Source organism: Colletotrichum spaethianum (assembly GCF_022836535.1).
Source record: "Colletotrichum spaethianum MAFF 239500 DNA, contig44, whole genome shotgun sequence".
In the NCBI taxonomy this organism is placed as follows: domain Eukaryota; kingdom Fungi; phylum Ascomycota; class Sordariomycetes; order Glomerellales; family Glomerellaceae; genus Colletotrichum; species Colletotrichum spaethianum.
In genome coordinates this window covers 151,196-214,575 of record NW_026054814.1, presented here as the reverse complement: position 1 = coordinate 214,575, position 63,380 = coordinate 151,196, and the positions used below count along the sequence as shown (strand labels likewise).

Sequence of the window (63,380 nt, the reverse complement as noted above, 5' to 3'; positions counted from 1 at the left end):
TAGTGTTTCTAACTTAAAGTTTAACTAAAAAATAACTACTTTAAGGTTAAAAGGTATAAGGCTTATTTATTTAAAACTAGCTTATATATTATTTTTACTTATAAAAGTAAAAAATATTACTTTAAAGGTAAAAAAAAGTTATTTTTAGTAATATATAAAATCTATGTTTATATTATCTTTTTTATCTTTTTATTATATAAGTGTTTTAATAAGCTAAAGTACTTAATATTAAGAAGCTAAAGCTTATATAATAAATAAAGAGGTATATATAAAATAATAATATTTTATTTTTTATAGTATTTATTAAAGTTAATTAATTTATAGCTATTATAACTATTAAAGATTAAAGGATAATAAAAACCTTTTATATAAGACTTTATATACTAATTAAAGTAATTTAGCTAATTTAAGCTAATTTTATTTATTATTTATTTATTTTTACTTAAACAAATATATTATATAGCTAAGAATTAGCCGTTAATATATTAAAAGAAAAGGTAATATTTACTTTTTATAATAATATATAAAAGTATTACTTAGTTATTTATATATATACCTTAAATAACAAAAACCTATTCTTAATTTCTAGGCTACTTTATATAAGGTCTTTCTTTATAGTTAAACGTTATAATAACCTTTATATATAATAGTAGTCTTATTAAAAACCTAATCTTATTAAAATTATAAATATTATTATTAAGTCTTTTATACGTTATAATTATATTTTATATAAATATAAACTAGCCTTATATAATTATAAGATCTTTAATTAAGGCCCTTTAATAGTTAATTTAACGTTAAAAATATATTTTTAATTAAAGAATACGTTATATAAAGTTCTTTATATATTAAGGTCTTATAGATATCTTATTATATATATTAAAGAGTTAGTTAGTTATTTCTTATATGTCTTTTTATTATAAAAGGAACCTTTAGTTAATTAAATTAATAACTTATTTAAGAATTAACTACTTTTATTATTATTATAGTTATCTTTATTAAATTTAGTTATCTTTTAGGTTATATAATATATTTAATATATTAGTTTTAGATTATTATTTAAAGGACCTTAAAGGTTTAGGCTACTTTTTATATAGATATCTTTAGGTCTTTTTTAATAGCCTAGATAATAAAAATAATATAACTTTTAATTAAAGAGAATAATATATTTATATATAAAAGAGAATTAGTGTAAAAGTTAAAGAGGGAAAAAGTTAAAAAAGTAGTCTACTTACTATGTTAACCTACTTACTATACGAGTAGGTTAGTAGAAAGGAGTAGGGTTTTGCGTTTTTATTTTTCCTTTTATTAGCCTGCAGACATAATCACAGGCCTGATTAGACGTGACTAAGCAGGACCCTTCAAAGTACAAAAAGGGGACTCTAGTCAAATACTATTACAGAGATCAGGATCTGAGGAAAAAGGCAAATAAACAAGCTTAACATCTTTAGACAAGCACTTAGATAGACATAGACAAATTCATTACTTTGATATCTAAATAAGACATGTAATAAGTGACTGTTACTTTGTTTCCTTAGGCCTAACTAGACCTCTAAGGTCTAGGATAGTATCCTTCTCCTCCAGAGATCACAACATATATATAAGTACTACTTAGTAATAAAGGCAAATCTAAATAGACTATAAGAATATAAAGGATATACTTTTCTAGTTTGCTCATAGCCTTAATCAGGCTAAGGAGAACCTGAAAAGAGTAGTATCTTATGGTCTAAGCGTTAAGGTAATCACTTAGGGTAATTAGTTACTCTAGGTGTACTTATAACGATACTAGGACCTTAGTGTTTAGTGTGGTTTGTATGTTAACTGCCTACTTGCTAGCTTCCTTTATCCTACGCAGTTTCACTAAGTATATATATTATATAAGTTATTAACCTCTAAAACTATTACTTAAATCTATTTATCTTTAGAAGTAAAGATTATAGCCTTTTTATAGGTAATAAGGTCTTTATCTATTATTATAGTAAGAATATATATAGCTTTATTAAACCTATTTATCTTATTATTTTAATTATTTATAGTAGAAAGTATTAGTTTACTTATAAAGTAGTCTTTTATAATATATAATACGTTTTCTTAGTCTACTACCTATTTATAGTCTTTAAGCTTATTATTATTCTACTTAGGAATTTCTATTATTATCTTAGATTTATTGTTATTATTATAATTATAATTATTATAATTATTATAATTATAATTATTATAATTATTATTATTTATTATATTATTATTATTTATTAGCTTTATATTTATACCTCTAGAATTAAAGTCTTCTCTTTTACTTTTATAGTTATATAAAGATATCTTATTATTACTACTATTTTCTTTATTATTTATATTTTTATTATTATTATTAATAGTAAGAGGTATAAACTGATTTTCTAGAATAACTATATCTCTAGTCTAAAAGGAAGTTTTCTTTTAAAAATTATATACTTTATATATATTATTTCTATAGTTAAGTACTATAGCTTTTATAGCTTTATTATCTAGCTTTTTTATCTTAGGATCCTTATTCTTATAGTAACATATAGATCTAAAAGTTACTATATTATTAATGTTAAGCTTTATATTATTACTTATTTTATAAGGGGTCTTATAGTTAAGAGCTTTATAAAAGGTTATATTATATAGATCTACTACTATTAAAGCAGCTTCTCCTTATAGATATAAAAGTAAATTTACTTATAAAAGTATATATTACCCCTGCCGATAAACACAGGAGGTCTACCACTATATAAGGTAGACCTCCTACAAGGTCATTAAGAGAATCAACTTCTTTCACCTTTATCTTCTAGATCTTATCTTTAGTAAAGCAGGTTCACTATATTAACTATAAGGTCTATCAGACTACACAATAGATCTAACTACTTCTCTAAAGGACTTACCTTACTAGAGGGGTAACAAGTAGTAGTATAACCTTTTACTTTATTCCTTAGCTCTTATTAAGAAACAAATTCGCTATATAAATCTTATTTCTTATTAAAGTAAATAACTAAAAAATAAACTTTAGCTTAATAAAGGTAATAATATAATAACTTACCTTATACACTATTACATTAACGCTAATATTAGGTATAACTAATAATAAGACCTAAAAGACTAAAGTACTATAATTAAATCTAAAACCTTATAAATATACCTAAATACCTCTTATTAATTAAGCTAGCTATACTATTACTATTATAATAGTAGTAATAAGTATTTAGCTAAGTAAATCAAAAAGTAAAATTTTTAAATTAACTTTATACTATAAGGTATAACTAACCTAGGTCTATATCTAAGATATCTACTATATATAACGCTTTATTAAACAAAAGCTAAATAAACTATTAGTTTATAGTCTCTTAGATAGCTTTTAATAAAACTATACTTAATTATCTATAGTATCTTAGCACATTAACCTTAATAACAAATAATACAAGATCCCTTTTTTTAATAACAAAGCCTATATCTTATTGTTATACCCTTTTAAGTAGAATCTTTAAAGAGAAATCAAGAAGCATCTATAAACAACAAGGCAAATTATTCAGCTTATACACTAAAACGAGCTCCTTAAAGACAAAAACGCAGTTAATAACATGTCTTTAATCTTAGAGGACTAGAGTAGCCTAAGTAACTAGCCTAGAACTATTATCGCAGCTATAGATTATAAGGCAAATAACTTACTACAAAGATAACACTAAACCCCCTTTTAGCTAAAAGACTTAGCCTTACTACTATTTTTAACAACCAAAGGCATATTAGGATTATCAGAGGATAAAACAAGGTCTTTACTATATCTAATACCTTTAACTAGTATTAACTTTATATAAAAACCAATAAGTAAAACAGAAGATCACTAGACCTTTACTTGCCTAGGTAGCCTTTTACTAACAACAACAAAAGAACCCTAGGATACGCCGAGGTTAACCTATATAGTCTAGTAAACTAAGACCTTAAACGCTATACTTATATAGCTTATTAGTAAGTTCACTAATATTCTTTATAATATATAGTTAAACATATTAACCTTAGTAGTAATAATAATATTATTTTTATAAGTAATTACCTAGGTATAAAGATTAATAAAGTATAAAATCTTTTAGCTTAATGCTTTATATAATAAATTCCTTAAAGGAGAAGTATTCTTTAATAAAAAATAAGTCTATTACTATAATATAAACCTCTAAATATAGTTAATTATAATAAAGGCTATAATAGAATCTATAAAGAATACTTTATATTAAAAGCTATTTAAACTTCTATAAAGAGCTATTATTATCTAGTATTAAAAATAATTCTTTACTATTAAATAAATTATACTTACCTTTAGTCTTAATAACTAGTTTATAGCCTTAAAGAAAGTTTTTAGTTTATATTTAAGTATTACTAAAGATTAGTTTAATATATACTTATATATAGCCTAGGATAACTTTAATAAGAAACTAATCAGGACCTTTACTATAATAGCCTTTATTTACACTAAAGTATAAGGAGACGTTACTAACCTCTAATTACTTATTTATTTTAGATAAACGTTATACTTATATTTATACTTACTATGTTTAAAGCTATAGAAAAACAATATAATTAATGTGTATCTTGTTAAGGCTAAGGAAAAATAGTAGGTACTCTAAGACATACTTAAAAAAAAATTAAAGCTAATAACCTATTTTTTAGACCTAAGCTTAGTAAGTTAAGAAGAGGATAGTAAAAAAGATAATAAGAGTATATATTATAAAGATAAGGCTAAATATTAACTATATAAATTTAGAATATGTTGGTAATATTCTTGGATAGTTATAGGGAAGTAAAGAGACTTAGTGAAGGTAAAGGTAGAAAGATAAGGTTGTTGTATTTTTATGCATATCGTTATATCGTCTTTTCTTTCTAAAAGGTAAGAATATCTTAGGCTTATATCCTTTTCTTAATATCTTATTAGTAATATGATTATCTAATAAAATAATCTTATCTGGAATCTAGGAGTTGGTTTTCTGGAATCTAGGGTTAACTAGATCTAAGGCTGGAATTCTAGGGTTAACTAGATCCAAGACTAGGATTCTAGGGTTAACCTGATTCTTATAAGCCTATCTTATATATAGACAAGTTATATACGGTTATAAAGCTCCTATTTTACTTAATCCAAATATAGATATAGTAAGTTTATATAGTTATTAGATATAAAAATATAATTAGATAAGATAAGAGTTCTTATAATAAATCTTATTCTTAGTTTTCCCCTTAAGTTTATTCTAGGTTAAAATAAACTTATAGTATATTATATCTTATAATAAAAACCTTTATATATAAAAAAAAACTATAGTTATATTTATATATATTATTATAATTATATATATTATTATAATAAAAAACCTTATATTATAAAGAAAAAGTATATAAAAAATTTATTAAAAGGGAAACCTTAGTATTTTAGCTATTTAACCTTCTTTATATTAAGGTTATTATTATTATCTTTAGTTTCTGTAAATAAAAACCCCTTTATATTAAGGTTTATAGTCTCTATAAAGTAATTTAACGTATTTTTATTTATTACTTTAATAAATATATTAGTAATATTATTACTTATATATATATAAAATAAAAACACCTTATTATTATTAACAGCTTATCTAAAAAAGTAATATTTTATATCAATATACTTTACTTTCTTATATAGCTCTGGATTTTCTGTTATCCGTTATACAGCTTCATTATCTATAAGGATAATAAGTATATTAAGATTTAGTTTTAAATCTAAATTTAATATTATATAATTATATGAATTATATAAGTATATTATTTCCTTAATAGCTTCACATAAAGCTATATATTCAGCTTTATAAGTAGATAAAGCAACAGTTTTCTGTTTTACACTATTCTAGCTTATTGTATTATAGTACCCTAGAGTAGTTATATATCCTGTAGTTAACATCCTATCATCTAGGTCTCTAGCCCAATTTAAGTCTAAAAATCCAACTAATTAGAGGTTAACATTACAATTATATACTAATCCTTTATTAAAGTATTTATTTAAATATCCCCATATTTTATTAAGGGCAATAAAATGCTCCTTAGAGGGATTACTCATATATCAAGCACATATATTAACTAGATATGTAATATCAGGCCTAGTTTTTAGGCTAGTAAAAAGTAGGGATCCTATTTCCTGTTAATATCTTATTATATCTTCTTGTGTTACTTACCCTATATTTTTTCTTAGTTTTATATTAAGGTCTAAAGGCATATTATAAAAGTATATATCCCTTTTATTATATTTATCTAGAAGTTTATTTATATATTCTGTTTAATATATATATAAGATCTTATTATATATAGTTATCTCGTTCCCAAGAAACATATATAGTATTCCTAAGTCTTTTATCTATAATTCTTTATTTACAGTATTATAAAAGATATTTATATATTCTTCTAACAAAGCTACTATTATAATATCATCTACATAACATATTAATATAGCTTATATAGTATTATTATTAACTATAAAGATTCCTTCATTATAAAGAGATTCCTTAAAGCCTAATTTATTTATTATAGATCTTAAATATTTATACTAAAGTCTAGGGCTTTATTTTAAACCATATAAAGCTTTATTTAGCTTACAGTATAAGTTACTATTCTTATAGTTATTATTTATATATTAATAGGTATTATTTATATAGGAAAATCCTGTAGGTTATTAAACCTATATATCTTTATCTATATCGGCATAACAGAAAGCATTAGTTACGTCAAACTACCTAAATATCCAGCCTAGTTTAATACCTATTATAAATATAGCTTTATAGTTTTCTGGTTTACAGGTAGTACTAAAGGTTTCTAGGTAGTCTATACCTATATATTAGTTATAACCTTATACTACCCATCTAGCTTTATATTTAATAGGTTCATTATTATTATTATATTTAATTTTATATACCCATCTACCTCCTAAAGGCTTAATATCCTTAAGTAAAAGCAGTATTTTCCAAGTATTTAAATTATATAGACCTAATATTTCTTCTAACATTACTTAAATCCAGCAATCTCTATTTATAGAGGTTATAGCTTGTTTATATATAGAAAGGTCTTTTGTAGTAGTTATAGATAGAATATAAAAAGCTTTATTAAACCGATTTATTTTATTATTATAGTTATTTATAGTAAAAAATATAGGTTTAATAGTAGGGCAGTCTTCTATAGTATATAAAGCGCTTTCTTAGTCTACTACCTATTTATATTTATCTTTAAGCTTTCTATCTAGCTTAGGAAATTCAATTATTATCTTAGATTTATTATTATAATTATTACAGTTATAGTTATTACAATTATAGTTATTACAATTATTATAATTGTTATTATCTGTTATATTACCTCCTTGATTTAAGGCTTTCTTTCTACTTGTATTGTTACGTAGAATATTATTATTGTTATTATTATTAGTATTATTATTACTAGTATTATTTGGTATTTTAGGAGGTAAAAATTGATTTTCTAGTATAGTAATATCTCTAGTCTAGAAAGAGGATCTTTTCTGAAAATCATATACTTTATATATATTATTTTTAAAGTTTAAAACAATAGCTTTTATAGCTTTATTATCTAATTTCTTTATTTTAGGGTCTTTGTTTTTATAGTAGTATATAGAGCTAAAAGTAACTATATGATCTATATTTAGCTTTATATTATTTGCTATTTTAAACGATGTTTTATAGTTTAATGCCTTATATGGGGTTATATTATATAGGTCTACTGCTGTTAAAGCAGTTTCTTTTTATAGATATAGAGGTAAGTTAGCTTGTAATAGTAAAGCCCTTATTTTATTAGTTATAGTCCTAATAACTCTTTTTATTATACTATTAGGTTTATGTGTATAAGGAACTTTTATATTATGGTTTATGCCCTTTATTAGATATGTATGATTTATAGTATTATTGTTAAATTCTAGACTACTATCTGTATCAAATTCTCTTATTTTATTATTATTTATATTGTTTTTATTTATATATTCTAATATAGCAGTATTTACTTCTTCTGCTTCTTTAGTTTTTAAGAGTTTAATAGAGGTAAGTCTAGATTTCCTTTCTAAAAAGATAATAAACCATCTATATTTATTATATGTAAAAGGTGTTATAGGTCCACAGAGATCAGAAGCAACTTTTTCTATATAGTTATAATCTTTATTATAGTTATTTGAGTTTTTATTTACCTTTGTAGTAAAGTTTGCCTTTATACAGGTACTATATGTTAAGTTGTCTTCTTTTATAGTTATATTATTACTTATATTAGTGTTATTCTGTAGTTCTTTTAGAACTTTAGGATTTACGTAACCTAATCTATTATGCTACTTTATATAGTTATTTCCTTCTTTGTTATTAACCTTTTTAAACTTATAAGGTTTTCTTTTTATAGAGTTATTATCTTTTATAGTATTTATATATATGTTATTATTATTATTTTGGTATAAATCCTTTTTATTTAAGACTTTAATATTTAGATAATATAGTTTATCTTTTAGTTCCCCTTTACAAAGGGTCTTTTTATTAACTGTATTTATTAAAGATACCTTTGTATCCTAGAAAAGAGAAGCTATATTAAGCTTTTTTATCTTATTTTGGCTTAGTAGGTTAATACCTAACTGTGGTATATAATAACAGTTTTTTAATATATATATATTATTATTATCTAAAGGAAAAGAGATAGCAATATTACCTATAAGGGTTACTTTTTGCTTTCTTGCTTCTCTCTAGTTAACTTGTTTATTTGTTATAATAGTCTTAATAAAAAGAGATTTATCCGTTATAATATTTACTGTAGTAGCAGTATCTATACAGAATATAGTATAGTTATTATTTATATTTATATATATAGGTGTAGAATTATCTATATTATAACCTAATATTTTATTATTATTATAACTTATAGAGGGTATAAGAGGACTTATATCTTTAAAGTCTAGATTAATAAGATCCTTTTCCTCTTAGTTATCTGTTATAATATCTATAGGTTCTGTTTCTACTATAGTTATATTTGCATCTTTAGATTCAGAATTATCTAAGAGCTCTTCTATAATAGCCTTTTTAGCTATTAATGCTTTTTATGTCTTATTAAGTTGTTTTCTTCTAAGATTAGCTTTTCTTTTATGTTTCTAATATATATCAGATTCTTTATCCTTATTTATCTAGCCTTTTGGGGCTTTATGAGGATAAAGAAAAGCATAATCTTTAACTTTATGACTAGATTTTTTGTAATTATTGCAATATATCCCTTTAGTCTTTTTCCAGGGCTTTTTATTTCTTTTTTTATATATAGAAGTATAAAGGACTGTAGAAGATCCTTTTTTTTTTGCTTTATCTATAAGATTTGTAAATAAAGATTTAATAGTATATGAATCTGAATCTTTTCTTAGAGCTTGTGTTACGTTAGTTATAAAACCTTTATAACTATTATCTAGGCTATTTAATACCTAAGCAATAATTACTTGTTTTAGTAATGCTATAGATTTTATAGCAAGATCGTCTGTAAGCTCTTTTACTTTATTAAGGTAATTTTCCATAGAATTAAAAGATTCTAAAAAGGTATTAAAAAACTTTTTATAAGTAAGATATTTGTTAATAAAACTAGTAGGTTTATATAGATCCTTTAGTTTCTTCTAGGCCTTATATCCTGTTATAGAGTCTTTTATAACCCATAAAGGTAAATCCTTACAAAACAGCTTTATATAAGCTAGGATTTTAGTATCTATTGCCTTTTAATTTACTGTTGTTAGCAGGTTTTTAAGATTAGAGTTAATATCTTTACTTATAAGTAAAGCTTTAAATCTAGTTGCCTAAACTAAATAGTTTAGACTACTAAAAAGGCATAAAATATAGATTTTTTCTATTATAGGTCGATTCTGGCTGATTGAAGAGAGATATCGGTATTCTGATAGTATTATTGAATTTGTCTTGAAAAATGGGCCTTAAAAGTGGTTAGGTTATTATGATATCGTTGTTAACGGTATAGCGTTATGTGGTTACCTTAGGTTAAAGATATATATAGGCCTTTAACTAAAGAAGCTTTTACTAGACGGTAAAGCAGTTAGTTTAGAGGTTTAGCTACCCTTTAGATTAACTAGTTGAATTAGTAACTTAATTAAAGCTCTTAGGTTTAATTCTAGCTTAAGGTATATAGTCTTTGTTAGATATAGACTAGAAATAACCTTTAACCGGTAAGGTAGGATTAAATTGTGATTTGCTTGGAGCTATAGTAGCGTAAAATATAGCAATAGGTGTAGTGCTTACCTAGTAAGCTAGTCCTTTTATTCTACTGAATATAGGCTACTAGGTATAAGGTATAGTTACCTTAGAGCTATATTCCTTAAAATTCTCTTAGCTAATATGGTTTATCTCTTAGTAAGGTTAAATTTTTGTTATATTAAATAAAAGTATAAGTATAAGTCTTTTATAAGCTAAGCTTATAACTATTTAGAATATATTAGTAATATTCTTGGATACTTATAGGGAAGTAAAGAGACTTAGTAAAGGTAAAGGTAGAAAGATAAGGTTATTATATTTTTATGCATATCGTTATATCGTCTTTTTTTTCTAAAAGGTAAGAATATCTTAGGCTTATATCCTTTTCTTAATATCTTATTAGTAATATAATTATCTAATAAAATAATCTTATCTGGAATCTAGGAGTTGGTTTTCTAGAATCTAGGGTTAACTAGATCTAAGGCTAGAAATCTAGGGTTAACTAGATCTAAGACTAGGATTCTAGGGTTAACCTGATTCTTATAAGCCTATCTTATATATAGACAAGTTATATACGGTTATAAAGCTCCTATTTTACTTAATCCAAATATAGATATAGTAAGTTTATATAGTTATTAGATATAAAAATATAATTAGATAAGATAAGAGTTCTTATAATAAATCTTATTCTTAGTTATAACTATAAGATATAGCTATAGAGATAATAAGTAAAGCTATAGGAAAAGTAAAAATACCTAAGGTAATAAGAATTTAAGAAGAATTATAGCTAACTTTAATACTAAAGATACTTGTTACTAAGTATATAGGATTAACTACTATATTAACCTATACGCTAAGAGTAACAATTTAGTAACTAGGACTAGTAGTAACCTTTTCTCTGCTATCCTCGCTAGATATAATAGCTATAGAAACTATACGTTAAGGATATAAGCATAGGCATTAGCGTTTACTAGGTTAAGAGTATAATCTATAAGGATAACTTAGACGCTAAAAAGGTTATTAATAACTTAATAAGTTAAAAATACTAGGTTAAAGATAAAGGCAAGAATAAAGAAGATAATAATAACCCTTTAAAATTAGTAATAAACTTTATTAAATTATATACTATAAGAAATAAACTAATAAGTCTAATATATATAGCTCTTTTACTAGTAATACTCTTAGTATTAGAAAAAGCCTTACCTTACTACTAAACGCTAAAAGCAGTAAAAGCATCTATTATATAGCCTAAGATTATCTAATTATAAAGGCTAACTTATAACTAGATATTCTTAATGACCTAATAGTAGTAATATATATAAGGCTTAGTATTATATTAGACTTAAGAAAATAAACGATAAAAGTATACCTTAATATAAAGAACATAGTAACCCTTATAGACTACGCCTAGATTACTATGTTTATATAGAATATAAAGTAGGATTATAATTACTAGCGTACACTAAACAGAGTCAAGGTAAGCGTTTAAGTTAAAGGAAAAGTCTCCTTTGATTTCTATATCCCTAGTACTATAACTAATAATCTTATAAATAAATACTTCTATATAGAAGCTAAGGTTATTAACTACTTAGCCTTAAGACTATTGTTAAGTATACTATTCTATATTAAACATAGAGTTAAGATTAACTTTATATTTTTATAAGTTATTTTTTAATCTATATATAACCTTATAATACTAGTCTAGATTATATAATAACTAATACTAGTTAAACGTTAAGTCTAAGCTATATACTAGGTCACTATACTACTAGGTTAAAAAGTCTTTTTTATAGTTAACTTTAATAACCTTTTATTACTATAAATAAAAGAACTATAGGATCCTAAAGATATATACTACTTTTATTTTATAAAACCTAGTATATTAAACACTATATTATTATAAGATATACTAAAACGCCTTATTATAAGAAATAATAGCCTTAGTACTCTTATTATTTACCTAAAAGAATACTTAGAGATTATTACTAATAGAAAAGTATAAGCTAACATGTATTATATTAGATAAGCTAAGGTAGTATACCTACTATAAGACCTGTTAAAAAACCTACTAAGCGTCCTTAAACTAGGTAAATAAGCAAAAAGTAATTCTCTAAGAGCTTAACTAATAATAGAGAGGCCTAACTTATATATAATCTTTAATTATAAAGTATTAAAACTAGTAAATATCTTATGTTAAACGTTTAGCTAGGGAGTCTTTGTTATAATAGGTAGCCTTTAATAAGTAAAAGTATATACTAGAATTTTAGATAAATTTAATATATAGTAAGATAAGGGTATTATTTTAATGAAAGATAAGGACTAAATATAAGTTGACTTAGTAAAAAGATAGTAAAATCAGAAGACGCTAGTGCAGCTATACCTCTTAGGGTACACAAATAGGGCCTTTTTTAATAACTATTATAATAAACTTTATAAGGCTAAAAAGATAAGCTAAATAAGATAACTAGCTCTAATTACTTACTTAACTTTTGTTATAAATTATATAGTAAATAGTAAGCCTAAAGCATAACTGGTTATAGACCTTAGGCTACTTAACAAGGTTATTATACTTAATATATACCCTCTTCTAGACTAAGACAACATTATTAGTGCTATATAAGGTAAATCTAGAATTATAGTCTTAGACGCTACAGGTTTTTTCTATTAACTACTTATCTATTTAGCTTACTAAGACAAAATAGTTATTATCTTTCCTAAAGGGCTTAAGAAGTTTTATATTATTCTTATAAGCTTTAAGAATATATCTATGTTTATATAGAAATATATAAACTAATTATTCTATAAGTATTAAGAGTTTATAAAAGTATATATTAATAATATTATTATCTTTAGTAATAATAACAAAGACTATACTAAGTATTTTAAAATTATTCTTAAGATTATTAAAGAAAATTACCTTTACTTATTAGTAATAAAGTTATTTATAGAATACCTTAGTATTAAACTCCTTAGTTATATTATTAATAGTAATAGAATTACTTATATAAATAACTATATTATAATATTTAAAAAATTTAAGTTCTTATTATTAATAGTAGCCTTAGAAACCTACTTAGGTATAATAAGTTAACTTAAAGAAAATATTTCTTAGTTTAATATTATATTTATTTTACTATAGAACAAAAAAAAACTTCTTTTTACTAGAATAAAGTTAAAAGGAAAACTTTAAGCTATACTTAACTAAACTACTTAGTAAAAACAGGTATAAAAAGCCACGTTTAAAGGCATTAATGCTAAACACGCTATATTTAATATACTCTAAGATAACCTCTACTACTAGGCTTTCAGATTTTACTATAACCTATACTAAGCCCTCTTTTTTAAGATTAATGCTTATCAAAGTACCTTTAGCCTTTTTGTCTTCTAGCTAGATATTAACTAGGACAGGACTAAGATCCCTGGCTATAATATCCCTGTTAAGCATATTTGTCTTATTCTCTTCTTATCTAAAGCTACCTTAAAAGCTAAGAAGGCCTATAGGGCTATAGAAGCAGAAGTCATAGTAGTTATCTAGGTTATCTATAAGCTTTATAAAATAGTCTAGTTTAATAGCTTATTAGTTAATATCCTTATAGACTATATAATAATAGTAAGTATAGTAATATATATTTTACTTAAAACAATAAACCTTAATAAAGTTAACTTAAAACTTATAGTAATAGTAATTTACTTATTATAATTTAAATTCTATATTACTTATGTTTTAAGTAAACTTAATGTTATACTAGATATATTATTATAGTTACTTATGTTTAAGGGTAATTACTTTAAGGCTAAAACTAGTATAAAAGATAAATTAGTAGATATTATAGTAGTAGTATATTACATAAATAATAAAATAATTATTAACTAAAAAACTAAGGTTATTATACTAGGAATTATAAATAATTTTAAAAGTAAACTTAAATAAGAATACTAATAGGACAAAGAATACTAAAGGATTCTATTATAATAGTAAATAGTAACTAGGAAAAACAAGAAATATGTTACTCCTAATATAGCTTAACACAAAGACAAGGTCTTACTATAAGCTATTAACTATAGTCTTTTTTACTATATAGAAATAATAGGATAATAGTAACTTTATATCCTAATTAGCTATAAGCAGAAAGTACTATAACTTGTCTATAATAATAAACACTACTTTAGGGAGAATAAGATAACTTATAAGCTTAAAGGCCTTTTTATTAGACAAAAGTAAATAAAAGTTTTTAGCTATATTAAATATTATTCTATTTATTAGAAATACTAGAAATTAAAAAGAAAAACGCTAAGGGAATTATAGCTTATTCTAGTTTATATAACCCCTTTTTATACTATTACTATTAACTTTATTACTAATATACTTAATATACTATTAGTAAGTACTTTCTAGTTAATACTAAATTAACTTAAGCTAAATATATTATATATAGTCTCTTGTTTATTTAGTAAATAGATACTATTAATTATAAGGTATATAATATATATAGTAATAAATTAAGTAGTAGTATTAGCTTAAATACTTTTCTTTATAAACTAGGGATTATTATAGTAAATTATATCTAATTAAGATCTAAAATTTATTTTTATTATTTAGTAGAATATATTTATTACTTTAAACGTTAAATTCCTTTTTTTTATGTTATACTATACATAAACTAATAGCATAAATAAAAAAAAAACCAGATAATAGAAATTATAATTTAATTTTATATTACTATAACGCTAAATATGCCTTAAATAAGAATACTCTTAGCTCTATAAATTAACCTTAATAATACTCTAGTATTCTTTATAGAATACTTACTTAACAAGGTAGTAATAAGATTTAGGCTAAGATTAGTAATTACACTAGTTACTAGTATAGAAGACAAGGGTACCTAGGCTAATATTAAAGTCCTTTGTTGTCTATACTAAGAAGAGGTTATTAGGTTAATTAATATTATAAGAGTAATAGTAAAAAATAAATATAATAAAAAGTATAATTTAGTTGATTTTTAATAAAAGAATATAGTTTATTTTTACTTAAGAAAAGGATACTATTTGTTTAAGTATTTTAAGTAGAAATAGTTAGTAGAGTAAGCTGGTTCTTTTAAGATAATTAAGATAAAAGGCGTCTTAGCTACTAAACTTGACTTCTTGGTTATATAGTAGGTTTACTTAGTAATCTTAGTAGTATAACTCTAGAAACTAGCCTAAGGAAAAGATCTTTTCTAATAGAGAAGTACTTAGCTATAGCTAGTAGTAATTAATAGTATAAGTAGAGAGGATATCTAGGAACTAGACAGGATTATTACGTAATGTATTTATTAGCTATGTAACTAACTTTATGTTAAATTCCTTGTTAGATAAAAAGGCTTTACTGCTAAGGATAATAACTAGGTCTTATACCTAGAACTAATTAGAATAGTCTAAGAATTTATAGATAAGTTTAAATTAGCCTATTTAATTAACTAGATAGCTAAGTATAATAAAAGGAATATCTTAAGGCTTAATAGGGAAATTGTTACTAATATACTTATAAAATCCTAGATTAAAGTAATTATCTCTAGGTAAATAATTCACAAGTTACCCTAAGATATCTAGAGATAGTAGTAAGCTTTATAGGATTAATAAACACTAATAGACCTCTTATATAGTAAGAAAGGAAATCTTTAGATATACTTATCTTATTAAAAGGATAAAGCAAGAAAAGAAGGCGTAATAAGCATAAGTATAGACTACTAGTACCTATATTAGCTAATAGAATATCACTTACCTTAACCTTACCTTTTCTTCTTTTTTTAGCTTTATAAATTTTCTTTTTATTTTTTTTATTTTTTAAATAATTATTATTCTTATTAGATTTATTAATAGTACTATTACCTTATATAATAGCTTTAGTAATAACTTTTTTTTTACTTTTTTATTTTAATATTTTTACTTTAACAACAATAAACTTACTTTTCTTTTTAATATATTTACTACTAAACCTAATAATAACTACCTAAGCTAAAAATAATAGTAATACTATTATTAAGCCTTTTTCTCCTACGCTTATTATTAATGCCCTTAGCAATAAGGCTACTTAGCTAACACCTAATAAAAACAACAACTTAACTAGCATCTTGATTTTTAGTAACCTTATTACTAGCAAAAAAAGTAATATTATAGACACTAGTAGAAGTTATAATATAAATAAACTTTTTAAAGGTACTAATACTCCTTTTAGCTTAAAAAAAAGCCTTATTAGCCTTAGTAATAGAAATAACAACAGAGCTAATAACATAGCCTCCCTAAGCAATAAGAATAACAGCTCTAATAATAACAGAAATAACGACTTTAACAAAGAGGATAGTAATAATAAGTCTATCTAAATAGTCAACACTCCTACTTTTACCTATAATAAAGCTAACAGAAGTAACTATTATAGTAGGGCTAATAATTACTATTGTTCTTTTAAGGATATTATCTTTACTCTTAATAAAGAAATAGTTATTACTTTTAATAATAAGCTTTATAAAAAGGTATTTATTATTTTTAATAAGTTCTTTAAAAAAAAATCTAAGTAAAAGAATAATAACGCCTTATTTATTATAAATAGTATTATTTATAGTATTAAGGAAGCCTATTAAAGAGCCTAAGATACTAAGATAACTAGTGTATTAGGTTAGTTAGTAAAGCTACTATTTTATGTATAGGTTCTAGTAGTATATATGTTATATAAGAATAAATATCTTGTTAAGTCTATTAGTAAATATTTTATTAAACTATAGAGGTTAAGCTTAGTATAAGTTAAGGACACTAGATTTATTAGTAAGGCTATTAGTAGTACGCTTACTATTAAGATACTTCTCTAATAAAAAGAGAAGGTTATTACCTAGTAAAGTAAAGTTAAAGTTAAATTTAAGGACCTTATTATAACTTATAATAAGACTATTAATTAGCTTTATATTAAAATTAAGGCTAAAAGAAATAATAATATTACTTAGAATAATATAATTAACTAGTTATATAATAAACTTATTACTAAAGTTTATTATAAGGTCTTAATTTCTACTAAGTTTACTATAAAATTTAAAAAGTTTAATATAATATTTAATAAGCTTAATACTATTAACTATAAGACTAATATAATAGTAGACTAGCTTTTGATTTAAGAGAATTAAAATAGTTATACTACTAACCCTATTAACTTTTATAATAAGGCTACTACTAAGAACAATAAGTTAGGTAGAAACGTAACTAGTAGTTACAGTAATAGTAACCTTTACCTACTTAACGTTAAACTTTACGCCTTTAATGCTAAGGGTATTACTAAAGCCTAGAAGGCTATTAACCTCTATACTAAGGCCACTAAGAAATGTAATACTCTTAGCGCTATAACTATTACCTTTACTAAGAAGACGTATACTAATAAAAGCAAGGGAATAAATAGGCTACTAAGGGATATAGATCTATAAAGAATAGCAAAAAAAACAGGAAACATAGTAGATTACACGGGAAGGCTAATACTAAGCAAGGTCTAGGACTTATAATCTTTATTAGAATTTATAGTATTAAGGCTATAGTAATAAATAGAAGATAAAAACAGATTTACTAATAGAATTAGTAAAAAAAAAAGTAAAAATAGTAATATTTTAGCTAGACTATATAAACAATAACCTTATAAGATATTACTAGTACAGCAATATCTTAAGGCAGAGAGGGCACATGTTACCTCTGCTAATAGACATAGGAAGTTTACTACTATATAAGGTAGACCTCCTACAGGGTCATTAAGGGAATTAACTTCTTTCACCTTTATCTTCTAGATCTTATCTTTAATAAAGCAGGTTTACTATATTGACTGTAAGGTTTGTTAAACTACATAATAGATCTAACTACTCCTCTAAAGGACTTACCTTACTAGAGGGGTAACAGTATAGCTCTTATTTTATTAGTTATAGTCCTTATTACTCTTTTTATTATACCGTTAAGCTTATAAGTATAAGGTACTTTTATATTATAATTTATCCTTTTAATTATATAGGTATAGTTTATAATATTATTATTAAATTCTAGACTACTATTTATATTAAAGTCTTTTATCTTATTCTTATTTATATTATTTTTATTTATATATTCTAGAACAGTAGTATTAACTTCTTTTGTTTCTTTAGTTCTAAGTAGTTTTATAAATATAAGTCTAGATTTTCTTTTTAAGAAGATAATAAACTATTAATATTTATTATAAGTAGAAGGTATTATAGGTCTATAAAGATTAAAAAAGACTTTTTCTATATATTTATAATCCTTATTATAGTTATTAGAATACTTATTAATTTTAGTAGTAAAGTTTACTTTTATATAGGTATTACAGGTATAGTCTTCTTCTATTATATTATTAGTTATATTTATATTACTTTTAAGTTATATTAAGACTTTTCCATTTATATATCTTAGTCTATTATACTACTTTTTATAGTTATTAATCTCTTTATTATATATAACTTTTTTATATTTATAAGGTTTTTTTCTTATATTTATAGTATTTATATATTCTTTATAGTTATTAAAATCCTTTCTATTTAAAACTTTTATATTTAAGTAATATAAATTATCTTTTATTTCTTTTTTATAAAAAGTTCTTTTATTATTTATATTTATTAAAGATACCTTTATATCTTAGAAAAGAAAGGTTATCTTAAGTCTTCTTAGTCTATTTTAACTTAGAAGATTAATACCTATTTTAGGTATATTATTACCCCCTTAGCAAAGTAGCCACTACCAGCGTCACATAATACTAGCGTCACGTGATGCCAGCTATCACGTAGGTAGTACATACCTAACTATAAGTAGTAGTGTGCACATCAAGATAGACCTTAATACAATTATCCTTTATATATCTCTCTAACTAGTAATAAGTAGTAGTATAACCTCTATACAGGTAGAGAGACAGGTGTATTAGCTAAAAGGCTAAGGAGCTGCTACTTCACAAAAAGGGCAAAAAGATAGCAACTTCTTAAAAGAGCTATAATTACACCTTTACATAAAAGCAATTAGCTAACCTTTAAGTTAGCTACTAGACCTTCTAGTTAGGCCAAAAAGTAAACCTTAGTAAACAAAGGCTAAGGAGCTATCACCTTACAAAAAAGGTAAAAAAATAATAACTTCTTAAAAGAGCTATAATTACACCTTTATATAAGGGTAATTAATTAGCTAATTCTTAAGTTAGCTGCTAGACCTTCTGGTTAGGCTAAGAAGCAAACCTCAGTAAACAAAGGCAACAACACCTACACCCTACACTTATACATTACAATCAACCTCTCTACAGTAGACAACACCCTTATCTACCAACCTTTAATTCAACCCTATCTATCTAATACACTTACCAACATACCTACTAACACGCTTACCAACACGCCTACTAACACGCCTACCAACATACCTACCAACACGCCTACTAATACGCCTTTTACTATTACAGAAGAAGGTTACCAGACTAGCCTAGTAAAGCAATAGGGACTATTACTTATTAAAGCGTTAAAAAGCAGTTGTTACCCCCTTGACAAGGTAGCCACTGCCAGCGTCACGTGATACCAGCGTCACGTAATACCAGCCATCACGTAGGTAGTGCGTACCCAACTATAAGTAGCAGTGTACACGTTAAGATAAACCTTAATACAATCATCCTTCATATATCTCTCTAACCAGTAACACATATAATTATAGTCTTTAAGGATATATATATTATTATTATTAGAAAAAGAAATTACTATATCTTTTTATAAAGAGATTTTCTTTCTTTCTACATCTCTCTAGTTAACATACCTATTTATATAAGTAGTTTTTATAAATAAGGATTTATTACTTATAATATTAATAGTAGTAGTAGTATCTAAGTAGAATATAATATATTTATTGTTTTTAGTTATATATATAGGTTTATTTTTATTATTACCTATTTTATTATTAGTTATAGTTATTATAAAGGAGGTTATATAACTTATATCTTTAAAATCTAAGTTTATCTTACTCTCTTCTTTTTATTAAGGGTTATCTATAACTATATTATCTATAACTACAATATACGCATTTTCTGTATCTAATTTATCTAATTCTTTAGAATCTTCTTCCTCTATTATAGCTTTTTTAGCTATTAAGGCCTTTTAGGCCTTATAAAGCTTATTTCTCTTTATATTAGTTCTTTATTACCTTAAGACTTCTTCCTTAGTATTATCCTTATTTTTCTAGCCTTTAAAGGCCTTAATAGGATATAGGAAGTTATAGTCTTTAACTATATAGTTTTTTAACTTACAGTATATACAATAAACACCCTTTGTCTTTTTCTAAGGCTTTTTAATTCCTTTTCTAAAAGTAAAAGTATATAATACTATAGAAGAACCTTTTCTTTTTGCTTTATTTATAAGATTTATAAAAAGGGATTTTATAGTATAAAAATTTATATCCTTTCTAAGGGCTTAGGTTATATTAATTATAAAACCTTTATAACTATTATCTAGACTATTTAATACCTAAGCTATAATAACTTATTTTAGTAAAGCTACATCTTTAGAAAATAAGTCGTTTATAAGCTCTTTTACCTTATTAAGGTATTCTTTTATAGATCTAAAGGATTCTAAGGAGATATTAAAGAACTCTTTATAAGTAAGATATTCGTTAATAAAACTAGTAGGTTTATATAAATCCTTTAGTTTCTTTTAGGCCTTATATCCTATTATAAAGTCTTTTATAACCCTTAAAAAAAATCTTTATAAAATAGCTTTATAAAAGCTAATACTTTTATATTACTTTTCTATTAAGAAGATATAGTTAAAGGGGTTATAAGACTAAAGTTAATATCTTTACTAATAAGTAAAGCCTTAAATCTAGTTACCTAAACATTATAGTTAAAGCTACTAGAAAAGCGTAGTATATAGATTTTTTCTATAGTATTAATTTAGTTTAAATTTAATTAGAATATAAGGATTTTAGTTAATTTTAGTTAATTAAAGAGAGATATTAATATCCTAATAGTATTATTAAATTTATCTTAAAAATAGGCCTTAAAATAGTTAAGTTGTTATAGTGTTATTATTAATAGTATAGTGTTATATAGTTGCCTTAAGTTAAAGATATATATAGGCCTTTAATTAAAGAAGCTTTTACTAAACAGTAAAGCAGTTAGTCTAGTAGTTTAGTTATTCTCTAGATTAACTAATTATATTAGTAACTTAATTAGAGCTCTTAGGTTTAATTTTAGCTTAAGGTATATAGTCTTTATTAAATATAAACTAGAAATAACCTTTAACTAGTAAAATAAGATTGTGATTTACTTAGAGCTATAGTAGCGTAAAATATAGTAATAAGTATAGTACTTACCTAGTAAGCTAGTCTCTCTATTCTGCTAAATATAGACTGCTAAGTATAAAGTATAGTTGCCTTAAAGCTGTATTCCTTAAAATTCCCTTAGCTAATATAATATGTCCTTTAACAAAGTTGAATTTTTATTATATAAAATAAAGATATAAGTATAAAGTAAAAGTATAAGAGTTATCTTCTCTACTAAGCTAAGCTTATAACTAGTAAGAATAATAAAAGGTTATTTAGAATAGTTATAAGAAAAAATAAAGAAGAAATAAAGGTAAATAAAAAAAATATATATATATTAACTATTAAGGTTTTATTATACTTTTTTTTTCTTTAAAACTATCTTAGTAGAAAGAATATCTCTTAGTTATATAGAAAGTCCCTTAGATATATATAGTATCTAAGCGTATATCTAAGCGTATATCTAAGTACTAAAAGGTACTAATATATTTTTTATATATATATATATATATATACCTATATATACCTATAAATAAGTATAAGTACTAGTATATATAATACTTAGAAGTATTAGAAAGGGGTAAGGTTTTGCGTTTTTGTTTTTCCTTTTATTAGCCTGTAGATATAATCACAGGCCTAATCAGATGTGACTAAGCAGAACCCTTCTAAGTACAAAAGGGGACTCTAGTTAGATACTATCACAGAGGAAAGGCATTAGCATCTAATCACCAAGCAGACAAACAAGCTTAACATCTTTAAACAAGTACTTAGATAAATACAGACAAATTTATCACTTTGATATCTAAATAAGACGTGTAATAAGTAACTATTACTTTGTTTCCTTAGGCCTAACTAGACCTCTAAGGTCTAGGAGGGTATTCTTCTCCTTTAAAGATCACAATATACATATATGTACTACTTAGCAACAAGGGCAAATCCAAACAAACTGTAAGACATAAAGGATACACTTTTCTGGTTTGCTTATGGCCTTGATTAGGCTAAGGAGGACCTGAAAAGAGTAGTATCTCACGGTCTAGGCGTTAGGGTAGTTACTTAGGGTAATCGGTCACTTTAGGTGCACTCGTGACAATACTAGGACCTTGGTGTTTAGTGTGGTTTATGTGTTAACTGTCTACTTGCTAGCTTCCTTTATTCTACGCAGTTTCAGTATATACGTTTATATATAGTAGACTACATTAGTTTATAGTAGTTTATATTAGTATAGTTATATATAGTAATATATACTTTTATAAGTTATTTTTTAAGAAAAATCTAGAAAGAATAACTATATATTTATAGGACTTTTAGTTATAGAGTTATAAAGAGATTTATATATAAGAATTATAAGAATTATAAGAATTTTACTTCTTAATTCTTAGCTTAACTATAGTATATAACGCTATATAAAGCTTTATATTACTTAAGAAAAAAATTAATAGTTATTAATATAGCTTACTAACCTATTTATATAAAGTAGTTAACTTATAAGCTAAAAGTATTAGTAAGTTAGTATATAAACTAGGTCTTATTAAAGCTAGGTACTATAAGCTTTATATAATAAATAAGATACTAAGTAAACGTTAAAAAGCTAAAAAAACCTAACTACGTTTTAGAAGGTTCCTTAATATCGCTAAAGTAAAGGTAATCTAGGTAAAGAAAAGGGTTATTAATACTAGAGGTAAAAATATATGTTAAGAGAGAGCTTATATAAAGAGAAGTAAATTACGTAGTTAGTAATATTATAATTACACAAAGACTAGATATAACGTATAAATATGTTAAGTAGTATAAAAGACCTTTAAAGAAGAGAATAATAAGTAGTTTTAATTAATTTTATATAATACTACTTAATTAACTTATATAAATAGCTAAAGGGTAAGTAGAGGTAAGCTACTTACTATAATAGGCTACTTACTATATATATACGTTACTTTTAGCTTATAAGTTAACTACTTTATATAAGTATATTAGTAAATTATATTAATAACTAAAAATCTTTTTTTAAGTAATATAAAGCTTTATATAGTATTATATACTATAGTTAATATCTTTAGGTCCTAGGAGTTTTAGCTACTTAGGTATAAGTTAAATAGGATTTGCGTTTTTAGCTTAAAATTTAAACAAAAAATAACTATTTTTAGGTTAAAAGGTATAAAGTTAACTTATTTAAAATTTACTTATATATTTTTTTTATTTATTAAAGTAAAAAAAGCTACTTTAAAAGTAAAAAAAAGTTATTTTTAGTAATATATATAATTTATATTTATATTATTTTTTTATATTTTTATTATATAATACTTTTAATAAACTAAAATAACTAATATTAAGAGGCTAAAGCTTATATAATAAATAAAAAGGTATATAAAAGTAATAATATTATGTTTTTTATAGTAATTATTAAACTTAGTAGACTTATAGCTATTATAGCTATTAAGAATTAAGAGCTACTTAATACCTTTTATATAAGACTTTATATACTTTTTAAAATACTATAATTAATCTAAGCTAATTTTATTTATAGTCTATTTATTTTTACTAAAGTAAATATACTATTAAAGTAAAAATTAGCTATTAGTATACTAAGAGAAAAAGTAATATTTCTCTTTAATAATAACATATAAAGGTAATACCTAGCTATTTATATATATACCTTAAATAATAGAAACCTATTTATAATTATTAAGCTATTTTATATAAAGCTTTTTTTTATACTTAAAAGTTATAATAACTTTTATATATAATAGTATTTCTATTAAAAAGCCTATTTTATAATAGACGTTAACAGTAACGTTAGTTACAAGGACCTTTTAACTTTATAGCCTAACCAATTAACCTAATTAACCTAAAAGATCCGTTAATACTTACACGCATACAAGCCTTACTATTAACACTACTTATATGCCCTTATAACATACAACCATCTAGCTAAAAGAGTTATACTGTTACAACTATACCTTCTCCTAGGCTACCTTGTCCCTAAGGTACACATAAGTAATACAGACCCCCAAGGTTAAAGTTAGCAATAAGATAAGTCCTACCTCGCCTTTTGCTAGCACTTGCCTTAATAGCTAAGAACAACTACAGGAATTAAACTTATAACAGCAATCAAGCCTTTCTTTACCACATACCAAGTCTAGCAGCTATTAGTCTAACTGTACACATACAAGCACAATTATAACAGACGCTAATAGTAACGTTGGTCACAAAGACCCTTTAACTCTACAGCCTAACTAATTAACCTAATTAACCTAAAAGATCCGTTAGTACTTATACACGTACAAGCCTTTCTTTACCACTACTTATATACCCTTATAACATATAACCATCTAGCTAAAAGAGTTATACTGTTACAGATATTATTATTATAGATTTTATATTTTGTAATTATGTTTTATATAAAGGTAAACTAGGCCTATATAATTATAAAATCCTTAGCTAATACCTTTTAATAGTTAATTTTATATCAAAAATATATCTTTAGTTATAATTAGTGTTATATAAAGTTCTTTACCTATTAAGGTCTAATACACGTTATATTATATTTATTAAAAATATAATTAGCTATATCTTATATATTATTAAGTTATAATAGAAATCCTTAATTAATTAAGTTAATAACTTATTTAAGAATTACTATTTCTTTTAGTTTAGTTATTTTTATTAATTTTAATTACGTTTTTTGTTATAGTAGTTGTTTAATGTATTAATTATAAAGTATTATTCTTAAGACGTTATAAATAAAAGTAGTTTTCTATATAGATAATTTTAGGTCTTTTTTAATAGCTTAGAGTATAAGAAGAATATAGCTTTTATTTAAAGTAAAACTTATTATTATATATAGAATAAAGCTAAGAGCAAGAGGAAAGGTGTAATAGATATTAACAGTAACGTTGGTCGTAAGAACCCTTTGACTCTATAGCCTAACTAATTAACCTAATTAACCTAAAAGATCCGTTAGTGCTTGTACGCGTACAAGCCCTACTATCAACACTACTTATATGCCCTTATAACGTATAATTATCTAGCTAAGGGAGTTATACTGTTATAGAAGATGTAAAAGAAAAAGGAAGTAAGTAACTTACTATAATAAGTGACTTACTATATATATACGTTAATTAATATATTAACTACTAATAAACTATAAGTAACTAAAGCCTAAGCTAAAAAAAAAAGGCTAAAAAAAGTCTATAATAGTATTTGTTTAGTTACAATAAAGCAAAGTAAAAGAATAAAATAAAACAACTATAAAAATAACTAACTTATTAGTTATTTCCCTTTACTTCTTTTAAAAAAGCCTCTCTTCTACTTAAAAAGAATAAACTACTACTACTACTACTACTACTACTACTACTACTACTACTACTACTACCCTTACTACTACTAAAACTACTATAAACAAGCTATCTACATAACAGCTAACCGCTTAAAGGTTCTATAAGTAAACCTAAGGCCTAATAAGGCTATAAGGCTTACTAGTACTAAAAAGGGGTAAGGTTTTACGTTTTTGTTTTTCTTTTTATCAGCCTATAGACATAATCACAGGCCTAATCAGACGTAACTAAGCAGGACCCTTCTAAGTATAAAAAGAGACTCTAGTCAGATACTATTACAGAGGTAAGGCATTAGCATCTGATCACTAAGCAGACAAATAAGCTTAATATCTTTAGATAAGCACTTAAGTAAACATAAACAAATTTATTACTTTAATATAAAAATAAGATATGTAATAAGTGACTATTGCTTTGTTTCCTTAGGCCTAACTAGACCTTAAAGGTCTAGGAGGGTATTCTTTTTCTCTAGAGATTACAATATATATATACATATTACTTAGTAATAAAAGCAAATCTAAATAGACTATAAGACATAAAGGATACACTTTTCTAGTTTACTTATAGCCCTAATCAGGCCAAAGAAGACCTGAAAAAAGTAGTATCTTATAGTCTAGGCGTTAAGGTAGTTACTTAGGGTAATCAGTCACTCTAAGTATACTTATAATAATACTAGGACCTTAGTGTTTAGTGTAGTTTATATATTAACTACCTACTTACTAGTTTTTTTTATTTTATGTAGTTTTAATAGTGCCTTATAGTAGAATCAAATTACTAATCTTCTTATTATTTTATTTTAATTATATAATAAATCTAATATTAATACCTTAAAAATAGCTTTAACTAATAAAATATATTATTAAAAAGATATAAAGAAAATAATATCCTTAACTTAATTAGACTTAGTCTTAAACATAAAAGTAAACCTAACCTTAAAAAACTATAATAAATAAGACTTAAAAAAAGTAAGATTTTTTAAAAAAGCAAAGAAATAAATAACTAGCTATAATAATATAATATAACTAAATAAACCTTTTATATAAGTAATTCTTTTATAAGTAAACACTAAGTAAATCTAATTAAAAAAAAAAGCCTATAAGATATAAAAAAAAAAAAGAAAAATAATAAAATAAGAATAATACCTTTTATTAAAATTAGTAAGCTAAAAAGCTCTTTTAGTATAAGTTATAGAATAATTATAACTATAAACTAAGCCTAGAACTTCTTAAGATCTTATTATTATATAAGCCTTAGTTTAATTAGGTTTAATATTACGCTATTAATAGAGACTAAACGTCTTAGTATTAATAGATTAGTAGTAATAGAAATTTAATATTCTTTTAAAATTAGCTTAAATTTAATAAGTATCCTTTTTAAAAACTTAATTAAAGATATAATAAACTAATACCTTATAAGAACATATAAAATACTATTTTTAAGTCTAATTAGGTTAATAGACTAAGCTAGGTAGTAACTCTAAAGAGATTTTATGTATAGTACCTTAAAATTAATTTAAAGTAATTAATACTATTTATACTTTTTATAACTAGCTTACTAAAATATTAGTAACATATTTAAGCTAACCCTATTAATAACTAACATAAAGTAGCTTAGAGGTTTAACTAATTAAATAGCCTTATTTACTAATAAAGCTTTTTAGAGTTACTAAAGCCTTAATAATAATATAGACACTAAGTCTAAGACTAGTCCTAGGATTCCTAACTTTAAAACCACTAAGAGAAGCAAAGGCAAAGACCTAAGCTTAGGCTATTAGTAGTACAAAGGGAGTCCTAATTAGGCTAATAAGAACATAAGCCCCTCTTCTAATCTAGTATTAGACTCTTTTATTATAGTAAACTTCTAGGCCTAGTAACTTTTAATAGTAAACCTATTAATAATAGTTAATATAAGTATAACTAAGGACTAAGGGTCTATTAAGCCTAATTAGGGCAGGACAGATTATTTGTGTTAGTTAACTATTAAGATACTACTACTAGATACTAAAGGGGCCTTTACCTTTAATAACTATAATATTACTAATTTCTTTAATAAGTATAAAGCCTTAACTAGGCTTACTAGTTACTTTAATAAAAAGAAAATAAAAGTATTATTATAGTATTTACTTAATAAATACTAAGTAATAATAAAGATCAAGGCTAAAAAAAAGACTTAGTAAAAACTAAGTAAGTTCCTTCTTAACACTTACAGATAACTTAACAAAGAAGTTATTCTTTAACTAAATTACTATATTAAGGACCTTATAAAGAGAAACTTAATTAAAAATAATAACTTAATAAAAACTATAACTTTATTTTAAAAGGTTAAGAGCATAAAAGAAAAAGTAAAAGCTAAAGAGAAGCCTATAATAGGTACCTAAGAGCTAATTAAGCTTTTTATTATATAATTTTCTAAAAACACAATTATAGTAGTATCTTTATAGATAAGATTTTCTTCTACTAATCTATTTAAGAAAAAGAACTTTAATGCCTTTAAAAGAGTAATACTTATATAAGTAAAACAAAAGTTAAGATATAAAGGTTATTATAAAGATTCTAATACTTCTACTTTCTCCTTATTAGCTATAGTTCCTTATTCCTTAAAGTAGCCTTTTAGCCCTAATCAGGTTAAAGGTACACTCCCTAAGAAGTCTACTTTCAAAGACATTAAAGTTATAACTAATCCTACTATAAACAAACTTTTAAAAATAGTAATAGCCTTTACACTTACTATAAAAGCTAGTCTTAAAGCCTAGACTATCTTTAATAGTTAACTTATAGTTATATATAATTATAACGTCTTTATATCTAGTCCTTTATAGCTATATATATTACTAGCTTAATAACTATTCTCCTTTAATAAGCTAGGTTTTATTCTAGGTTATCCTGATTAGTATTAGTATAATATATATAACTAAAGAAGGTATTAGATATACTTATAACTTAAAAAGAACAAAGAGGCTAACTTAATTATGTTAAACTATAACGTTTATAAGTATAAAATACTTTAAAAATTAAACGTTAAAGTAAATAAAGTTTCTAATATTATTATCTAAGAAGCCTATAAAAACTACTAGCCTAACCAGGTTATTATCTTTACCTATATAGTAAATAACACCTTGTTCCTAGAAGCTATAAAAGCAGTAAAACATATAATTAACTAGGGTATTAAATATCCTTTTTAACCTAAGATATAGTACTACCTACCACTATATACCTAAGACGCCTAGGTAAATCTTATTAAATATGTCTTAGTATCCCTTAAAATATACACCAAAGTCTTCTTAACTTAAAGAGCAAAAGTAAACACAGTTACTAGGTCATTAGATATAATACTACAACCTATTCTATGCTACCTTAATTAAGTAAAGCCTTATTTAGTATACTAAGGCTTTATTTTAAAAAATATACATTAAAAAAGAAGTACTTCTAGTACTAGTTCCTAGGCTAAGGAAATAAACATAAATACCTATACCTAGACTTCTTTACTAATATAACTTACTAGTCTAGTATACCTTAATTAAGCCTATTAGACTCTTAAAAGTTTAAGGTCTTCTTCTATTTAAACTATATTAGTAAGTAAATATACTAGCTTTATATATAGCCTAGGATATACTTAAAGAGCTACTAAGAAGAGTTCTATCTTAGATTAACTAAAGATAATAAACTAAGCTATATTTGTTTAAGTTATTATTAAGAAATTTAAAGGAAATATTACTATTTCCTTTAAAATTACGCTTTAAGTCTAGCTTTAGCTTAACTAGGATATAATAATAATAATATACTAGATACTAGACAGTAATAGGTATTTAGACATCTACCTAAAGACTCCCTTTAACTTAATTAAAAAGGTAAAACTATATAAAAGATTAAGAGCCTACAAAGTAATTAATAAATATAACAAAGATATCCTAAACCTTATAAGTAAAACTATTAAAGTTAAACTTATTAAAACGCTTAACTTAACTACTATTAAGTCTATTGTTTTATACTTTATAATACTTTATTTTATAATTAACGTCTAAGTTAATAGTCTTTGCTTTAATTAGAATAACTTAATTAAAAGTATTATTAATAATAGTTCATAAATTAACATTATTTTAAGATTATATATAAACAAGTACGCTATTAAGCTTATAACTATACCACTTAGAATAAACACTTTTAATCCTAATTTAAAGTATATATTATTTAATAAAGTAGCTATTATACTTATCTAAGTTAAAGGCTACTATTTCTTAACTAGTATATTTATTATTAATAATAAAAGAATAAATAAACTACTTCTTCTAGGATTACCTTTTAGGTTCTATACATAGATTAACTATATATATAGCCTTAATATAATTACACTAATACTAATAATAAAGTAAACTTATCTCTATATCCTAGCTATATTTCTAAAGTTTAGTAATCCTAGAAAGTTCCTAGATTATCTACTAGACTAAAACAACTATATAAAAGCTCTTAAAAACCATTTCCCTAATTAGACTAAGCTATATTAAGACTAAGAAAACTAGACTCTAGTAATAGTACTAGGACTATTACTAGAAAGCTTAAAATTCCTAGATATAAGCTATAAGAGAATAATAAAAAAGTAATCTAGTTATTTAAAAAATAATCAGATTATCTAGTAAAAATAGTACTAACTATACTTCTTACCTTAGCTATAAAGGATATCTATAAGACTATAGTAAAGGTTAAAAGGTATAATAATAAGGGATATTCTTACTATATTAAAAAGCCTAACCTGCCTTACATTAATACTAATTATCTTAATTAGGCTTACTATCCTAAGGTTTACCTTAACTAGTTATTAATAACTATTAGGAAAGTTAGCGCAAAAAGAATTAAAAAGTAGATAGTTAAGTACTTTAACATAATTAACAAAAAGAGAATACCTTTAACTAAGAATTAAGAAGTAAAAGTCTTATAATTCTTATATATAAATCTCTTTATAACTCTATAACTAAAAGTCCTATAAATATATAGTTATTTTTTCTAGATTCTTCTTGAAAAATAACCTATAAAAGTATATATTACTATATATAACTATACTAATACAAACTACTACAAACTAATACAGTCTACTACATATAAACGCATATACTTCTAAGCATTACATATGCCGGTGCTTATGCTTATCTATGGGCATATACGGGCATATATATACATATACGAGAAACTATAAGTACCTCTCGGCGCTTAGATATACGCTTAGATATACACTTAGATACTATACGTATCTAAGGGACTTTCTATATAACTAAGAGATATCCCCTCTACTTAGACAGTTTTATATAAACAACGAAGACATAACGAAACCTTAACGGTTAATATATATATACCTTTTCTGTCTACCTTTATTCTTCTCTACTTTTCCTTGTGACTATTTATGAATAACCCCCTGTTATTCTTAATCTTTACCTTTAGAATAACCGTATAACCGTAAAATAGATCTAACAAAACATTATCCCTAGCCTAATTAAGCTAAACAGAATATAAAGGTATTTACTATATATAAAAGAAAAGACAAAAAGATACATCTAGTTAATAACCAACCATTTAACAGATTAACCCTTAATAATAATCCCCTCTAGAAAATCAAGAACTTAGCTAAAGCTAAAAAAACAATATAACCTAATAAGAAACCATTCTAAGGCCTAATTAGGCCTAAGTATTTAAGTATTAAGCTATATTTATGCCTTAAGCTAGACAAATTAATAGCTATTATAAATATACTAGGTTATCTCTTACCCTACAAAAAAGACCTATTCCTCTAAGTCCTTTTAAACTATAAAAATGCTTTTGCTTAAGACTTCTCTAAAAACAGTATACTTAACCTAAAAATTACCCCTCTATAAGTAATCAGGACTATACCTCATAAAACCTAGTAAGAAAAAGAGATTCTAATACCTAAAGCACTTAAATTATAAGCTATAAATATTATTTAGATATAAATTAATAAAAGTATTTTAAAAAAAGGTTATAAAGCTATATAAAACCCTTAGTTTCTTATAAAAAAGAAGAATAATTCTTTATACCTAATTAATTTAGCTACTTAGATAAATAAGGTTATAATTTATAATACTTTTACTTCTCTAAAAGTAGAGAATTTCTTAAAAGACTTTAGTATATACTAAATTCTTTTACTCTTAGACTTCTTCTTTAGATATAACTAAGTCTTTTTAGCTAAAAAAAGTAAAGATTTAATAACGTTTACTACTCTCTTTAGACTTTTATATATATATACCTTACTATAAGGTAATACTAATTCTATAACATAGTTTATAAAAGTTATTACCTAAATACTTTATAACCTTATATTATATTATTACTAGGCTTTTTTTAATAATATTATTATTAAAAGGCTTATAACTATATATAATAATAAAAAGCTCCTTAATTAGGCTAGCATTTAACACTATATCTATAAACATATTTGCTATATTAACATAGTACTCTTTAATATTAAGTTAACAGGCTATATAATAGCTAGTAAGAAATTATAATAGCTTTAAAGAATAGCTATTATTATTAGCTATATCTATAGTTCTAGAGGTTACTACCTTAATTAGGTAAATATTATTAAGATTAAGGAATAAAAAGAATATAAAGATATTAGTAAAGTTAAGTTATTTATAGAAATAACTAGGTTCTATAAATTATAGGTTAATAGATACTTAAAGATTACTTTACCTTTTTAGAAACTCTTTAAAAAGAACACTATATTTACTTAAGGGCCTGATTAGGTTAATGCTATAGATACCCTTAAGTCTAAACTAATAACTTCTCTTATAATTATTTTATTATCTTATAGCCTAAAAGCTAAGTTAATAGTTATTAGTATAGATATAAGCCTATAAGGTTAAGGCATAGTACTAAGTTAAATAATTAGTACTTAGAGGGCTATAGTAAGGTATAAAAATAGTATTTAGAGAGGTACTAAGTTAAAATATAACTTTAAAAAACTAGAATTAAAAGTAGTTTTAATAATATTAAAGAAGCTTTAAAACTATATTTATAGTATTAGATTTTTGTTAGAAACTAATATATAAGTCCTAGTTACTTAGCTTAATAAAAGGTCTTATAATCTTCTTAATACCTTAATCACTAAGTAGATTACTTAAATATATCTTTTTAACTTTAACATTAAGTATATACTAAGAACAAAGAATATAGTAATTGTTACCCCCTTGGCAGGGTGGCCACTGCCAGCGTCACGTGATGCTAGCCATCACGTGGGTAGTGCGTGCCCAACTATAAGTAGCGGTGTACACGTCAAGATAGACCTTAATACAATCATCCTTCATACATCTCTCCGACCGGTAACAAGTGGTAGCACAACCTCTGTACGGGTAGGGAGACAGGTGTATCGGCCGAAAGGCCAAGGAGCTGCCACCTCACAGAAAGGGCAGGAAGATAGCAACTTCTCAAAAGAGCCATAATTGCACCTTCACGTGAGGGCAATTGGCCGACCTTCGAGTCGGCTGCCAGACCTTCCGGTCAGGCCGAGAAGCAAACCTCGGTAAACAAAGGCTAAGGAGCTGCCACCTTACAGAAAGGGCAAGAAGATAGCAACTTCTCAAAAGAGCCATAATTGCACCTTCACGTGAGGGCAATTGGCCGACCTTTGAGTCGGCTGCCAGACCTTCCGGTCAGGCCGAGAAGCAAACCTCGGTAAACAAAGGCTAAGGAGCTACCACCTTACAGAAAAGGCAGGAAGATAATAACTTCTTAAAAGAGCTATAATTGCACCTTCACGTAAGGGCAATTAATTGGCTGACCCTCGAGTCGGCCGCCAGACCTTCCGGTTAGGCCGAGAAGTAAACCTCGGTAAACAAAGGCAACAACACCTACGCCCTACACTCGTACGTTGCGATCGACCTCTCTGCAGTAGACGACACCCCTATCTGCCGACCTTCAATTCAACCCTATCTATCTGACGCACTTACCGACATACTTACCAACGCGCTTACCAACACGCCTACCAACACGCCTACCGACACGCCTACCGACACGCCTTCTGCCGTTGCAGAAGAAGGTTACCGGACTAGCCCAGTGAAGCAATAGGGACTATTGCTTGTTAAAGCGTCGGGGGGCAGTTGTTACCCCCTTGGCAGGGTGGCCACTGCCAGCGTCACGTGATGCTAGCCATCACGTGGGTAGTGCGTGCCCAACTATAAGTAGCGGTGTGCACGTCAAGATAGACCTTAATACAATCATCCTTCATACATCTCTCCGACCGGTAACAGTAATAAATACGCTATTACAAAAAACACTAAGGCTATCTAATATCAAGAAATATAAGAGCCCTAATCAGGTTAAAGATTTTATTAACACTAACCTCTACTTTATTTAACTACATAAATCATTTAAAAGATCTAGATCTAGTATTTTAAAAACCTCTTACCTATATTAACTCCTTAAAGTATAGCTTTACCCTAATCAGTACTAGACTAACTAAACAAGACAAATTATCTTCTATCTAAAGACACTATTACACCTAAATAGAATATTACTATATACTTTCAAGAAGTTTAAAATAAAAGCCTAGTGTTATCTTACTTAAAATAGCTATTTATACTACTAACTAACAAAGAGATACCTGATCCCTAGATGCCTTATTAATAACCTAAAGATTTAGGAGAACCTGATTAAGAACATACATATTAAATTAGGACACTAAGAACATAATACAACATTCTATTAGCTTTCTATATCTTATATCTAGAAAGATATATACTAGAGAGTATAGGCTTAGCTTATATTATACTTATCTTATTAGAAGGCTTAATTAACCTAGATAAATAACTAGTATATTAGTATAGTCCTAAGGGAATTATTGTTTATAAAGATATCTATTAATATCTAGTGGATTAGTTCCTAGGCACTGATTAAGAAACGTTATAATATAACAGGTTAGCTTAAAGCAAGGAGAGTAAAGACTATTACCTCTGATTAGGTTACTAACTTTATCTAGAAAGACTTTTTCCACTACTATAGTATTTATAAAGAGATAATTATTAATAATAAACTAGAAAACAAAAGGACTATAAACTACCTAAATAAAAAGTATAATATTAGAAAAAGGGTTATATTAGTATATAACTTAAAAACAAACAAGGTTAATAAATAAGGCTATAAACCTATTACGTATACTATCTTAACCTAGTTAAATAGAGAAAAAAGAGATTAGGGAAAAATTGTGTCTACTATGCTATTTATAGACTAAACAATAATCTATACACTAATAGGCTATATACCTTTCTTCTTAACTATAAAATATAAAGTAATTATACTTATTAAAGAATCTACTTTAACTTAGAGAGTATTAGACTAAAGATAAGTTTATAACCCTAATTAGGAATTTATTATTAAGATATACTTTTTTAAATAACTTGAAATTAATAAAGAGACTATAGCTAAGAATATAGCTTTTATAAGACAAAAATCTATGGATTACTATAATGTACGCTATTAATATATAATATAGTCAAAGAAGCTTTAGCTTAGTAATTTAGTTCTTATCTTTAATAAGAAACGCGTAATTAATAAATCAAAAGCTAAAAAACTTATATACTATTAATAAAGCCCTTTATAAGTCTACTCTATATCTAAGAACTTAGTATTATATTACCTAAAGACATTTACTAGTAACCTTATTATAAGAGCTATATATACTAAGAAACGTTTTAAAAGATATATTAAGAATAACACTAGTTTTTAGGAATTAGAGGATCTTATATAAACTAAAGCTAAGCTTAAAGACAAAATAACCCTCTTCTTCCTAGCCTAGGACCACTAAGACGAACTTTAAGAAGTAGATATAGCTCTTAGCCCTGATTAAGACAAAGACATTATATAGACATAATTAAAGCTTTAATAACTACGCCTTAAAAAAGAAAATAATATACTCTATAAAGAACTAAAGTATTAGAAGTTATTATCTAGACTTATAATTAATATTTAACCTAAGGACTTAATAAAGAACACATAATATATTAACATAATATAATAAGCTTAATTAAGCCTACTATTATATCTTTTTATTTTCTTTTATAAATGTTTATATTATACTATTATTTTTATAATATTTTATATATATTTCTTTTTATAAAAAGTTTATTAATTTAGAACCCTTATTATATTTATTAATAAACTTAGAGATAAGGTTATCTAAGAAAAAAAAACGCTTAATTAGACCTAGAAATATCCTAGAATTACCTTAAATCCTAAGCCTAAACTACTAAGTTATTAGATAACCTTATATCCTTAGTCTAAATCCTTATTATTACCCTTTATCTTCTAATTAATACTATCCTATACCTAGATAAAGCTATCTAAGATACTAAGTAACTTTCTCTTTTTCTTAAAAAGCCCTTTATACTAATCCTTAATAAGTTTTATAAGGTTAAACTAAAAGAACTATATAGAATTAATAGAAGAGATATTATTAGGAATACTTAAAGGGATACTATTACTACTAGCTTTTTACTCTTTAGTGCTTTTTACTTAACCTATGTATCTAAACTCTTAATAAAAGTCCTTATTTTAATAGTAGTATTAGACTTAAGTCTTATAGTAAAAGCAATTAAAGTATATATTATTAAATTTATTAGAAAGAGAAACATATTCCTAGAAGAGGACAAAATAAGCGACCTGATCAGGCCTAGCCTAAACAGCCTACTAACCCTTTTCATAGTATTCGCAAAGGACAGTATTATAACCACCAAGGCCATAGATAGCTAAGGCAGCACTAGCCTACATATAACTAGTAAGCTTCTAAGCTAAGAATCTAAAAGTACTCTAATAACTAATATAAATAAAAATATAATACTTAAATAAGCTAGTCTTAGTATAATCTTAGAGGACTTAAAGGATATTACCTCTTATAATAACTTACTAAAAGGCCTAAGTAACTTTCTTATAAGTTTAACTACTTTAAATTTTATTAATAAACTAGACTTTATAGTAGAGACTACTAATTAAAGACTTAAGTTTTCATTATACTAAGAAAGTTATAATTTATTTAATTAGAGCTATAAACCTTTAATAAAAAGTAAAGAATAACTTACTATAGTATTAATAGGAGTTATAACTAGGTAATTATTTTTAGTAAAAAAGTTATAAGTAAAGAACCATAGGTTTTAAATAGCTTTAGGCTTATATTTAAAAGGTATAGTAATATCTAATTAAGGCTATAGTAAGAAAGTTAAGTTAATTTGTTAAGTAGTTTTAAGTTATAGAAAAGATAAAGCTTAAGAAGTAATATGAAGTTATATAGAGAAAGAGAAAAAGTAATCTAAAGGAAGATTCTTAGCCTCTTTTTTATTCTACTAACTATAGCCTACTTCTTCTAATTTACTAATTAAAGAAAAAGAACTAAGAGAAAAAAAGTAATTTACTATTATAAATAAAAAGAAGTTATTTACTTTTATAAATATTAAGCAAATAAATAATTATTTTTTTTATCTTCTTATATTTACCTTTTTATTTTTTTTCTTTAGTAACTTTAAATTACTTTTTCTCTTATAATAAGGTTAAAATTCATTAGAAACAAAGCTATAAAATAAGCCTAAGAAACTTACTAATAATAACTTTCACTTTTCCTTCTTTTACTACTACTATTAACTTTAGCTATATAATTTTAAGCTAACTAATAATTAATAACATATTATTCCCTTTTTCTTTTTACTTTCTTACCTTAATTAGACCGATTTATATATATTTAACGTACTTACATAGCAAGTAGGCTAACATAGCAAGTAGACTACTTTTCTAACTTTCTACCTCTTTAACCTTTACACCAACTTTCCTCTATGTATAAACATACTATCCTCTTTAATTGAAAGTCGTATTATCCTTACTATCTAGGCTATTAAAAAAGACCTAAAGATGTCTATACAAAAAATAGCCTAAACCTTTGAGGTCCTTTGAACGTTAATCCAAAACCAATATACTAGATGCGTTATATAACCTGAAAGACGACTAAATTTAATAAAGATAACTATAATAGAAGAAGAGGTAATTCTTAAATAAGTTATTAACCTAATTAATCAAAGGTTTTCTCTATAATAAAAAGACATATAAGAAATAGTTAACTAACTCCTAAACGCGTACAATAAGACGCGTATAAGACCTTAATAAGCAGAGAACTTTATATAACGTGTCTTTGAATTAAAAATGTAATTTTAATGTTAAATTAACTATTAAAGGGCCTTAGCTAAGGATCCTATAATTATATAAGGCTAGTTTATACTTATATAAAACATAATTACAAAGTATAAAATACTTAATAATAATATCTATAATTTTAATAAGACTAGGTTCTTAATAAGAATATTATTATATATAAAGGTTGTTATAACGTCTAACTATAAAGGAAGGCCTTGTATAAAGTAGCCTGGTAATCAGGAATAGGTTTCTGTCATTCAGGGTATATATATAGATAGCTAGGTGTTACCTTTGTATATTATTATAAAAGGTAAATATTACCTTCTCTCCTAGTACATTAACAGCTAATTCCTAGCTATATAGCGTATTTATCTAAGCAAAAATAAATAAATAATAAATAATATTAGCCTAGATTAGCTGAAGCACTTTAATTAGTATATATAGACTTATATAAAGGGCTTTTATTGCCTTTTAATCCTTAATAGTTATAATAGTTATAAATTAATTAACTTTAATAAATACTATAAAAAATAAAGTATTATTACTCTTTATATATCTCCTTATTTATTATATAAGCTTTAGCCTCTTAATATTAAGTGCTTTAGCCTATTAAAGTACTTATATAACAAAGAAATTAAGAAGATAATATAAATATAGATTTTATATATTACTAAAAATAACTTTTTTTTTACTTTTAAAGTAGTATTTTTTGTTTTAATAAAGGAAGATAATATATAAGCTAATTTTAGATAGGTAAGCCTTATACCTTTTAACCTTAAAGTAGTTATTTCTTAGTTAGATTTCAAGCTAAAGACGCTAACACCCTTAACCTCACAGCTAAGCAGCTAAGGCTCCTAGGACATAAAGACACTAACTATAGCACTAGAGGGTATACAAAGTACTTCTTCCCTTAAAAAGAAGATCTAGGTATATTAAGGTAACTTATTAACACTAATATATAAAGTAATTAACTTCTAGGCTAAAAGTATTAGTAAGTTAACTTATAGGCTTACTATTATTAAGGCTAAGAACTGTAAGCTTTATATAGAGATAAAGATACTAAGTAAGCGCTAAAAAGTAAAAAAGACTAGACTATGTCTTAGAGGGTTACTTAATACTACTAAAGTAAAAGTACTATAAGTAGAAAAGGGTAGTGTTAATGCTAGAGGACAAAATAACCCTTAAAAGGAGGGTTATATAAAAAGTACTGAACTATATATATAATGATGTAGTAATTGTAGAAAGCCTAGATATAATATATAAACCTGTGAAGTAGTTTAAGATAGTAATAAGGAAGAGGATAAGAAGTAGTTTTAATTAATTTTATATGTTGTAGTTTAATTAACTTATATAAAAGGTAGAAGGGTAAAGGAAGGTAGCCTACTTACTATGTTAGCCTACTCGCTATGTAAGTATATTATAACTTATTATATTTTTCTTCTAAGCTATTAATATTATCTAAAACGCTTTTACTAGCTTAAATAAAACTAATAATATATAGGTTTTAGAGTACTACTAAACTCTCTTTAAAAAATACTATATTTAGAATCTTAGTAATAATCTCCTTAATTTAACTAAGTAAACCATAAACGCTATTAAGATACTATAAAAATTACAATATATATATCCTAAAAACCTTAAGCTACTTAAAAGGTTTATAAACCTAGCTACTAAAAACCTTATTACTCTACTAAGACCTCTTAACTATCTTAGTCTATCTAATTAAGATAATAAACCTACTCTTATATAGATTCTAAGTAATAATATATTTACTATAAGTATAATATATAATTACTAAAGTAAAGGCTTTTTATAAGATAGTTCTTAAGAGAAGTAAATAAACAATAAGTTAAAAACTTACCTTTTTAGTATTTATAACGTAATTAAACATTTAGTTAAGTAGTCTTAGATAGCCTTTAATAATATCTAAAGTCTTATAGTATTTACTACTTAAGATGCTAAGGTTAATTACTTTATTACTAATAGCTCTCTTTAAAGCTATAATACCTCTATTATAATAGCTAGACCTAATTAGAAGGATTAGATTTAAAAAGTAGACTATTTAGCGTTTATTACCTATTATATTAATCATTTTATTACCCTTTTTATTAACTAAGTTACTAGATAATCTTTTTAGTATAATAGTATATAAAGAGACAAAGATATAACTTTTTAGTATACTATTAATATAGACTATCTCTATAAGTTCTATTAGAGCATTAATACTACCCTTAACCTAATTAAAGTGATCTGTATAAAAGTAAGTATTATAATTAGCCCTTAATAGCCTAATAAGTAAACTTATAAAATATATATAGCAGAATTTATTAGATACTATATCTAAGATAATATTACTAATATTATAAAGAGTTTAACTTAGATAAAAGTTTAGAATAATAATAGAAGTAATATTATTAACTATATTAACTATTTTTAGCGTTAATAGGTTACTAAAGAGTTTAGTAAACCAAAAAACTATAACAAAAAGGACTTTTATAACAAGCTAAGGCTTATACTAAATAGTTATAATAAGAGACTTTAATAAGAAGTATCTAGTAAGCCTGATCAGACTAAGGAGAATATACTAGAGTTCTTTAACACCTTTTTTAGGACTTTTAAGCCTATTAAAAAGACATCTTTTTTAGTACCTTAAAACAATAATCTTACTAGTCTCTTTAGTTTAATATGCTTCCCCTTAGATACTAGTGTACCATAGGACCAGCCAGGCTTCTTTACTACACTAACCCTAAAAGGTAACATAGTAAGGTTATCTCTTAAGCCTAATTAGGCTTAAGATATAAACAATAAAGAGGAGGTTAGTAATACTAAGTCTAAGGCTACTATAAAGCCTATACTTTTATATTACCCCTTTAACCTTAAGTAATTATCTAATATAGCTTCTACTATATATATAAAGACTAAAGGATAGTAAAATGCTTATAAGAAAGCCTTATTTAATATATAAGAGCAGTACTATAAGCTAAAAGAGTATAAGGTTAAATCTATTACTAACTACACTAAGAATAAATATGTTAGTATATTTAAGAACCCTTATAAGATAGTAGTAGTATAATAATACTTTTAGTAGCTATTTTTATAACTTATAATTATACTTAGATAAGAGAGTTATAAGTAGTATAATTAGGGATAAGAGTAAAATACTAAGTTTAAAGAGAAGTATCTTAAGGCTAAAAAAAAAGCAGCTTATAATAAAGTAAGTAGCTTAAAATACTCTTTTTACTACTACTAAGAGAATATTATAAGTCTAATTAAAAAAATATAATAAGAATAAGTAGTTTTTGCTTTTATATGTTATTTACCTTTATACTTTTATACTTTTTTTTTTTAATATATTATATAAAGAAAAAAACTAAGAAATAATTAAAAAAAAGTAAAGTTTTATGTTTTTGTTTTTTCTTTTATTAGTCTATAGATATAATTATAGGCCTAATTAGACGTAACTAAGTAAGACCCTTCTAAGTATAAAAGGGGACTCTAGTTAAATACTATTATAAAAGTAAGGTATTAATATCTAATTACTAAGTAGATAGATAAGCTTAATATCTTTAGATAAGTACTTAAGTAAATATAAATAAATTTATTACTTTAATATAAAAATAAGACGTATAATAAGTAACTATTGCTTTATTTCCTTAGGCTTAACTAGACCTTAAAGGTCTAAGAGGGTATTCTTCTCCTTTAGAGATCATAATATATATATATATACTACTTAGTAATAAGAGCAAATCTAAACAGACTGTAAGACGTAAAGGATACACTTTTCTGGTTTGCTTATGGCCTTGATCAAGCTAAAGAGGACCTGAAAAGAGTAGTATCTTATGGTCTAGGCGTTAAGGTAGTCACTTAGGGTAATCGGTCACTCTAGGTACACTTGTGACGATACTAGGACCTTGGTGTTTAGTGTGGTTTGTGTGTTAACTGCCTACTTGCTGGCTTCCTTTATCCTACGCAGTTTCAGTACACTATATCTTAAACTACTTCTTTACTTAGTAGTCCTTTATAGTATACCTATACTTATAGTACTTATCTTTATAGTAAAATAGCTTAAAGTTATTATTACTCTTAGTATTAACGTTATTATAAGGTAACTAAGTATTACTAGTTAAAGAGATATATAAAGGATAATTATATTAAGGTCTATCTTAACGTATACACTACTACTTATAGTTAAATACGCACTACCTACGTAATAGCTAGTATTACGTAACACTAGTAGTAGCTACCTTACTAAAAAGGTAATAACTACCCTTTAACGCTTTAATAAGTAATAGTCCTTATTACTTTACTAGGCTAGTCTAGTAACCTTCTTTTATAATAGCAAAAAGCGTATTAGTAGACGTATTAGTAGGCGTGTTAGTAGGCGTGTTAGTAAGCGTGTTAGTAGGTTTGTTAGTAAGCGCGTTAATAAGTATGTTAGTAAGTACGTTAAATAGATAAAGTTAAATTAAAGGTTAGTAGATAAGGGTATTATCTATTATAAAGAGGTTAATTATAATATATAAGTGTAAGGTATAGGTATTATTACCTTTATTTACTAAGGTTTACTTCTTAGCTTAACTAGAAGGCCTAGTAGCTAACTTAAAGGTTAACTAATTCACTTTATATAAAGGTATAATTATAGCTCTTTTAAGAAGTTACTATCTTTTTACTCTTTTTATAAGGTAGTAGCTCCTTAGCCTTTTAGCTAATACACTTATCTTTTTACCTATACAAAGGTTATACTACTACTTGTTACTAGTTAGAGAGATATATAAAGGATAATTATATTAAGATCTATCTTAATATATACACTACTACTTATAGTTAAACACGTATTACCTACTTAATAGCTAGTATTACGTAACGCTAATAGTAGCTACTCTACTAAGAGGATAACACTAAGTAACCTTATTTTAGCTTTTTCTTTAGCCTTTAAACTTTTACTAAGTATATTATAACGTAAAGCTATAACTACTATTATTAACCTACTATACTAATATTACGTTAACATAGTACTAAACGCTAACTACTATACTATAAATATAAAGGCTTTAAAAGAAAGCTATTAGTAGCCTTATAAAGCGTCTTTAATTCTTATTATAAGCTAAGACGTTAATTATTAATAAAAGGTTATAGATTACTAAACCTTTACTAGCTAAGTACTATTAGTACTTATAATTATTACTAAGGCTACGAAAAATAAGTATACTACTAGGCCTAATACTACTAGTAAGATAACTGTTACTGCTTATCTTTTTTAGCTAATACTACTATAAATAAGAAGACTACTATTAACTTAGCTGTTAGTATAGGTCTTAAAGAAGCTAGCCTTAATAGTGTAGCTATTGTTAAGGATAGTAAAAAAGGTGTTAAAAGTGTTATAGAAGCAAAGGCTAAAGTCTTACTATATATTATTAAAGTTAGTAAGCTTAGCTAGCGCCTATATACGCTTAAGGTTACCTTTCTACCTTACTACACAGGGATAACAGTGTAAATAGTACTTAAAGGGTAGGTTACTCTTGTTATTAATATTATTTTTGTTATTTAGCTAGGTAAAGTGTACCTTAGTATTAGTAAAGGTATTATTTAGTATTATTAAAATATAATAGTAAAAGCTAAAGTGTAACCTAGAGGCTAAGGCTTAAAGGAGTTAATAAGTAGTATATAGGCTATAAATAATAGCTATAAAAAAAGTTAATAATAGTAAAGTTATTTATATAGTAATATAACCTTATAAAAGAAATTAGCTTATAAAAGGCTTAGTAGTATTAAACGCTTAAGTAAGTACTATAAGTAATAGAGAAGTAAGTACTATAAAGAAAACAAAAGACGTAAAAAGTAACTTAAATAATACTAAAAATATATCTTTAGCTTTATTACTTTGAGCGTAATTTAGTATTATTATTTATTTTATTTAGTTATTTATTTTTTATACTATAAGAAATAAGTTAATAAAGATATCCTTTTATTTTAAGTAAATTATATAATATATATACATAGTAAGTTACCTATTATAGTAAGTTACTTACTTCCTCTTCTATTTATATCTTCCCTTTTTCTCTTAGCTTTATTCTATATATAATAATAAGTTTTACTTTAAATAAAAGCTATATTCTTCTTATACTCTAAGCTATTAAAAAAGACCTAAAATTATCTATATAGAAAACTACTTTTATCTATAACGTCCTAAGAACAATACTTTATAATTAATACATTAAACAACTACTATAACAAAAAACGTAATTAAAATTAATAAAAATAACTAAACTAAAAGAAATAGTAATTCTTAAACAAGTTATTAACTTAATTAATTAAGGATTTCTATTATAACTTAATAATATATAAGATATAGCTAATTATATTTTTAATAAATATAATATAACGTGTATTAGACCTTAATAGGTAAAGAACTTTATATAATACTAATTATAACTAAAGATATATTTTTAATATAAAATTAACTATTAAAAGGTATTAGCTAAGGATTTTATACTTATATAGGCCTAGTTTAATTTTATATAAAACATAGTAATAAAATATAAAATCTATAATAACAATATCTATAATTTTAATAAGATAAGCTTTTTAATAGGAATACTATTATATATAAAGGTTATTATAACTTCTAACTATAAAAGAAGGCTTTATATAAAGTAGCTTAGTAATACTTAGAATATATAAGGTAATATTCTTAGATAGTTACAGGAAAGTAAAGAGACTTAGTAAAGGTAAAGGTAAAGAGATAAGGTTATTGTATTTTTATATACTATTATATCTTCTTGTTACGACCCAGGAAAGCGTTGGTTAACGTAACCACCTGGAACGAACCCACGAGGGACCAGGGGACATTCGGGCTCATGTATGCATGATCACGGCGCTTACGGGCAAGGGTCGGAACGGAAGAACTATGGACAGATCACGTGATGATAAGAAAGTGATCAAGAGATAAGGTGATCACTGGGAGCGATCACCAAGTGAGCAGCTCACCCCGGACCCACTCTAGTTGATCACCATCAACAGCATCACGATAGGGAGACATCAGTATATAGACAGGACTTGAGCCTGGGGCTCAAAGACTCTCCATAGCTCTTCAGCAATCAACTTCGTGATTCACTCTCTCATAAGTGACTCTTAGATTATCCTTCTGTTGTGAAGCTATAAAGCTATCTACGCCTAGACGTGCCTGACTGATCACCAGACACCAACAGACCAGCAAGATTACCAACAAGACTTACCTTACTGTTACCGAGTATCGACCTCAGCTGCCTATTAGCAGAAAACACCACTGTCGGATATCTGACCGTAACACTTTGATTGCTCCTGTTTAGTAAGTTGACCTTGATACTCACCAAACAGTAACGATGTCCTCCAAAGCCACCCCGACTTCATCTAGCGGATCCAAGGGAAAGGCGGTCGCACCCCCTAAACCCATGAGCTTGGACCAGGAAATGAAGGGCGCCGAATCCTCTAGCGACGAGGACGACAATGCTGAAATGGCCAAGCAACTCAAGAAGGCCCACAAGGACATCGCGGACATGCAACAGATGTTCAACAACAACGCGGCACTCCTTGACCAACTTCGGGCTGAGGTCCAGCAAACCAACAATCTCAGGGAAGAAGTTCGCACTCTCCGAGCTGCTGCCAACATCATCTCGACCCCAGTGGATGGGCGGGAAAAACTCAAGCTCAACTCCCCCACCACCTACGACGGGACCCCTGGAACGCTTAAAGGATTCTTGATACAGGTCAGGACCTACCAGACGTTTCACTCTGGCAACTTCCGTACGGAAACGGAGAGAATCATCCATGCAGGCACCTTCTTCAGAGGACGAGTCCTCTCTTGGTTCGAACCCTACCTAGAAGACTACCTGGACAGTGAGACGCTGGAGCACTGCAACCTAGAGACCCAGCAAATCTTTGGGAGCTTCGCAGGATTCGAGTACGCCTTGAAATCCTTATTCCAGGACCCAGACGAGAAACGACAAGCCGAGCGAGACTTGGCAAATCTCAAACAAACCAAGTCAGCCACCAACTACGCTGCAGAGTTCCGAAGAATCTGCGCACGACTTGATTACACCGACGACACCAAGATCTTCATGTTCTACCAAGGACTTAAGGAAGAAGTAAAAGACGAGCTATCCAAGCTCGACCGACCCAACGACTTCCTACAATACGTGGAAATCGCAGTCAGAATCGATACCAGGCTGTACGAACGGCGAAAGGAAAAAGGAGAAGCACGCCGCCCTCAGCCGAATACCAGCAAAAAGTATGTGCCGCAGGGACCTAGGAACTCGCAACCCAACTCGTACTGGCAGAACAACCAACAACACAGTAAGCCGAGCACCTCCTATGGGCAACACAGCGGACCCATGGACGTTGGTGCTGCAACCAGGAAGCCTCACCAGAACCACCGGGATCCGAAGGACTTCAAATGCTACAACTGCGAGAAGCCCGGCCACATAGCTAGAGACTGCAAACAACCTAAGCGACTCCAGAACCGACCCGTACCTGAAGGCACTAGGAAAGCCAACGTAGCAAGAAGGGAAGTTCCCCACGAACAAAGGAACTGGACCACCTGCTTCGACGACAACTGTTTAGTTCATCAAGAACTGAAAGAGCAAGCCGGATGGTACCCACAACAGCCCAAACCCAGAACTGTGGCAATCTCCCGACGAACCCAGAAAGGAGGCCACCCAGAACAAACCACGGTTCAGCAACTGGAGCAACGAAACCAACAGCTAATCACCAAGCTCATCCGAGCCAAGGAAGCTGCACAAAGCAAGGAAGACAACCCCTGTATGCCCGACACCCTGAAAGTCATCGAGGAACGACTCCAACTACGCATACAAGCCCAAGGGAACTTCCAGAAACAATGGGCACTCGAGGAGGACTTCGAGAACGCTCTCAAGGAGGAAAGGAGCATCAAACCTGGGAAGCCCACTAAGATAGTAGCCGTGGGACGGAAGCAACCACGACGACCCAGATTTTCTCCTCCAAAACTCGGGTTCAGGGAACCCACACCCCAGGAGTCGATTGAAGTACTTGGCGAGAAAACAAGCTCTGAAGAAGAACATGAGGAATCGCTTGATGAGTTCGAACCCTCGAGCAAGCTCGAAAGAAAGGCTGCCAAGCAACTCATGGATCTCAGAAGATCAAGCCAAACCTCTACGCAATCGACATCCTACAAGGATATTGAGAAGAAAACCAGGACGATTACATTCACACCATTCTCAGAAGAAGAAGAATCCTCTGACGAATCGGACCCTGGACGAGAAGTCTTCCGTGAAAGGGAAGCACAGCTCTACGAGGCCAACCAAAGCCCAACTCATTACGACCCGGACGAACCAATAGCTGCGCAAGCGAATGTCGACTTCAGCGACGACCCGATGGTCAAAAGGGCTTGGCCCACCAAAAAGGACTACCCTGAGTACCGACCACAGTACGAAAAGAATGAGGACGATCAAGAAGTCTGGTTCTATGGAACAGACGATACCGGAATCGACGGGAAACCAGTAGTATCCGTCCTAGAGGAACCTATATTCGGAGACCACGAGTACCTCGACCAAAAACACGCACGCCACACCGAAGTATTCTGGGCCGATTGCATCTACGACGAATGCCAGTTCCACCTCCAGGACAAGGAACTTAACGACTTCTTCCCTCGACGAAGGAAGCAGCAGCCGATTCCCATGATCTACCTCCACCACCAACTCGGCACATGGATAGTCAAGGAATTCAAAGCGAGCTGGTTACACATGCAACCCAGTCCGGAACACCCGGTTCTGTGCTACAACGGACTGATCAAACACTGGTCCAAATGCATGCACGACGAATGTATGATGCATTACGTAGGCAAAGCCAAAACCTGGAGAACCCAGATTAGGGAACAAACCCCCCCGAGATAAAACCGGTGGACATGAAGGGGAAGCAAGCCCACCGACACTACTCAAAAAACTAGGGACGCCAACTGCACAGGGACAGCAGAAGGCGACACTGAGGAAGTCCCTATACCTCGCCACGACGACAGACGCCTCACACCTGGTTCTGAGCGTCTACATCGAAGGACAGCCCACTCAGGTCGTAATTGACAGTGGAGCACAAGCAAACCTGATGTCACCACGACTGGTGAATCAACGAGGAATCACATGGAGATTCAAGGAGGAACCATACACCCTGCAAAACGTGGAAGGAGAAACAGTTGAGTACGGTGGAGGCACCATTGACAGAGAAACCGCGCAACTCTCTATGGTTACCCATGACCGTCAAGAACATCTGATCTTCGACATAGCACAAATAGGAGACATGGATGTCATCCTTGGAATCCCATGGTTACGACAACACAACCCGAGCATAGATTGGAGAACAGGCCAACTCCAATGGAGAGATTCGACTGCGAGGCAGCGTTGCAAGCCGCAACCCCCGAGTGAATCAAAGCGACACAGATACGTCGCATACGTCAAAAGAATCGAGCCCACGAAGGACGAACAATTCGAACAATTCATCAACGATCAACGAGAGGAAGAACGCCTCTCTCCGATCCCAGAACAATACCGCAAGTACACCAAACTCTTTGCTGAAGAATTGGAAACCGGCTTGCCTGAACATAGCTCGTACGATCACGAGATCCCGCTCAAAGAAGGAGCACACCCGAAGTTTCACAAAATCTACGGACTGAATGAAACGGAACGCGAGGCACTTGACAAATACCTCGAAGAAAACCTACGCAAAGGTTACATCCGACCATCGACATCCCCTGCAGGATACCCAATATTGTTTGTACCAAAGAAAAATGGCAAACTACGACTCTGCGTGGATTACCGACAACTCAACGATATTACAATCAAGAACTGCTACCCGCTACCTCTTATCTCAGAATTACGAGACCAGCTGTACCACGCCAAATGGTTCACAGCCATCGACCTCAAAGGAGCCTACAACCTGATCAGGATGAAGGAAGGCGAGGAGTGGAAGACTTGCTTCCGCACCAGGAAAGGCAACTTCGAGTATCTAGTCATGCCTTTCGGACTCACCAATGCACCCGCCACCTTCCAGACAATGATCAACCACGTCCTGAGAGAATTTATAGATGTGTTCGTTGTCGTCTACCTAGACGATATACTCATCTACTCTCGTACCCCCGAGGAACACGAGAAGCACGTTCACACCGTACTCCAACGACTACAAGAAGCCAAACTACTAGTCGAACCCGAAAAGAGCGTATTCCACAGTCAACGAGTCGACTTCTTAGGATTCACCATCACACCAGGAAAGATCCGGATGGAAAATGGAAAAATCGCGGCCGTCAAGGACTGGCCCCGACCTCAAAATGTCAAGGACATCCAATCCTTTTTGGGATTCGTCAACTTTTACCGACGATTCCTCAAAGGATATTCCGCCAAAATCAACCCCCTCATCAAGCTCACCAGAAAGGACGTACCCTTCGAATGGACCGAAGAACAAGAAAAAGCCTTCGAAGAAGTCAAGCAACAAGTTTGTTCCGAACCAGTTCTGATAATCCCAGACCCAAGAAAACCCTTCGAACTGGAAACCGACGCTTCAGACTACGCCATCGGTGGACAACTCGGCCAACGCGACGATGAAGGAAAGCTACACCCTTGCGCTTTCTTCTCTCGAAAACTTAGCGGAGCCGAGCTCAATTACCAAATCCACGACAAGGAACTCATGGCAATTATCGAAGCTTTCCAAGAATGGAAACCTCAGTTATCCGGGACCAAACATGAAGTCAAGGTCTACACCGACCATAAGAACCTCACTCACTTCACCACCTCTAAAGTCCTCAACAAACGACAGATCAGATGGTCTGAATTCCTGTCAGAATTCAACTTCAGAATCATCTACGTCAAAGGATCTGAGAACGGAAGAGCTGATGCCCTAAGCCGAAGACCGGACCACGAAACCCCGGTACCAGAAGAAACCCAAGTCATCCTCAAGGAGGACAAGAACGGTGACCTTGTCCCAGCACAGAAACTCATTATGATCGGTACCCGTGTCAATACCAGCACGACTGGCAGGATGACACCTGAACAGATCATGGAGATTCATAGTGCTAGGGCCCACGGACACCAAGGAGTTACCAAAACATTTAAACGAATTCGACAACATTACGACGCACGAGTCACTCGAGCAGAAGTGGCTTCAGCAATCAAGGATTGCGACATGTGCAAGAAAAGCAAAAATAGTCCACACAAACCATACGGACAATTGCAACCACTACCAGCGCCACCAGAAGCGTGGCACTCAATCTCTTTGGACTTTATCGTCAAACTCCCCAAGTCAAAAGAACCACTCACGAAAACCTACTATGACAGCATATTGGTCATTGTCGACCGACTCACGAAATACGCATACTTCATCCCGTACTTAGAGTCAAGCACGGCAGAAGACCTAGCGTACGCGTTTTTGAAATACATCGTCAGCAACCACGGATTGCCCAAGGAAATCGTATCCGATAGAGACAAACTGTTCACATCCAAGTTTTGGAAATCCCTGATTTCGCAACTAGGAGCTGATCACAAGCTATCGACCGCTTTTCACCCACAAACCGATGGACAAACCGAACGAATCAACCAGATACTGGAACAGTATCTACGATGTTATGTCAACTACGACCAAGACAATTGGGTACCATTGCTTCCAATGGCCCAATTCGCCTATAACAGTGCTATAGGAGAAAGCACACTGAACTCCCCATTCTACCTGAATTACGGATTCGAGCCTACGGCATATGGAGAACCTCGACAGGGACCACGAGCACTAAAGGCTGTGGCAGATTACAACAAATTACGAGAAATCCAAGAGAATGCCACCAAAGATCTCGAATTTGTCAGGGCACGAATGAAGAAATACGCCAACACATCAAGGGTTGAGGGACCAACCTTTGAAGAGGAAGATAGCGCGTATCTTCTGCGACGCAACATCAAAACGAAAAGACCAAGTGACAAATTGGACTACAAAAAACTTGGACCTTTCAAAATCATTCAGAAAATCTCAGACGTCAACTTCAAACTCGACTTACCAGACACAATGAAGATACATCCAGTTTTTCATATCGCACTGCTTGAACCAGCACCGCGAGGATCAAACACCAACGACTGCATCATCGTGGAACCAAACGAACCGGAGTACGAAGTCGAACGAATCATTGACGAGCGAGAGGAAAACGGAGAAACACAATATCTTATTAAATGGAAAGGATACGGACACGAGGACAATTCATGGGAGCCAGTCAAGAACCTCCAACACTCCCAGCAACTCCTTCAGGACTATCGCGAGTCCCAGAACCCTCAGCCACGAAACCCTCAACAGGCAGCTCACCGAAGGACTGCCAGGACGGATCGCTAGGATCAAAAGACTCAAGGAAGGACAGGTCAATTGCACCAAAACCACCACTAGCCTGTACCTCGTGAACCGCCTCAACCACCGGATCGACGGGCGAATCCGCAGGCCACTCAGCAGCGGCCTCACGACCCCTCTTGAAAATCATCCGTTTCTCTTTACGTAAACGATCGAGCCGGGCAAGAGACGCATCCATCTCCGCCTGCGCAAGACGGAACAGTTCTGCTTGCTTTCGCAGTAACTCCGCCTTCTGACGAAGCAACTCTTCCTCCTGCTCTTCAGCCTTATCCAGACGATCGGCTTCATTCAGCAAACGATCCACTACGATCATTAGAAAGCCACACACCTCGGAACCACGAAAAACACTCACATTCGCAAACCGCATTATCATCCCCATCACAAGAGCGACCCCGGCGAGTACACTCTTGACACTTCTGGAAACCCGCAAGCATCTTGCAACGGATCCCCTTGGAACGACACCAACTACACGGCATTTCGATTTCAATTCCGTGTTCACGAATCCTCAAGGAATCCGCGAGACGGCGCTTGGTGGAAGAAGCCTTGCCAGATTTAAGAGTGTCTGACTCTGCCGCATTAGTCACCAACGACATGGTGGAAGAAAGATGAGAATGAGATAAACCCAGGGACAGCCCGCGGCGGGAACCCACTTACCTATATAGGTCTAAGGGGCTAGACCTTTGGAGGGGAGACCTGATGTTACGACCCAGGAAAGCGTTGGTTAACGTAACCACCTGGAACGAACCCACGAGGGACCAGGGGACATTCGGGCTCATGTATGCATGATCACGGCGCTTACGGGCAAGGGTCGGAACGGAAGAACTATGGACAGATCACGTGATGATAAGAAAGTGATCAAGAGATAAGGTGATCACTGGGAGCGATCACCAAGTGAGCAGCTCACCCCGGACCCACTCTAGTTGATCACCATCAACAGCATCACGATAGGGAGACATCAGTATATAGACAGGACTTGAGCCTGGGGCTCAAAGACTCTCCATAGCTCTTCAGCAATCAACTTCGTGATTCACTCTCTCATAAGTGACTCTTAGATTATCCTTCTGTTGTGAAGCTATAAAGCTATCTACGCCTAGACGTGCCTGACTGATCACCAGACACCAACAGACCAGCAAGATTACCAACAAGACTTACCTTACTGTTACCGAGTATCGACCTCAGCTGCCTATTAGCAGAAAACACCACTGTCGGATATCTGACCGTAACATATTATTTAAGGGACCTTAAAGATAAATACTGCTTTTTTTATAAACATTTTTAGGTCTTATTTAATAGCTTAGATAGCAAAAATAATACGACTTTTAATTAAAGAGGATTACATGTTTATACGTAGAGAAAAGTTAGTGTAAAGGTCAAAGAGGTAGAAAGAAGGGAAAGGTGGCGTCTTGCTATGAGTGGCAACTCGCTATGCAGATACGTTAGTTATTATTAGATATATAACGGTCAGAATCTATTAATCTGCCTAGGGGGGTGTATCATAATACCCTTATGCGTATTGCGTAGCCTTGTGAGATTTGTACTAGGCCTAGATTAACTATTAGTCTAGTCCCTTTGTGTAGATCCACTACGCAGGATACGTATTTATTTGTTTTAGACAAAGTAATCCTGTACATAGAAATCTAAGCCGTTTTCCTTATGTCTTTTCCTCCCTAAGTGGTGACTCTATGACAACTTGACTGCTTTGCTAGCTTTTTTTCTTATGGATACACGAATCTGAAGGTCCTGCCAGTGGTCCCATGCTGTGGGCAATGATGAGGAGAGCATGTCGAACGCCACGTGCCCGTCATCCTTGACGACGTTGTCGCACAGCTTGAGCCTCGCATGGTGGCCCTCACGACTATGACCGAGACCAGTGAGACATGTGCAGCGCGAGTATGACTTCAAGACAGCATGTAGGTCGGCATTGACGTGGGCTGGATAATCGTCGGCAGGAGTTTTGGACACCTCGTTGGTCTTGCCGCTGCTCCTAGCATCGTCGTCCCTCGACATCACCTGCTTAGAAAATCGTTCGAGCTTCTAGAAGTATTGGTCGACGACATATGGAGAAGACTTGGCGAAGCTCTGAAAGCCTTGTCGCACACGCTCTTCGCTCCCCTTCCCTTTGGGGCTGACTATGGATCGAAGGATTGGGTGGTGAGGTTCGGGCGGCTCTGGCCACTACATGCGGCGTCAGTTTAGCCGTTTGTTCAGTAACACATTGCACAAAACGCGCAACTCCAGTTAAACGCAACATACCGCACACACACGCTCCAGATCTTTCAGAAGCTTGGGAGCCCGTCGCTGAAGTTTGGGCAGCTGCGTCCCACCTGCCGAGACCATGGTCTTTCGGGCAATGAGCAATTCGGCAGCGAGGCAGCCCGCGACGCATAGTTTTTTGCGCGCGCCAAGGTCAACGGCGATCTGCGAGACACGCGACAGAGCATCCTTGGCGAAGTCGAAGGGGTCGACACTATCTGCGCCGGCGCCGATGCCGAACGCGATAGTGAGGTCCATAGGGGCGAAACATGGACGGGGCCGTCGGTGCCGGGACCAGAGGACAGATGAAGAGGATGGAATGGATAAGGCTCCAGGCCACAGGAGCTGAAGACGATGCTAATGCTGAAGCCAGGCAGCGGTCACATGACGGACACACCTTTGGGCCATCACACCAACCATCTCAGAGCGGGGGATCTCCCTTCCGTATCTGCATGCATAGTAAGCAGGGTAGTCTCTCCAATGATAGTCGGTATTGGAGGTTAGCCGCTTGAGTGGATCTTTGGATGCATCTGTACACGCGGGATTGGTCAGCAATGCGCAAGAAGACAACGGCACGTTGGCGAGATCTACTGACGCAGTAACAACTTGGAAGTTAGTGTGCTTAAGCAGCAAGGGCAGTTCAGCCCTTGGCCATTCGTTCGATCAAGTCTTGGCCAAGTTGTTTCTCAATTGCCATCGTCTAATTAAGTCCTGTTTTCACACCCCTCCATATTTCCCTGTGGCTGGATCAAGTCTTTAAAGCTGATAGCTAAATTGAAACATGCTGTGAACTTCACGTCGACAAGGTACGAGACACTTTGGAGACTGGGTAATGAATAGACCATGCCCCATGCACGACGCACAGGAGGGGCAAGACGTTTGTCGCCAGTTATGATGATTGAAAAGATGACGAAGAACTCATTTGGTCTAAAGAAGCCCAGATCGCCTTCATCGACAGTAGATTATGAGACAGCTTGAGGACTAAGACCAGGTAGACATCAGAGGATACTTCAGCGGCCATATAGATTTGCATCGCTGCGACAGGCACTTCGCTGGTGTGAGCGTCACTTATACTCCCGCCGGAATCAAGTTCTATAGTGGCATCATGTCTATCGTGGACGTCGTGGCTGATCATAACTCGCTGCGCACAGTGATATTGATCCAATGAGGCATTATCGGTTTTAGCCTTTGGCTTTAAAGGTGGCGTGAGAGGACCTGATGAATTGAAGCGAGTAGCACAGAGCGTCGACAAGGGGATGGAGTATGAGATGAGGAATAAGAGCAGCAACAGCGAGGTGATGAAGCTGTGTTTGATGGATCTGGGATAGCCGTTCAATCGGTATTCGAGGCGCTGGTCGTTGTCGGCGCAAATATCAGCATCCTGATTGGGGAAGATGGGAAAGTTTGAATAATAGTGGGCGAGCCACGGCTGCCAGAATGATGCTGCGTAGGCATGGTCGAGGGAGAGGTTGGGCACAGCAAAGCATGGGCGAAAAGCTAGTGTTTCCTTGACTTGGGGCTTGTCGAAAGCACGAGAGCGTCTAAGGTGGAGTGCAAACTCCCTCAAAATGCAAGTTGCTAGACTGAACAGCCAACATCTGAACAACATGGTTCATCATTTAGAACCCTTTTCTCATTGAAGCTATCAACACCAACTCCACCTCAGGTAAGCCTTGCCTGTATAACCAAGGTTCTTTTTAACATTGACTACATACGACCATACCCACTGGAGAATTCGGGATCCCGTCCGCTCTCCCATAGATAAGCCAGTGAGGGCCGGATTAGTAGTTGGGTCGGTGACGACCAGCGAATACTTGGTGTTGTATGTTTTCTAATTGTTTTAATTCTTTTTGATCCCTTTTAACTTAACCCTAAGGAAACAAATAGGTTTTCTTTTGCAAATAGTAGAATTTCTATACCTAATACTGTTAGGCTACTTTCTTGTCCTCCTCCCCACTAAACTAATCACGTCGGGTAGTTTTAAGCGCTATACTGCGCGCAGGGAGCTAGAGAATGGCTTGTATTATCATCATAGGCGGCCGATAGGTTGTCGAGAAGGATATTAAGGGACAGGCCGTTAAATTGGGCGTGCGGGAGTCTCAGTGTTAGGTACTTCTTCTGCTTGTTACGGAGTGAGAGAAGTTGCACCTGGAATCCTTTGGCGACGTTGATTGGGGGCCCGTAGGACATTGAATCGGTGGTGAAGTGCTGTTCCAATGACTCGATATCTTCGTAGTATTTCAGGCCCACTAAGAGGCTACAGAGGACGAGCTGGTCGACGGAGGCAGTGGGGGTGGTGGTGGTGATGGTGGTGGTGGTAAACACGGTCCGCAGAATCGAATGCTTCTCCGTCAACATCTTGCACGCCTACTGTAACCTTTTGGTGTTGATGGTGTCCGGAAGCGAAACCCACAGATAGCGCGAGTAAAAGTTGTACAGCATCATTGTCTGGAAATCTGTCGCGGGGAGAGCCAATTCCACTTGCTGCGCCACTTCCTGTGGCAGACCAGGCGGTAGTTCACATCCCAGGGCCTTTTCGCTGTTGCTGTCGGTGGTCGACGAGCTTTCGGACAAATCTCGAGAGGTGCTGTTTGTGTTTGACTCTGGATAGCAAGAAGCTGCAATTTGTGATAGGATCTGGTGCTTAAAGATCTCGGCGACGCCCAGCCGAAGTCCCTTGCGTCGAGCGAGCGCAGCCACACGCATGGCCGAGATGGAATCACCGCCTATGCCAAAGAAGTTGCCGTTGATGGGCAGTCGTGCCGCATCCAAAGGTAACACCTAGGCGATGATTTGGAGGATTTTGGTCTTATTTTCCGTGAGAGGAACCTGCTCTCCGTCTCTTGCTTGCTCGCGTGCTGTGCGTGTGCGAAATTGGTACTTCTCCCTGTGATCCTGGCTGCCAAGGAGAGTCGTCGATTCTTCCCGTAACAGTTTGCGGTTCACTTTCCCGGACAAGCTGAGGGGAATGTTCAAGAAGGGAAGGAAGTATGAGGGGAGCATGTATGAGGGTAGGGTGTCCTGGAGAGAGGTTTAGAGGCTCTCGATGGTGGTGTAGAAGTTGTCCTTGGGTCTGGATCACTTCCAGTCCACCCTCCTTTCCGACTTCTCCCCAATCTTCAAACTCATGCGGCGCGACAAAAGCCACTAAAAACGCTCTCTTCCCTCCTCCTTTCTCCGTGATCTTGACACAATCCACCGCCACCTTACGGACACTCGAGCACAGCAAGGTAATGCTGTGTTCCACTTCCTCAACCTCTGGCCGCTGCCCGTGTAGCTTAATTTGATCATCCTTGCGTCCGAGGGACAGCAAAGTGCCATCTTCTCTTTGCCTCACCAGATCCCCCGTCTTGTACACCCTGCCAATCTTGCCGCCCTGAGCCTCGCCGCGGATCTGGGTCAGCCATGAGGGTGGATTCGAAGGAGAAGGAACACAGCATCCGTTTTCCCGGCGTCTCCAAAGTATCCTGACGACACGACGGGGCCTTCGACGAGCAGTTCGCCAATGGTCCCGATCGACACGAGCTTGTCGTGATTGTTGTGGCTGGCCACCCACGATACGGCGCCGGGACTGCGACCAATACACGCCGGCGGTGTATCTGCACCTGGTAAAATGCGCGAAATATGCGAGATGACGGTACACTCGGCCGGCGCATACATGTTGAACAAACTCACCCTCCCTGCCCATCTCTCCACGATCTGCGTCGTAAGTTGCTCCCCCGCCGACGCCAGAACTCGCAGCGTAGGCACTTCTTCGGGGTCAAGCAGGCCGATTACGGAGGGTGTCAGCAGAGCCCACGTCACGCCCAAATCTCCAGCGGCTTTGGACGGGTTCGCTCGTCTCTCTTCCTCGGTCGGCAAACAGACCGTCGCACCCGCGCTGAGTGAGAACAACAGTTCGCCGATGGGGAGGTCGAATGCAAACGAGGCAAAGTGGAAGACACGGAAGCATTGAGAGAGATGGCCGGTGGTGGAGAGGTGATACGCCGAAGTGGACAGCGCGCGGTGCGGGAGCTGGATGGCCTTTGGGAGACCAGTTGAGCCAGACGAGAAGACGACGCACGCTGGGGTATCCATGTCAATCTCTGCCAGTCCAGCGAGAGCATCTCGGGTGCTTTTAGAGACATCTATGATAACCTCCGGATCGAAGATAACCTCCGGCAGCAACAGATCGTTCCCCACCATCTCCGCCGTCGTCAACAGCAAGCTCTACAACCACGAGTACTACCGAGATCTCCTCTTACCCGAGTTCCGTTTTGTCGGGACTTCAGACTATGAGATTGTTATCGCCCTGTACAAACACTACGGCCTCTCGTTCTTAGAGCACCTCTGCGGCAAGTTTACGTTCGTGCTGTGGGACAAGAACAAAAAGAGACTGATTACCAGACGGGATCGGTATGGCATCAAGAGCTTGTACTACACATGGCACGACGGGAAGTTGCTAGTGACCACCGAGATAAAGAGCTTTCTGAGGTTTGGAAAGGGAATGGAGTAGGGCGTGAGGGAGTTGCGGGAACAGAGTTGGCGGGCGGGAAGCGAGACTTACTTTAAAGGTATTTATAGGGTGAGTAAATCTTCTTTCTTCCTTAGACTTTTGGGCGCTCTGTGGATGAGGCGTAGAGGGAGATGACGAAGTGCTGATGAAACGTGATGTGCTATAGGTTCTTCTGGGACATTACTTAGTCGCAAGGCCTAGTAAGCAAAAGCATTAGGTGCATTATTGGGATGTCGAGTATCTAGACAAGGTAAGTCTCTTCCTGCATCTGTCCTATATGGCATATCAATTCTAAAGCCTACCTTGTAGTTAATCCCTGATCTTTGTTCTGCCACTAAACTCATGGAGAACGTCTGCACACGTCTCCTGGAGGCCCCCAGAAGCCGCCTCAAAGCCGACGTGCCGGTGGCCGTCTGCCTGTTGGGCGGCATCGACTCGTCTTCGGTGGCCGGCATGGTAGCCCACCTCATGAAGCAAGGCCACCACCTCGGCTCCGAATCGTTGACCGTGCCCTCCAAGATGAAGTGCTTCACCGTGCATTTCGACAAGGGTACCGGCGCAGACGAGTCGGCCGTGGCGCACCGCACAGCTACATGGCCGGGCGTGGACATTCACATGGTGAAAATGGACGAAGAGGCCCTGGTCGCGCGCTTCGATGCACAACGAGTACTGAGTACTGTGCGCGTAGGTAGTGCATTTGAACCGGAAATAGACAGGCCACAGGACGTAATAATGGTTTGGGAGAATCCTCCGGCCCACTGCTTAGCGCCTAGATGATCCGACTCAGGGGTGCAGGCAAGGCTGACAAGATATGCTAAAGCTCGGTTGGCATAGGTGCGGATGAAAGGGTATAGCTGAAAGATGGACCGCGCCGTGGAGCTTGGGAAAGCATTTTAAACGTAATGAGTCGTACGTAATGCCCTGGGGCATATATCAGGGGTCCCGAGGTTGGCACGAATAGTAGTATGAAGTACTTGCTTTGTCAACTTCGGAAGTGCTTTAATTGGGTGTGTGAAATCTCCGGTACCGGTGATGATGTGGCTGGTTGTAGCTTTACTTGTATTTCGCTGTCGGCGCTGAATTATTAGCTATGCGACGTAGCGCCGCGTGTTACGGGCCGGTGCCCTAATACGACGCCGGGACTCTGCCCGGGCCATCCGGAGCTCAGCGGGGCTTAGCGGGGTTGTCAGCCCAACCCCGCCGGTTCCCACTAGGTGCCCCACTGGAAACCCCTCACTTCACGTTAGCCGCCGAGATGGAACAGTAAGGCTATGAAGAACAAAAAAAAAAGAAGAAGCTGAGCTACCTTTGCCTGTATAATATGATAATATCCACGCTGACTTGAACTTCCCTTCTTCCCTTCCTTAGCTTGAAGTAAACAGTACAGAACAGACGACCCCATCATAAGCCTACTGTTAGGATTTTGCAGAGCCTTGTCAGCTCTCCCGGGCATCTGTAATGTAGGTACAAGCAGGTGACGGAAATTAGAAACCAACCGGCATATCTGCGGTATGTAAGTCCATTTGGAATGATAGCTCGAGGTGGAGCCTCCGAGTTCCCCCTGGTTCTTCACGACAACGTGCGCAACCAATAGGATTGGACTCCTCGTTTGAATCTCTACAACTTTCTCATCGAAGATTAGTCGGATTTCTGAGTTGTTGTTGTTGAGAAATTCGTGCTGGCGATGCAGCCGTCAAACATGAGGCTGTGCGGTTTCTAATTCCCGCCGCCCAACAGGTAGGTAGCGTGCAGATGCTCCACCAGAAATCAGCCCTACAGTATCCGTAGAAATCCAAGTGTCACGGTCTACACTACGGATACTTCTAGGAGACGGTATACTTTGAGAATACCCCGGGCTAATTAGTACCTGGTACAATATCAACTCAGCTGGGTCGGCTAACCCACCGACCTCCCTTACTTCTTACCCCGATCCAAGCCGATGATGCGCAAAATGCCTCTTGTAATCGTTGCTACAAAACAGATCCACTTCACCATCAAGGATTTTTCTTGCTTCCGATTGAATTTCCCAATTTCCCAACCCACTCGCTGAAGTCGTGAGGACCTCACACATCTCACCCGCCGTCTTCCACATACCATCGGTCCCTACAAACCCCTCCCCCCATTTCACTTAAGCTCCTGGTCGTCAAAATCACACCATCCCAACACAACATCAATCCCACCCCTACAAACCATCGCAAGTCACCCGAGTGAAAGATGGGCCGCATCCTCATCACCGGATCCACCGACGGCTTTGGCCTTGGCGCCGCCCGTCAACTCGTCGAGCGCAACCACACCGTCTATCTGCACGCGCGCAACGCGGCCCGCGCCGAAGAGGCCAAGAACCTCGTCCCTGGCGCCGCGGGCGTCTTCGTCGCCGACCTCACCAGCACGTCCGAGACTCGCTCCCTCGCCGAGCAGGCCAACGCAGTCGGGCAGTTCGACGCCGTTGTCCTCAACGCCGGCTTGCTGTACGGGCCCTTCCGCGAGACCGAGTCGGGCGTGCCCGCCCAGATCTTTGTCAACTTGGTGTCGCCGTACATCTTCACCTGCCTGTTGACGCCACCGAAACGGATCGTGTTCGTGGCGTCGGTGCTGCATCGCGAGGCCAAGCCGGAGGTCGAGGACATCTTCTGGCTCGGGAGGGGCGAGAAGGAGTGGAACGACTTCGAAGCGTACTGCAACTCCAAGTTTCACGTCATGTGCCTCGTGAATGCGGCCGCGAGGAGGATGCAGGGCAAGGGCACGTCGGTGGTGGCGATGCACCCGGGCTACGTGCCTACCAAGCTCACAAAGTTCGAGGCGCCTGACAAGATGGAAGACGGGCTGGAGACGTATGTCATGCTGGCCGAGGGCGAATACGATGTGAGTGGGGAGACGGGTCGGTACTTTGATCCGAAAAAGCAAAAGGGCGAGCCGCTGCCTGCTACCGAAGACGTAGGCTTGCAGGAGGCGGTGGTGAGGGCTTTGGAGGACTTTACGGGACTGAAGCTGCCGGGTTCTGCGTGAGGGCGCCGATGGTCGATAAACCACTGTCTTTTACGAGAGGAAATAAGACTTCTATTCTCGATTCCGTGTTCGTTTACTATAACCATCTCAAGGCTAGGATAAGAATCTTTCCGTGTTGAATGGATTCTCTCTTCCTGAGAGAACCCGTTTGTACGATCGTACTCGGGTTAAAGTTAGGGTGAACCAAAGATGTATTTTCCGTGATTATCTTCCTAACTACAAGACTTGGCTTTCGTACACAAGATATATGATCTCGTACGTCCCTGAGTCAGTTCGGCATGAATATACTTTTGATCCCCTCAATGGATAACCGAGAGCCGAATATCCAGTCTGTGCCCTCTGCCATGATGTGTGTCCCTGAGTCGTGCGTGTCGTACAACCAGCTGGTGCTGTTATTCCAACACTCACAACTTTTTCTTTTGTGACTGCACGACTCCCTGCGGTGTCCAATCAGGTTGCGCTGATTGTGACATCAATAACCTCATCGTACAACCCTGTGGGTTAGGCCACTTGCGTTGTACGATAAATCACCAATATCAAAACTCCAGGCAACTGTCCATTCCCTTCTTGCCTGGTTGAGCAGGCAAGCCACGTGTTGGTGAAGTTCCTTCCTTCCTCGTTGACTTCACTTCTGCTCCTGCTGTTAACGTACCTTCCTTCCTTCGTACGGCAACCTTAGGTATTTAAAACCCTTCTCACTTGTTTTTCTTTTCCTCTTTTCTTTTCTTCTTCACCCTTCGCACGCGTCGTTTTCCCATACAATCGATCAACAACGATCTTCCCCTTCTTCCTCAATCAACTCCAACAACAACTACTTGTACGTAGGATTTCCTCTCGTACGTTTCCTCTTACTGATTCATCAGTAGCACCTCGCACGATCAATCCATCATGTCTCTCGCTGCCACCGGTGGTTCGATCTTCGGCAACATCGGTATGCATACCGATGCGTCCGGTGGTCGTTGGCTTCGTCTTCCGACTGGCAACGCCAACAATCGCGCTCTTCTGTTGGCTCTGGCCATCAATGTACGTTACTTTTGTCCTTACCTTGTCTTCGTACGTTAACCTTGACTGCAGGATGAGGAGCGTCTCATCATCAACATGCCGTCGCGCGATATCGAGATCCGCGTCACTAGCAACACTTCTGTCCAGCAGTTTGTTGCCAGCATCATCCGCCGCCAGGGCTACTTCCTTGCGGTCTTGGTTCAGTCTCGTGGTCGTGCGGCCATTGCCTGTGGCAATAAATGCGCGACTACTGACTCCCCGCGCTTCCGCCAGTGCACCCGCATTCCCACCTTTCAGGGTGGCGCCTGCGCCGAGTGCGTCTAGCAGTCGCACGGCGCTCGCTGCACCCACCGCGGTCGAGATGTTGATTCGTCCGACAACCCGGGCGATGATGATGACGATGATGACAACGGCGGCCCCAGCAACTACAAGGCTCCCAACGTCACCAATGCTCGTGAGCCTCGTACGCCTGGCAGCAAGCTTGGCAAGAACGTCGGCAAGGGCGGTCGCTTCCTTGGCACTTCTGCCAGCCCCATGGTTATCGACAAGGAGTAATCGCACAACTTCTCTTCCCTGAAATCTCGTACGACAATCAGATGGATTGCACGATATGGTAATTCGGGAAGGTTGTGGATATGGTGGAGGTACGATCCGACATTGAGATCGGCATTGGTAGTGGTCAGGTATATCAGATACCTTCTTGAGGTTACACTTCGTTTTCAGATAGTTGGTTACGTACGGCGGTGAGGTCGTACGAATTAATTGTCAAGTGTTTTCTCCTAATCTTTCAACGTACGCCTCGATTCGAATCCTTAATGTGTTTGTTGTAATCAATTGTCCAAGTGCTGAGTTTGGCGATTTCTTGGTGAAGGCGTCGGCAGGGTTATCTTTCCCATTAATCCATCTCACTTCTGAGATCTCTTTCTTTTCGTACGACTCACGTAGACTCATAATATCAATCATAAGCCTCTTTTCATCTGTTGTGCCTAGTCGTACGAGGCACTCGTACAGAGATCGTGAGTCTGAACAGATGATAACTGGAATCCTTGGGAGTTGTAATGTATGAAGGATCTTGGTGAGTGTCGTACTAAGGGATATCCCACTATCAAATCCTGTGGTCATCCCGTACAACTCGCTTGCAAGTACGCTTCGTGTGACTCTCTTGCACTTTGTTGAACTCCAGTGTATAATGTTTCCTTTGATCTGGAAGTCTGTTGTCGTGCGA

At 32.2% G+C, this 63,380-nt stretch overlaps 7 protein-coding genes and 1 non-coding gene across 8 annotated transcripts; 4 read left to right on the top strand and 4 right to left on the bottom strand.

Annotated features, from left to right (window-relative positions):
• Positions 1-46,823: 46,823 nt before the first annotated feature.
• ColSpa_11261 (uncharacterized protein) lies at positions 46,824-47,930 on the top strand (the record flags this gene model as incomplete). Its single annotated transcript, XM_049277473.1, has 1 exon — positions 46,824-47,930. The coding sequence occupies one exon, from the start codon at positions 46,824-46,826 to the stop codon at positions 47,928-47,930; it is 1,107 nt and encodes a 368-aa protein (XP_049133430.1).
• A 5,149-nt stretch (positions 47,931-53,079) lies between these two features.
• Positions 53,080-53,406, bottom strand: ColSpa_11260 (uncharacterized protein; the record flags this gene model as incomplete). The annotated part of the gene is made up of 1 exon (XM_049277472.1): positions 53,080-53,406. The coding sequence occupies one exon, from the start codon at positions 53,404-53,406 to the stop codon at positions 53,080-53,082; it is 327 nt and encodes a 108-aa protein (XP_049133429.1).
• Positions 53,407-53,433: 27 nt separating this feature from the next.
• Positions 53,434-53,910, bottom strand: ColSpa_11259 (uncharacterized protein; the record flags this gene model as incomplete). Its single annotated transcript, XM_049277471.1, has 2 exons — positions 53,434-53,528; positions 53,664-53,910. 2 exons carry the CDS (start codon positions 53,908-53,910, stop codon positions 53,434-53,436), a joined length of 342 nt encoding a protein of 113 aa, XP_049133428.1.
• A 1,453-nt stretch (positions 53,911-55,363) lies between these two features.
• Positions 55,364-55,479, top strand: ColSpa_rRNA_048. Its single transcript, XR_007414279.1, has one exon. It is a non-coding gene; the product is annotated as a 5S ribosomal RNA (ribosomal RNA).
• A 153-nt stretch (positions 55,480-55,632) lies between these two features.
• ColSpa_11258 (nonribosomal peptide synthase chyA) lies at positions 55,633-56,010 on the bottom strand (the record flags this gene model as incomplete). Its single annotated transcript, XM_049277470.1, has 1 exon — positions 55,633-56,010. One exon carries the CDS (start codon positions 56,008-56,010, stop codon positions 55,633-55,635), a length of 378 nt encoding a protein of 125 aa, XP_049133427.1.
• Positions 56,011-56,019: 9 nt separating this feature from the next.
• On the bottom strand, positions 56,020-57,837 carry ColSpa_11257 (nonribosomal peptide synthase chyA; the record flags this gene model as incomplete). The annotated part of the gene is made up of 4 exons (XM_049277469.1): positions 56,020-56,433; positions 56,482-56,673; positions 56,735-57,046; positions 57,088-57,837. The coding sequence occupies 4 exons, from the start codon at positions 57,835-57,837 to the stop codon at positions 56,020-56,022; spliced, it is 1,668 nt and encodes a 555-aa protein (XP_049133426.1).
• A 652-nt stretch (positions 57,838-58,489) lies between these two features.
• ColSpa_11256 (amidase chyE) lies at positions 58,490-58,877 on the top strand (the record flags this gene model as incomplete). Its single annotated transcript, XM_049277468.1, has 2 exons — positions 58,490-58,831; positions 58,860-58,877. The coding sequence occupies 2 exons, from the start codon at positions 58,490-58,492 to the stop codon at positions 58,875-58,877; spliced, it is 360 nt and encodes a 119-aa protein (XP_049133425.1).
• A 1,484-nt stretch (positions 58,878-60,361) lies between these two features.
• Positions 60,362-61,153, top strand: ColSpa_11255 (short-chain dehydrogenase TIC 32, chloroplastic; the record flags this gene model as incomplete). The annotated part of the gene is made up of 1 exon (XM_049277467.1): positions 60,362-61,153. One exon carries the CDS (start codon positions 60,362-60,364, stop codon positions 61,151-61,153), a length of 792 nt encoding a protein of 263 aa, XP_049133424.1.
• Positions 61,154-63,380: the final 2,227 nt, after the last annotated feature.